General features: G+C 40.0%; 1 protein-coding gene across 1 annotated transcript; it reads left to right on the top strand.

The window, feature by feature from the left end:
• Nucleotides 1-44,940: 44,940 nt before the first annotated feature.
• LOC147017056 (uncharacterized) lies at nucleotides 44,941-48,525 on the top strand. Its single transcript, XM_085847923.1, has 3 exons — nucleotides 44,941-47,155; nucleotides 47,253-47,459; nucleotides 47,557-48,525. The coding sequence occupies exons 1-3, from the start codon at nucleotides 47,054-47,056 to the stop codon at nucleotides 48,490-48,492; spliced, it is 1,245 nt and encodes a 414-aa protein (XP_085704049.1). The 5' UTR covers nucleotides 44,941-47,053; the 3' UTR covers nucleotides 48,493-48,525.
• The last annotated feature ends 23,564 nt before the right edge of the window (nucleotides 48,526-72,089 follow it).

Raw genomic sequence — 72,089 nt, 5'->3', positions numbered from 1 at the left:
CTAACATGTCTTGCAAAAACTTCGTTTTGGCAAGATAATAAAAAATAAAAAAAACATACAAGCTGACTAACATGTCTTGCAAAAACTTCGTTTTGGCAATATATATAAAATATATATATTGCCAAAATATATATATATATATATATATATATATATATATATATATATATATATATATATATATATATATATATATATATATATATATATATATATATATAGCCAAAACGAAGTTTTTGTAAGACATGTTAGTCAGCTTGTATGTTTTTTTTTTATTTTGTTTGTCTGTAATCACGTATAAAAAATTCTGCAGAGCACAGTTATCATTGGAAATTTTTGTAACTTCGCATATCAGAGGCCTATAGAGGTCCCTTTCAGCGCACAAAATTTTGAAGGTCAAGGTCAAAGGTCAAGGTCACTTTGTCGCAAATCAGGGGAGTCGACGAAACCCTTATTTTTTGAGTAATTTTGATCGGATCGTCTTCAAACTTCATGGGAATATAGTTCATGGTCTGGAGCTCAGCTGATTTATTTTTGGTGGCGATTGGCCTTGACCTTCATGGTTAGCGCCTCAGGTCAAACATATTTGACCCCAAGGTCAAATTTTCAAGTTTTAGGAACCATATCGTGTAGTACCTCAAATTGAACACCTCGATGAGTGCTTTCGAGATATGTCAAGCTTGAGACATTATGACGTCATTTAGTCACGTTATGAGGCAAACGCATATTTTTCATGGTTACTCTGCAGAACGATTCTCATCGGAATCTCTCGTAGGCAGATATTCCTCAAAGAGTCGCTCCTGGTGGATAGCAGATCTGTTCACCTCAGTGTGACCTTAAAGATGTCACACGTGGTCACCTTTTGGCAAGATACGGGTCACCCTGCGGGTGACATTGGTTTATTTTTTCTTCGGTATGACGGTGATGTTGACACTCTGATTTCTAGTGCGGTTATGATTTAAATCATTGAGTGGCAGCCTATTAATTATATTATATTATAACTGCACTAGAAATCAAAGTCTCAACATCACCGTCATAGCGAAGAAAAAAAAAACCCCCCAAAAAACCAGGGAGTCTGGAACACTGACGCTAACCATTACATTGACGTGTTTTGACTTATGAGTAACATACAAGTAACGTGTGTCGACATGTGTCCACAATCGCGTAACGTGCCTCCAACTTATGGCCAGCATTATGCGGAACGTGTGAGTCATACGTCGAAAAATTTCAAGCATGGAAAATTTGTCTAACTCCTCGGCGTACTACAACATATGCCAGCGTACAAAGACATATGCCAGCGTACTACGGCATATGCCAGCGTGCTCTTAACGTATACAAACTTACCCATAACGTATTCGACGTGTGCCAGCGTTTGAGCCAAATTTTGCATACGTCAGGAATACACTGGCTAAATCGTCAAGGTGTGACAGGGCCTTTAGGCTCATGGAGGAGCATATATTGAGAAACATTCAAAGAGGGATTCCCAGGATGCCATATTGGACAATCACATGTGAGCATCATATCATGCTGACGAGCTGTCCATTGGCATTGAAAGTGATGAAACGATAATTCACCAAGTTTCCATTGGCTGTGTACAAGGTCAACTTTAACTCAACGCATGATGGAATACTAGTTGTGGTGAAGGCGACTATTTGTACGAATCGGTCGACAAGTTAAACAATGTGTTTTATCAACTGAAAGCTGATAAGAGCTTGTTAACTGTAGTAAGTAAGGCATGGCTCACGTTTTGTGTGTTGGCCCATCGTCAGAGCAAAAGAAGGGTTGTCCTGATGATGAGCTGACAATACTCCAAAGGTCAACGACGTCTATTTCACTTCCCATTGTGGATAATTTACTCTCATCGGCTTGCAGGCAGTTGGTAAACTCCATTGTTTAACTCGAAGCATCACTATAAATCCCCCACCTCCTCCCAAAATCGGGTAACATACACCGCATGCCTGCGATATAACCAAGAGAAACAAGTACAGGTGATGAGACAAATGGAATAGAGTGTTGGCATGTAAACTTGAATGCTTTTTAACCAAAGGTCCAAAGCGGTTTGCCAATTTTCCTCTGCAGTCCCTTCAGAAAGTATTCACATTCCTCGACGTTTGTCACATTTTGTTGCATTACAGCCTGCATTTAAAATGGATGAAATTTCAATTTTGTTGTCACCAGGTCAGGTCAGGTATGGGAGCATGTGCCAGAACAGCACGTCGCTGCGTCCACTTTCCGCCGGTACTCCAGGGGCCTCCGTCTGGCCATCCCCCAGGCAGATGCCAGGCCCATCCCCATCTCCTTGAGATGGTCAACCTGTTGCAACCATGAGGCACGTGGTCGACCCACTGGCCTCCTCCACTCATGAGACTCCCTCGCTGAGAGAATCTGGTGAGCAGGATCAGAGTCAGGAAAACGAGCCACATGTCCATACAGCCGCAACTGACGCTCACGGAATATGCAGGTAACAAATCTCATCCGAGTCTCTCTCAGCAACCGCTCGTTGGACACAAAATCCGACCAGCGATAGCCAAGGATTCTCCGAAGAGACCTGGTACCAAAGGAATTAAGTCTCCGTCTCAGATCCTTGGTCAGAGTCCAAGTCTCGCACCCATAGAGCAAGACTGGAAGTACCAAGGACCTGAAGACTCGGACTTTCGTCCTCCCGCACAGGTACCGGCAGCGCCACACCCCATGATCCAGTGAATCCATGACTCCCCAGGCCCGACCCAGACGTCTATTGACCTCTGACTCGCAGCCAGCAGAGACATGAATATCACTGCCAAGGTAAGTGAATCTCTCCACGACCTCAACATCCTCACCACAAACAGACACAGACAGGCCAGCAGCATCCAAGATGTCACCGAAAGCCTGGATCTTAGTTTTGACCCAAGAAACCCGTAATCCCAACGGCTCCGACTCCTCATTCAGCACCTCGAGGGCCCCCAAGAGGATGTCTAAAGTCTCCGCAAAGATGACTGCATCATCTGCAAAGTCAAGGTCCGAGATCTTGACATTCCCAAATGACTCACCGCAACTTGATCTCTCCGACATCCTCCCTAGAATCCAGTCCATACAAGTGCTGAAAAGTGTGGGGGCAAGTACACATCCCTGACAAACTCCAGTAACAACTGGAAATAAGTCAGAGATGGTACCACCACACTTCACAGCACTCTCAGTACCAGAGTAGAGTTCAGACATCAGATCGATCAGTTTTGGTGGCACCCCATGAAGACCAAGAATCCTCCAGAGGACATCCCGATTCACTGAATCAAACGCTTTACAGATATCAACATAGGCTGCAAGCAGCCCCTGCCGAAACTCTCGTCTGCGTTCGGTGAGGACACGAAGTGCAAGGATACGGTCAATTGTTGACCTCTTTGGTGTAAAGCCTGACTGCTCTGGACGCTGGTGCTCAAGCAGATGGTGGCGAACCCTATCGAGAATTATCCGAGCAAAGACCTTGCCCGGCACTGAGAGCAATGTCACCCCTCGGTAGTTGTTGCAGTCTTGGCGATCACCCTTCCCTTTCCAGAGAGGGACAACAAGGCCCCTCTTCCAGTCAGTTGGGATGATGCCTGTGTTCCAGGCAGAGTACAAAACTGCATGCAATGACACGAGTGCAGCATTTCCACCAGCCTTGAGAAGTTCGGCATGGATGCCACAGATCCCTGGAGCTTTGCCCCGTTTCAACTGGTTCACCGCAGCCCGTGTTTCCACAAGCGTAGGTGGACCACAGTTGATTCGAGGGTCAGCAACAGTTGTCACCGATTTCCACAAAATACCCCACAATGAGAAAGTGAAAACAGGTTTTTAGAATTTTTTACAAATTAATTAAAAATTAAAAGCTGAAATATCTTGTGTCAAGAAGTATTCAACCCACTGAGTCAGTACTTTGGTGAAGCACCTTTGGCAGTGATTGCAGCTTCGAGTTTTCTTGGGTACATCTGTATCAGCTTTTCACATCTCGATTTGGGGATTTTCTCCCTTTCTTCCTTGCAGATTTGCTCAAGCTCCGTCAAGTTGGATGGGGAGTGTCGGTGAACAGCAATCTTCAAGTCTTTCCACAGATTCGCAATGGGATTCATATCTCGGTTCTGGCTGGGCCACTCAAGGAGTTTAAAATTATTGTTCTGAAGCCATTCCAGTGTTGCTTTGGCTCTATGTTTGGGGTCATTGTCCTGTTGGAACATCAATATTCGCCACAGTCAAATATCTTTTGCACGCTGAAGTAGGTTCTCCTCAAGGATTTGCCTGTATTTGGCTCCATGAATTGTTGCTTCTGTCCTGATAAGTCTCCCAGTCCCTGCTGCTGAAAATCCTCCCCATAGCATGATGCTGCCACCACCATGCTTCACAAAAGGGATGGTGTTAGATGGGTGATGAACTGTGCTCGGTTTCCACCAGACATAATGCTTTGCATTCAGGCTAAAGAGTTCAAGTTTCAACTCATCAGACGACAGAATCTTTTGCCTCATGCACTCAGAGTCTTTAATTTGCCTTTTTCTCAGGAGCAACTTCTGTTTAGCCACTCTACCATAAAGCTTAGATTTATGAAGTGCTGCAGAGATTGTTGTCCTTCTGGCAGGTTCTCTTATCTCAGCCAAGGAACTCCAGTTCTGTCAGAGTGGTCATTGGGTTCTTGGTCACCTTTTTTTTTTTTTTTTTTTTTGTATACCTTGGTCGAGGCTCGTATGAGAGCTAACACACAACTCACAGCAAGGAGGCATGAGACAAGAGGGGCGGGAGTGGAAGGGACAAAACATTTGGGAACAGACAGGTGAACTGTGGAAGGGAGAGGGATGGGGATGGGACGGGGAACATGGCGAGGGGAAAATGGACATTAAAGGGACTTTCAGGAAGGAAAGCAGGAGAATTGAAGGAAGTGGGCTTGGGTGGATTATCGGGGGTAGAAAAGATCGAGGATTTGGATGGGGGAAGATAAGAGGTGGTGGTGAACAGCTGTTTTGAAAGCCTGAAGGGAAGAATGGGAAAGAATAGAGTGAGGAAGTTTATTCCAAAGGCGGGAAAAAAGAGGAATGAAAGAGTGAAGATGAGCAGTGATTCGTGATTTTGGTAGTTTTACCAGAAGGGGGTTGTTGGCGGACCTTGAGCGCCCTGTGGAAATGTGGTTGGGACAAATCACAGAGAGAGCAGGGGGGGCAAGGCTGGAGAGGAATCGGTAGAAGACAGAAAGACCACCGACCAACCTGCGGTGATTGAGTGAGAGGCCCAAAGACTCAGCTTCATTGCGGGAGATGCCAATGATCTTAAAAGCCCTGGTTTCGACAGCGTGAAGTCGAGAAAGGTGGGAGGCAGGAGCACCAGCCCAGAGGGGAGAGCAGTACTCCATCAGGCTACGGACAAAAGCTTTGTAAGTGGTCAGGAGCTCAAGAGGGCCGAGGAAGGACTTTGCACGACGGAGGATTCCCAGTCGGCGACTGGCTTTTGAGGCAAGGTTGGAAATGTGACTTTCCCAGGAAAGGTCATGGCAGATAGTGAGACCCAGAAGCTTGAAAGAAAAGACTTCTTCCAGAGGATTGTTGAGAAAGTGGATGGGGGGTTTGTAAACGGTCCTTTCGAAGAGACATAGTGAGAGTGTGAGATTTGTCTGGATTGAAAGACATGTTCCACGTGTTGGACCAGTTTGTGATTTTATCCAGATCTGCAGTGAGCGAAGAAGCTGCTGCTTGCCGGTCTGAGGGATGACAGATGGTACGGCAGAGGGTGGAGTCATCGGCAAAGAGAAATAGAGGATTTTCCAGAGAGTCCGAGAGATCATTGATGAAAACCAGAAAAAGAACAGGGCCCAGAACGCTACCTTGAGGAACTCCAGCCTGCACAGGAAGAGGGGATGAAAGAACTCCATTTAGGGCCACACGTTGACTGCGACAGGAGAGGAAGTCTGCGAGCCATGAGTGGAGATGGCCTTGAATACCATGGGAAGAGAGTTTGGTGAGTAGGGCAGGGTGCCAGACTGTGTCAAAAGCACGTGATATGTCCAGGGATACGGCTCGGATTTCCTGTCTGGCATTGAGGACCTCCATCCATTGATGGGAGAGCAGTAGCAGCATATCTAGGGTAGAGTGACCTGGTCTGAAACGAAATTGATGATGAGAAATCAAGCCATTGGAGAAGAGGAAGGATTTCATGTCTGAAGCGATGATGGATTCCATAACCTTGCTGATGATTGGGAGAAGGCTGATTGGTCTATAGTTACAGGGATCTGTTTTTGCACCTTTTTTATGCAGGGCAGTGATGTTAGCAGATTTCCAAGCAGATGGCAGATGACCTTGGGCAAATGAGAGGGTGAATAGAACAGAGAGAGGGTGAGCAAGAGCAGAAGAGCAGGCTTTGAGGAAACGTGGGCTGATGCCGTCTGGACCGGTTGCAGAATCTGACTCGAGGTTTGAAAGCAAGCTCTCCACCTTGTCAGGAGAAAAGGATACAGAGTCCAGGGACAGTTGGGTGCGACTGGGTAAAGTGGGTAGAGATAGTGATGGGTTTGGGACACAAGATTTAGCTGCAAACACCGAGTTTAGACATTCAGCTTTATCACGTGTGGAATCAGCAGTGCGGCCATTTGAGGTAAGGGAGGGGATGGAGGGGGAACATACACCAGAAACAGATTTGATTAAACGCCACCAGGATTTTGAGGAGGGAGAGAGGTTTGAGAGTTCAGACTTGAGATGAGAAAGATGTTGTTTTCTGGCTCTCCTGAGGGTAGCTACACACTTGTTCCGAGCTATGTGGAAAGAACTGAGATTGCCCTCAGTTGGGTTTGCTTTCCATGAGGCAAAGGCAAGTTGTTTCAGGACAACTGCCTCGCCACAAGCTTCAGTAAACCAAGGGCGGGAGGAAGGGTAAGACAACTGAACACAAGAGGGGATAAATCTGTGCATGAGGGAGAGCAAGTTTCTTTGAAAGAATTCCCAGGATGAGTTGATGTTTGAGAAAGTAGTGATAGGAGACCAGTCTGTAAGTTTGATGGCTGCTCGGAGACCCTGCCAGTCGGCTTGAGTGAAATGCCAGACTCGTCGGCGGTGAGGTGGTTCTCTGATAACAGCCAGAGAGATGTCCACTTTAACAAGGACGTGGTCAGAAGAACCAATTGGAGCGAAGGAAGAGCAGCAGATATTGTCAGGGAAATTTGTCAAAATCAGATCCAGAAGAGATGGAGTACCATTGGTTGAGATCCGGGTCGGGAAGTTGACCGATTGAGTCAGTCCCAATGAGTCACAGAAAGCTTTTGCTGAGGTGCCATGGCAGGTGAGAGAGGTACCCACACCTAACCAACTGGCGTGATGACAATTGAAGTCGCCACATAAGAGGAAGAGAGAGTTTGGATGAGAAGATAGAAGATGGTCCATGTTTTCGGAGAGTGAGGTGTAGATGGAGTCATCACTGTTCGGTGGACGGTACAGTACACATATAAACATGAGGTGGGAGTGGAGGGGAAGCCGAAGCCAGAGGTATTCCTGGGGGTGTGGGGGAGTGAGAGCAGTGCAGGGAGAGTGAGGAATAGAGTCTTTGATGAAGAGAGCAACACCTCCACCAGGACGAGGCTCAGGTCTGTCATACCGTAAGAGGGAGTAACCAGGGAGAGATACTTGGGAGTCAGACACGTCTTGGGAGAGGAAAGTTTCTGTTAGGCAGATAATGTCTGGTTTGTCAGTGGCAACCTGCATGGAAAGATCTGAAAGGTTTGAGCGAAGGCCCCGGATATTTGAGGTCCACACTTTTAATGAAGAGGTAGGGGAGGAGGCTTTGGGTGCAGGAGGTGGAGGGGCGGGGGAGGGTAGGACGAGGGACGAGGGGGGAGGTAAGGAGGGTTGCTGAAGGAGTGTGGGGTATTGCAGAATAGCGAGGGGAGGGGGCCGAATGAGGAGGAGAAAAGGCTCTGTGGTGCTGGGGGAGAGGGGGGACAAGAGACAAGGAAGAAGGCAGTTGAGGATTTGAGGAGGTGGAGTGAAGAGATGGAGGTGAGAGGGCAGTGGAGGGAGGCAGGTTGGTGGATGAGAGGGGGGCAACTTAGAGAAGGAAGAGTGAGGGGGATGAAAGGTGGGAGAAAGGTGAGGGGGAATTTTTGAAAGAGGTGAGAGGGAGGCTTGGAGGGAGAAGAGTGGGATGGTTGCTTTGAGAGTGAGAGTGAGGGGTGAGGGGGGTGAGTTGGCACTGAAGTTGGAAAAAAGAATGGTTGATGGAAAGCGAGCATCCATGGCAAACTGTGGTTTTTAAAAGTTTTAGGTCAGAGATGCGATTTAACACAATTCTTGATGGATGCAATGAAGGCGAATTCAGAGCATGGAGAGAAGAAGCGCTGTAATAGTTGGATTTTTTAGGCAAGGAATGAAGGAGAGGTCGAAATGAGAGCAGTCTGTTAAAATAGCAGAAGAGTAGTGCATTGTGAAACAGTAAAGAGTACCACATGTGTGAGAGAGGAAGATGAAGCATTATAAGATCGTTTTTGTTGTTAATATTAATGTATGAGAGAGTTCAACAGATTAGGTCATGGAAGTGTATAAAAAAAAAAAAAAAAAAAAAAATAAAAAAAAAAAAAATCGAGGAAGACGAGGAGGAAGTTAAGAGGAAGAAGAAGTAGCAGAATCGGGAGAAGGTGAGCGTGTTGTTGTTGTTGGGTTTTTTTTTTTTTTTTTTTTTTTTTTTTTTTTTTTTTTTTTTTTTTGAGATAAGAAAGAGATTAGTTGGGAGAATGGGGGATGTTTGGAAAGTGGGGACGATGAAAATTGAAGGTAATGGGGAGGATAGAAATTGAAGGTAATGGGGAGAAAAAACAAACAAACAAAAAAAAAAAAAAACGATCGAACACCAAGTGGAACCGGTAGGCCTCAAGCCTAGGACTAGGCCTCAAACACCAGGTAAGAACGTCGACATAAATACTCACAAAATAGCACGATTTTTGAAACAAAACCGAACTAGGAACACACATTAACATGTAGGTGAGAAAATTAAACAGTTAAAACGGGACAAATAACAACCGGAACGTAACTTTGAGAATGTCAGCAGGGAGCCCCGAAGGAGACCTCTTCATACATACACACACCTCCTTGACCAAAGGGCTTCTTACCCGGTTGCTCAGTTTGGTTGGATGGCCAGCTCAAGAAAGAGTCTGGGTAGTTCCATATTCTTTCTATTTCCCCATGATGGAGCTCACTGTGCTTTTGGGAACTTTCAACACTCCAGAAATTGTTTTATACCCTTCCCCAGATCTAATCCTGCTGACAATTCTATCTCAGTTATGTGGACAGTTCCTTGGACTTCATGGTAGAGTTCCTGCTCTGACATGCACTGTTAACTGTGGGACCTTGTACAGAAAGGTGTGTTTCTTTTTTAATCATGTCCAATCAATTAAATTGGCCACAGGTGAACTCCAATCAAGTTGTGGAGACAGCTCAAGGATGATTAAAGGAAATTGGATGCACCTGAGCTCAATTTGGAGTGTCATAGCAAGGGGGCTGAATACTTATTGACGCAACCAATTTCAGCTTTTTCATTTTTAATGAATTTGTAAAAAAATTCTAAACACATGTTTTCACTTTGTCATTATGGGGTATTTTGTGTTGATCGGTGACAATTTTTTTTAAATGAGAGCCATTTTAAATTCAAGCTGTAACGCAACAAAATGTTTCAAAAATCAAGGAGAGTGAATACTTTCTGAAGGCACTGTATGCTTCACTGAGTAGCAAATTAATTCACAATAATTAATTTTATTGTCCTGAACACACCACACCAGAGATCTACCAAATGCATATTTGACTGATTTTTTTGATGAATTTATCCTGCTGGTTGCATCATTACCGAGACATGGACATTCATTCCACTGTTAAAGCTTCCCCAGTAGATTAAGGCAATCATTTTTTTTTGGGGGGGAGGGGGCGGAATAAATCAAGGCCCATTCTTTTTGAAAGGTATACCGACCTTCCTCCGCATGAAGTTCACTTTCTGAGCCAGTCGAGGCTAACTCACCATCATAAATGATCAGGCCTCGACTTATCCAAGCTACTGGAGGCTTGAAAGTCCCGTGTTTGCAGTGCCATGGAATACGCCTACATATTCTGAGATCCATCTGGCCATTTATTGTTGTTGAATCCTTGCTTTTAGGATACCTCACCAGGATTTTGAGTCTGATGTATTTCTCCTAAACTACTGCAGGCTAGTAGGCCATTTCATTATCTTCTGCCTTTTCACTGGCCTTGCCTCTGCTATCTGTCCTTCCCTCAAGTCCAATCTATTTCGTTTATTCTGTCTCTGGAATCAGCTCCATCATGCTGTTCAGTATTTCCCTGCCTTCGGGCCTCAATGTGGCTGATTTTACAAATTCCAAATCTATTCTATGAACAATCCTATACTTTTGTAGTCATTTGCCTCTGGCTGTAGGTTTGTCTCCTTGGTGTAGATGATGTGAATGCGATCTGTGAACTAGTCCTCCCCCTCTTCCACCTTTTCTGGTTTCATTTATTACCTGCTGTTCCACGAGTCTGGAACGCAAATCAAAAATATAATGTAATGTATGAAATCAAAACACATGATTCATATCAATTGAGTGGTTTCTCATAATGAATAAAATCTCCTCCATTAATTTACAGTAACACCATCTCACTCAACCCGTCTTCCTGATTTTCCACTAATCCTTCATGCAAGTTATTTCTCTGTGATGAAGGCATCTCTGTTGATGAAAAGTCACGATAACTGAATCTTTGTCCATGTGACGAACTTTACTTGTGTATTATTATAATCCCCTGTGAATAATTCACTCTACGGGATTTCAATGTGGTATTGCAGCATTACGAGCCATGGGTTCAGATGAGAGCACCAAACAGGCCAACTATTGGTAAGTACAAAAGAAAAGTTTGGTTTGAGTTAATGAGTTGCATCAATCTATCAAACTTCAATGCAATTCTTCATTTACAAGTTCGATCATTTTACTTTCAACAAAATCATCCAACCAGACTCGGCGGCATGATGGCTCGAGCGTCCGCTATTAGTCTGGGAGGTGAGTGCTTCTAAACCTGGCCAAGTCATCCCAAATACTTTAAAATGGTATGTGCTGCTTCCTCACTTGATGCTCAGCATTAAAATAAAATACAGTCAGAGCATGGACAAACGGCCATAGGTTGGCAAATATTGCACAAGCTTAATGGACCTAACACCCTCCTTGTAAGGGAACTTGTATTATCAAAACTTATCCATGCTTAATGCAAACTTCTAATATCCCATAAAAGAATGGAATAGACAAAAACACACAACAGTTGGATATTGTTAATATTTAGCTCAAATGTCAACTGAGTGTGATGTTTTGTTGACACTTGACTATTCCTGCTCACATTAGGAGCACCTCAATGATTAGCATCCAGAGGGTGAATTAAAAACAAAACGTACATATATATATATATATATATATATATATATATATATATATATATATATATATATATATATATATATATATATATATATATATATATATATATATATATATATTACACCTGTTTGTTCGTGTGTGCATCTGTGTCTGCAACATTCTGCTCCACCTCTTGGTTGGACAGTTTGCCAGACTCCACCCACCCACAATTTCATCCTGATGTAAAATCTTACGGCCACCACGTTGGTGCTCATTGCATGCTATGTGAAGCCAAAGATGGCTCAGAGCTGTCATATTCACAAATGCCATGCCCTACCTACAAGTTCTCCCTGCATTGTAAAACTACCAAAACGACGGTTGAAATAATTTTGAGCTGACAGGTGCCATGGGCCCTGTGAAGATTGGTCTCAGCGATTGAGACAGCAGTCTGTTAAATTATATGCACCACCCAAATAACTATGCAGCATTCTCTCAAGTAGAGATTAAACCCATGTCATTAGAAATTTGTCCGATGTCATTATTTACTTTTAATGATGTGTATATATGCATGAGGAAGAAAATAGTAGGTTTCAGGACTTTTTTGGTTGCATAGCTTGCGGGATTGTGAGTTCGATAGTTGGAACCTTGGTTGTGGAATGCAGTGTCGGAGCCGTTCCGGAAAGCGACACGAAGAGTGGTAGCAAGCTGGGGAGGGTGAGGGTTCCACGTACCGATCGGCTGAGGCCACCCTGGCCCTCCCAATTGTCTCCCTATGTGTGAGTACCTGATGGGTACCCTGTCGTGTTACCTGGTAGGCAAGGAGTAGGTTAAACTAAGTCTGCAACTTGTGAATTTTCTTTTCTTTACGTAAAAACATACATTGATTGCCTTTTATTGCATTTCCCCTTTGACTGTCCCGGTTCCCCTTTGACTCCAGTAAAGCCCAAGAGTTCCCTTCCCTCCGTCCCCGTACCCCTCATTGCTTGTTGCAAATAAATTATTCTTGTTCAATTATACTTACAATCTGCCCATGGTTATCCTTTCTTCCATTGGTCAAACAATATCTGCACATAGATTAGCCGAGAGATTATAATTCCCCAAAGGATTGGCTCTCACATCAGTCTGGCATTGTGCTAGCAGTAAGCTCAGCCACAAAAATCAAGATCCAATAAAAAATAAAAGGAACACAACCACCGAGGACACGATTCCCCATTAAGATGACTGTGTGTACCACTGTTAAAAACGGACGTGAGACGGAGGACACTGGGCCACATAGTTAAACTGTTGGCGTTCGCAGTTGATTCGTAAACCTGCCGTGACACAGATAAATAGCAATATATAAGTGTATATATATATAAATTGTAATTTTGTAAGTAATTTGTAATATTGTAAGTAATTATAATTATGTAAGTATACAAACCATGCTTCCCCATTGTCTCAGGTCGCTCACCTGAATTTGATTTTTTTCATTTTTTTTTTCATTTAATTATATCTTATTTACAGATGCTTTCCGACAGTTCTGTGATTTTTCCTGGTGTATCTGCTTCGACGTCCATCGGCACACAAAATTACAGTGCTTCCCCATTGTGTCGAGTCGCTCACCTGAATTTGATTTTTCATTCAATTAATTTTCATTTATTTATATTTTCATGTATAGATGTTGTCTGACGATTCTGTGATCCCTCCCCCCCCCCCACCAGTGGACTGGCTTCAATGTCCATCGGCTTACACAATTTCAGCTTTCTATGTCACACGGAAAGTACCGATCTTTAATATCAGTCAGTGAGTCAGTCAGTGGTTCGAAAGAGCTTTATAAAACGGAATGAAGCGGAATATATGGTATTACGAACAATTATATATTACAAGCAAATACCACCCATTGCTTTGGCCGACAGCAATACGAAAGGTGGGGGGGGGGGTGGAATACCATCCGTCACTTCGCTGAAGGGAATACTAGAGGGAGGGGGAAAAAAAGAGAGGAGAGGTGGGGGAGCGAGAAGGAAGGCATCAAGAGGTTAGAGGAAGGGAAGGCAGACATGTGGTTGAGCGTTAATTATGATTTACACAGTCTCAACAAAATGCTTCTGCATAGAATGACAGTGCAGATTGAAACAGAATAATGTATGAAATCCATTTTATACTGGCCATACGATAAATAATTCCCGGAGACAAACTCCCGCCCAGAGATGTCCGAAGAGAGCGAAGGAAAGAGAAAGAGAAAGAGAAAGAGAAAGAGAGAGAGAGAGATGCCCTGTATTACACAGGGGCATAGTAGTCCATGGGCCAGACCAGATATGGGTACCATCTCTGGTGGCAAAGTCTCAGTATGTTTATTTGATACAATAGGACCTAGAGATGAGGAATTGAGGTGATAGCAGTGTGAAATTGGCAGCTTTCTGGTAGTTTTCACCTCTCAAACATCACCCTACCGCTATATTTTGAAGACCAAAATTTGGAGGTAGGGGAAACTAAAATGACTGCAGTTTAGCTCTGGATGGGTCAATCTTAACAATATACCACTTATAATGTCTGTCTATGTACCGGCTATCTCAATCAAGAAGGTTTATGCAAAATATTTCATGATGTATGTCACCAGAGGTCAAAAGGTCACCAATTTTAGGGGTTGCCTAAAAATTGACCATAGGGCAAGTCATGTTGCTAGAAGAAAGTAACAAATCATCCAATGGTGATTTAAACACTTGGAATGCATATTTTAGAGGTCTTCAGATGATTCAAAGGGGACATTATTGAGTTGCTTTAGCAAAATTTTATTTCAGAGGAATTGATTTTGAACCATTTGTTGTAAATACCGAAAATCCAGGGTTTCTTGGGTAGGGGAAATCATAATAACTGTAGTTTTTGAGTGGATTGACCAACATTGAAAATCTAATACTCAAATTGTATGTCTATGCACGCTCTATCATCATGACACTAGATTATGCAAATTATTTCAATATGTGGGTCATCAGAGGTCAACCAAAGGTCACAATTCTAGAGGTCGCACAAATAGCCCAGAAGAACATGTATTTGATTAAAACACAAGTAATGAATGGGGGAATGGCGTCTCGATAATTATAGAATGCCAATTTCTGAGGCTGTGTGAGACGATTCTGATTTTTTATTGACTCATTTTGGTGCATCAATGTGATATTGACATAAAATCTACTTATGATTTCCAGGGTTTCAAATTAACGCTTGCTCCTCTTAGTTTTCAGGTTTTTTTTTTGTATACCTTGTCGAGGTTCGTATCGGAGCTAACACACAATGCACATCAATGGGAGCATGAGAGAGGAGGGGAGGTAGTGGGAAGGACAAAATGGTGGGGAACAGAGACATTTGGAGATCTGTGGAAGGAAGAGGGATGGGACGGGGAACATGGGGAATAGAAGATGGACATTATAGGGACTTTCAGGAAGGAAAGAAGGGAATTTGAAGGAAGTGTGCTTGGGTGGATAACTGGGGGTAGAAAAGATCGAGGATTTGGATGGGGGATGATAAGAAGTGGTGGTGAACAGCTGTTTTGAAGGCCTGGAGTGAAGAATGGGAATGAATCGAGTGAGGGAGTTTATTCCAAAGGCAGGGAAAAAGAGGAATGAAAGAGTGAAGGTGAGCAGTGATTCGTGATTTTGGTAGTTTTACCAGAAGGGGGATGTTGGCGGACCTTGAGCGCCCTGCGGAAATGAGGTGGGGACAAATCACAGAGAGCAGGGGGGCGAGGCTGGAGAGGAGACGGTAGAAGACAGAAAGACATCCAAGCAACCTGCGGTGATCGAGTGAGAGGCCCAAAGACTCAGCTTCATTGCGGGAGATGCCAATGATCCGAAATGCCTTGGTTTCTACAGCGTGAAGCTGAGAAAGGTGGGAGGCAGGAGCAACAGCCCAGAGGGGAGAGGAGTATCCATCAGGCTGTGGACAAAAGCTTTGTAAGTGGTCAGGAGCTCAGGTGGGCCGAGGAAGGACCTTGCATGATGGAGGATTCCCAGTCGGTGACTGGCTTTGGAGGCGAGGTTTGAAATGTGGCTTTCCCAGGAAAGTTCATGGCAGATAGTGAGACCCAGAAGCTTGAAAGAAAGGACTTCTGCCAGAGGATTGTTGAGAAAGTGGATGGGGGGGGGGGGGTTCTAAACGGTCCTTTCGAAGAGACATCGTGAGAGTGTGAGATTTGTCTGGATTGAAAGACATGTTCCACGTGTTGGACCAGTTTGTGATTTTACCCAGATCAGCAGTGGGTGAAGAAGCTGCTGCTTGCCAGTCTGAGGGATGACCGATGGTACCGCAGAGGGTGGAGTCATCAGCAAAGATACATAGAGGATTTTATAGAGTCGGAGAGATCATTGATGAAAACCAGAAAAAGAACAGGGCCCAGAACGCTACCTTGAGGAACTCCAGCCTGGACAGGAAGGGGGGATGAAAGAACTCCATTTAGGGCCACACATTGACTGCGACAGGAGAGGAAGTCTGCGAGCCATGAGTGGAGATGGCCTTGAATACCATGTGAAGAGAGTTTGGTGAGTAGTGCAGGGTGCCAGACTGTGTCAAAAGCATGTGATATATCCAAGGATACGGCTCGGATTTCCTGTCTGGCATTGAGGGCTTCCATCCATTGTTGGGAGAGCAGAAGCAGCATATCCAGGTTAGAGTGACCTGGTCTGAAACGAAATTGATGATCAGAAATCAAGCCATTGGAGAAGAGGAAGGATTTGATGTCTGAAGCGATGATGGATTCCATAACCTTCTTGATGATTGGGAGAAGGCTGATTGGTCTGTAGTTGCAGGGATCTGTTTTTGCACCTTTTTTGTGCAGTGCAGTGATGTTTGCTGATTTCCAAGCAGAGGGCAGATGGCCTTAAGCAAATGAGAGGGTGAATAGAACAGAGAGAGCGTGAGCAAGAGCAGAAGAGCAGGCTTTGAGGACACGTGGGCTGATACCGTCTGGACCGGTTGAACAATCTGAGTCGAGGTTTGACAGCAAGCTCTCCACCTTGTCAGGAGAAAAGGACACAGAGTCCAGGGACAGTTGGGTGCGACTGGGTAAGGTGGGTAGAGAAAGTGATGGGTTTAGGACACAATATTTAGCTGCAAACACCGAGTTTAGACATTCAGCTTTATCACGTGTGGTATCAGCAGTGCTGCTATTTGAGGTAAGGGAGGGCATGGAGGGGGAACATACACCAGTAACAGATTTGATTAGACCCCACCAGGATTTTGAGGAGGGAGAGAGGTTTGAGAGTTCAGACTTGAGATGAGAAAGATGTTGTTTTCTGGCTCTCCTGAGGGTGGATACACACTTGTTCCGAGCTTTATGGAAGGAACTGAGATTGCCCTCAGTTGGGTTTGCTTTCCATGAGGCAAAGGCAAGTTGTTTCAGGACAACTGCCTCACCACAACTTTCAGTGAACCAAGGGCGGGAGGAAGGGTAGGACAACTGAAGACGAGAGGGGATAAATCTGTGCATGAGGGAGAGCAAGTTTCTTTGAAAGATTTCCCAGGATGAGTTGATGTTGGAGAAAGTAGCGATAGGAGACCAGTGTATAAGTTTGATGGTTGCTTGGAGACCCTGCCAGTCGGCTTGAGTGAAACACCAGACTCGACGGTGGTGAGGTGGTTCTCTGATAATAGCCAGAGAGATGTCCACTTTGACAAGGACGTGGTCAGAAGAACCGAATGGAGCGGGGGAAGAGCAGCAGATATTGTCAGGGAAATTTGTCCAAATCAGATCCAGAAGAGATGGAGTACCATTGGTTGAGATCCAGGTAGGGAAGTTGACTGATTGAGTCAGTCCCAATGAGTCACAGAAAGCTTTTGCTGAGGTGCCATGACAGGTGAGAGAGGTACCCACACCTAGCCAACTGGATGATGACAATTGAAGTCGCCACATATGAGAAAGAGAGAGTTTGGATGAGAAGATAGAAGTTGGTCCATGTTTTCAGATAGAGCGGTGTAGATGGAGTCATCACTGTTAGGTGGACGGGACAGTACACATGTAAACATAAGGTGGGAGTGAAGGGAAGCCGTAGCCAGAGGTATTCCTGGGGGTGTGGGGGAGTGAGGGCAGTGCATGGAGAGTGAGGAATAGAGTCTTTGATGAAGAGAGCAACTCCTCCACCAGGGCTATGCTCAGGTCTGTCAAACCGGAGGAGGGAGTAACCAGGGAGAGATACTTGGGAGTCAGACACATCTTGGGGGAGGAAAGTTTCTGTTAGGCAGATTATGTCTGACTTTTCAATGGCAACCTGTATGGAAAGATCTGAAAGGTTTGAGTGAAGGCCCCGGATATTTGAGGTCCATACTTTTAATGAAGCGTTGGGTGAGGAGGCTTTGGGTGCAGGGGGCGGGGGGGGAGGGTAGGACAAGGGTTGAGGGGGGTAAGGAGTGTTGTTGAAAGAGTGTGGGGGATTTCAGAATAGCTAGGGGAGGGGGCCGAATGAGGAGAAAAGGCTCTGTGGTGCTGGGGGAGAGAGGGGACAAGAGAGGGGCAAGAAGGCAGTTGAGGATTTGAGGAGGTGGAGTGAAGAGATGGAGGTGAGAGGGCAGTGGAAGGAGGCAGATTTGTGGATGGGAGGCGGGGCAACTTTGGGAAGGATGAGTGAGGGGATGAATGGTGGGAGAAAGGTGAGGGGGGACTTTTTGAGAGAAGTGAGAGGGAGGCTTGGAGGGAGAAGAGTGGGATGTTTGCTTTGAGAGAGGGGTGAGAGGAGTGAGTTGGCACTGAAGTTGGAAAAAAAGAATGGTTGATGGAAAGCAAACATTCATAGCAAACTGGGTTTTTTTTTAAGTTTTAGGTCAGTTATGTGATTGAACACATTTCTTGAGGGATGCAATAAAGGCGAATTCAGAGAATGGAGAGAAGAAACGCTGTAACAGTTGGATTTTTTTAGGCAAGGTATGAAGGAAAGGTCGAATTAAGAACAGTCTCTTTAAATAGCAGAAGAGTCATGCATTCTGATACAGTAAAGAGTACCACATGTGTGAAAGAGGAAGATGAAGCATTATGAGTGATCGTTTTTGTTATTATTATTAATGTTTGAGAGAGTTTTCAGCAGATTAGGTCATGGAAGTGTTGTAGAAAAAAAATTGATAAAGAAGAAGAGGAGGAAGAAGAAGACGAGATGAAGAAGAAGAAGAAGAATCATAGAAAGGTCGCGGTTTTTTTTTTTTTTAAAGATAAGAAATAGTGATTAGATGGGAGGGATGGGGGATGTTAAGAAAGTGGGAAAGATAGAAATTGAAGATAATGGGAAGAAAAAACAAATAAACATGATCGTACACCGAGGGGAACAAAGGGTAGGCCTCAAGCCTCAAGGATAGGCCTCAAGCACCCAGTAAGACAAGTTCGATGAAATCTTACAAAATAGCCTGATTTTTGCAACAAAACCGAACTAGGAACACACAGTACCATGTAGGTGAGAAAATATACAGTTAAAACGGGACAGATAACGACCGGAAACTTAACTTTGAGATCGTCAGCAGGGAGCCCCCAAGGAGACCTGCCAATGCTCCAAACCCAGAACCGGAAGTCCAAGCTCAATAGATGGCAATATTCAAGCTTTTGTTTTAAGTTTCATATTGAGAATTTGATCATCAATGCAATCCATCTTTTCACATCTTCTTGTTGACATATGATCAAACAATGCAGGTAATATTGTAAGGACAACTTCCTAGATCTAAGACAGGCTGCATCTTGTAACCTTACATGTCCTAATATAAACAGAAAGGTGTAATTAACAGCATTAATTAAATTAATTAATTCAACATGTGTTATTTTCTGTGCATTGCATCATTTTGGTCCAGGAAGAGGGAGTAATCATTATTTGTTGTGCATTCAGTTTTAAATTGGACAACTTTTCCATGTTATCAATTCCTTCTTTCATGGTGTCCTTTAAATGGTTTAATGGTACGTTTCACCTTTAGTTTTCTTTATAACATTCCAACAATTGTAGCCCAAGCTTTAAGCTTACAATTCCAAGAAATATTGAAAAGAAATTTATAATAACCCATCACTATTTGTATTGTGTATTCAGTTTTTGCTTTGCTTATCATAGACTCTTCATTGAGAATGACCCAACAGTCACAGCATCAAAGAAACAATGGACGCTGGCCCTACCTTACCACCGAAGAGAGCTCGACTGGACCCCTCCACTGCCGCTTGTCTTCTAAACTGTGATGAAAAAGACCCTGGCGCCAAACTCACATTGCCACATGACCTAGTGTCTGTCTCATCCACTAGGCCCATTAGCATGGGTGTTAGCAAATCAAGATAGGTCAGTAAAGGCCCGGTCACACCTTGACGTTTTAGCCAACGTATGCCGATTTTTGAATTTTTTTTCTAAAACGCTGGCACATGTTGAATACGTTATGGGTAAGTTTTGATAACATTGAGAGCACGCTGAAAAACACTGCCATACATCGTTGTACGTTGGCTTTAAACGTTGTACTTTTCGGTTGTCCTCAAATTTTTTCATGCTTGAAATTTCACGACGTATGCCGGCGTATGACTCACACGTTCCGCTACGCGAGCCACAAGTTGTATGCACGGTCTGCGATCGTTGACAGACGTCAACACATGCTACTTGTAAGTTAATCATAAGTTGAGACACGCCGAGGTAATGTTTAGCGTACCCGAAACTTATTTCTAACCTACGATTAATGTGTTGTTGGCACGTTACGCGATCGTTGCCACACGTCGACAGACGTTACTTTTAAGTTACTCATAGGCTGAAAGACGTCGGTATAATTGATTGTCCTTGCGTCAGCGTCCACGGCCACGGCCAGGACACTTATTTGCAGCATTCTTCAAACTTTTCTTGGGCATGACGAGGATGTTCACACTTCGATATCTAGCTTGGCTATGATTCCAATTGTCCATCGGCAGCGTCTATTTAAAATAGTCGAGTTTGAGCGTTTTAACACGTTCAGAAGAAACGCTTCAAATTTCCAAACCCCAGCGTCAAAAAACAAAGGCGAGTGACAGCAATTTAAATCGTTCATTGTAAGCAATGAAAATAGCTGAGTGGTACCGTTTAAAAGTCGTTGAGTGTAAAAAAAATCCAATTGTTGAGCGCAAGCGTCTACTTTCAATCGTGGAGATGCAGCCATTTAAATCGTTGAGTGGCAGCCTATGAACCTACCCATGGACACGCGGACGCAAGGACGATCCATCATAACCCACACCCTCCCCCTCACACTCACCTACTACTGCCAACATGAACAAACTACTACTAATACTAATACTGATACTGATACTGCTGACATGGACATCGACTCAAAAAGGAACTCGAAAACACTGTTGGGTTCCCCTTTTATGAGCAGCATTTTTATATACCAATTCCCAAAATCGCTGGGAACACGTCTTTATATGGCAGTTGTAACCTAGAAACACATTCATTTTTTTTTTTTGTCGACCGGAAGACGTCATTGGAATACGTCTACATACGTCGATGTGTGTTGGGACTACGTAAAGAATTGGTTCAAAGCACGTCAAACATAAGTTAGAAATAAGTTTCGCGTAAAAAAGACATTACCGCGACGTGTTTCGACTTATGAGTAGCTTTTCAATAGCCTTTGTGGACGTGTGTAAGCGTCCACATATCGTGTGTAAAACTTATCCCCATCGCATGCGGAACGTGTGTCATACGCCGAGTACGTCGTAAAATTTTGAACATGTTTAAAATTTCTTGACGTACTCTACTTACTACGACGTATGATAGCGTACTTTAGCGTTCTACTCACGTATACCAAACTTACTCATACCGTATTTGACGTGCCCCCAACGTTTTAGACACATTTTTCTTAGATCGGCATACGCTGGCAAGATCGCCAAGGTGTGACCGCGATGTTGTCACTTCCATTTCTACGGCAGTTATGATTCGAATCGTTGTGTGTCAGCCTTTTAATAGGCTACGTCACGACATCGTCGGCGATGCGTGCAACGCGCTATGCCGAAGTTAGACTATCGTTGGGCATCGGTGTTGTAGGCCGACAACAGGTTCAGCATTCGTTGGTATAAGTTATCTATAACACAACGAAACGTTCTGTGTCCATTACTAATATGTTATGCATACGACCAACTCGTTATGAATACGTCCGAATTTAAAAAAAAAAAACATCAAAAGTTCAACGTAAGCCAGCGTTTTACATACATTTTAATACGTTGCCATCGCTGGCTAAAACGTCAAGGTGTGACCGGGCCTTAAGGAAGACTGAAAAAGCAGCACTAAAGGCCCAGTCACACCTTGACGTTTTAGCCAGCTTATGCCGATTTTTGGAAAATTTTTCTAAAACGCTGGTACACGTCGAATACATTATGGGTAAGTTTTGATAACATTGAGAGCACGCTGAAAAACACTGCCATACGTCGTTGTACGCTGGCTTTAAACGTTGTACTTTTCGGTTGTCCTCAAATTTTCCATGCTTGAAATTTTAAGACTTATGCCAGCGTATGACTCACACGTTCCGCATTATGCTGGCCATAAGTTGTAGGCACGTTACACGATCGTTGACACACGTCGACACACGTTACTTGTAAGTTACTCATAAGTCGAAACACGTCGAGGTAATGTTTAGCGTACCCGAAACTTATTTCTAACCTATGAGTAATGTGTTGTACTCACGTTACGCGATCGGTGACACACATCGACACACGTTACTTGTAAGGTGCTCATAAGTCGAAACACATCAAGGTAAGGGTTGGCGTCAGTGTTCCAGACTCCCTGGTTTTATTTTTTTATTTTTTTATTTTCTTCCTTCCTCCGGTATGATGGTGATTTTGACCCTTCGATTTCTAGTGCGGTTATAATATAATATAATTAATAGGCTGCCGCTCAACAATTTAAATCATAACCGCACTGTACACTGAACACCGTCATACCGAAGAAAAAAAAACTGGGAGTCTGGAACACTGACGCTAACCATTACCTTGACGTGTTTCAACTTATGAGTACCTTTCAAGTAATGTGTGTCGATGTGTGTCAACGATCGCATATCGTGCGTACAACTTATTCCCATCGCATGCGGAGCATGTGTCATACGGCAAGTACGTCGTAAAATTTTGAAGATGTTTAAAATTACAAGACTTACTCCATTTAATACGACGTATGATAGCGTACTTTAGCGTTCTATTCACGCATACCAAACTTACCCATACCGTACTCGACGTGCGCCAGCGTTTTAGACACATTTTTCAGAGGTCGGCATACGCTGGCAAGATCGTCAATGTGTGACTGCGATGCTGACACTTCCATTTCTGCGGCGGTTATGATTTGAATCGTTGTGCGGCAGCCTTTTCATAACCTACGCCACGTCATCGTCGGCGATGCGTGCAGCGCTATGCCTAAGTTAGACTATCGTTGGGCATAGGTTGTGAAGGCCGACAACAGGTTCAGCATTCGTTGGTATAAGTTATCTATAACACAACGAAACGTTCTGTCCGTTACTAATACGTTATGCATAAGACCAAGTCGTTATGAATACGTCCGAATCTTTAAAAAAAAAGTTCATCAAAAGTTCAACGTAAGCCAGCGTTTTACATACATTTCAATACGTTGCCATTGCTGGCTAATACGTCAAGGTGTGACTGGGCCTTAATGAAGAAAATAAGGGAAAGCATACCTCCTGTAGAAACCCTCCCACAGAACTCAGCATGCATTATCGATGGCATGATTGTTGTGCAGAAGTTAAATGTGCAAAATAGCACATTTGCTGAGGTTTCAATGTCTGGCCTGAAAGTTGTCTTGAGGGAAGGTGCGATGAGTCAACGAATAGATGTTGTATTTGATGTGTATAAGGAAAGCTCCATCAAGAACGCAGAAAGGCTCAAAAGGGATCAGGCAGCAGCATCAAATTCAGCAGCATTGCGCCAGTACACAAAATAAAAAAATGGAGGAACTTCTTATCAGAAGCTGACAATAAGACAAAACTTAGAGTTTCTGGTTGCAGATTGGAAAACTGAAAACAAGAGGAGCCTGATTAAAGACAAAGTTCTTCTTGTGACATGGGGCATAAGATGTGACAATATATTGATCGATGGTAGTTGTGAAATTGGTGAACTTGTGTCCTCTCAAGAAGAGGCAGACACACGGTTAATACTTCATGCGAAGCATGCCGCTGGCACTGGATATCAAACTATAATTGTTATTTCTGAGGACACAGATGTATTTGTGCTACTATTTTCCTTTGCAAAGGACATTCCGGCTACCTTGCACCAAAAGAGGGGAACAAAGACACGTACTCAATTTCTGGACATTTCCCTACTCAGGTTATCCCTTGGAGATTAACTATGTGGTGCACTTCTCGGCTTTCATGCTTACACTGGATGTGACACTGCAAGTTCTTTCATTGGGTGAGGCAAAAAAGGGCCACTGGACAAAATGCGATCAAACAGTAAATTCCAATGTGCCTTCTCCAACTTGGAAGTGCATGGGAGATATCAGATCAAATGTTTGATACCTTGCAACATTTTACATATCTCATATATACATCGTCCATTAAAAACTGTACAGGTAAATCAACTCTGATACGAGGTGTTCTTTGCCAAAAGAGGAGAAATAGAGTCAAACCTTCTTCCACCTTGTAAAGATAGTCGAACAAAGCATGCCCTCCATGCCAATTACCAGGCAGGAATTTGGAAGCGAAGCCTGGAGACAAAATCAGTAATTCCTGATCCAGAGGGAAATGGATGGGTAAAAGATGATAGCAGTTCAATTGCCATCGACTAGATGGCCGGAACTCCAGCACCTGAAGCTGTGTTGGAAATGATGGCCTGCCAGTGCAAACGAGTTTGCAAATAGGGAGAGTGTGGCTGCATAGACAATGGGTTAAAATGTATGCCGATGTGTAAATTACAAACTTGCGAAAACCAGCGAAATGAGGATGAACTAGAGATGACAGTTGATATTGAATCAGATTGCGATGATGATGATGATGATGATGATGATGATGATGATGATGATGATGATGATTGAGAAAAAATACTGAGGTTACTTTCCAAGCCCTCAACATTACCTAAACACATCTAAAATATAATTTCTGGAAGTTGATATTACTTTTTGTTAATTTTTACTACTTTGTTTTAGTAGAATAAGTTGTGCTAAAGACGATTTTGGCAGCCTCTAAAATTTGTGACCTTTTGACCTCTGGAGACCTACATATGGAACTAATTTGCATAATCTAGTGTCATTATGATAGAGGATACATAGACATACAATTTGAGTGGTAGATTATCAAATTTGCCTGATCCACTCCAAAACTACAGTCATTATGGTTTCCCCTACCCAAGAAACCCTGAATTTTAGGTATTTAGAACAAATGGTTCAAAATCAATTGCTCTGAAATAAAATTTTGCAAAAGCAACTCAATAATGTCCCCTTAGAATCATCTGAAGACCTCTAAAATATGCATTCCAAGTGTTTAAATCACCATTGGGTGATTTGTTACTTTATTCTAGCAACATGACTTGCCCTATGGTCAATTTTGGGCAACCCCTAAAATTGGTGACCTTTTGACCTCTGGTGACATACATCATGAAAGATTTTGCATACACCTTCTTGATTTAGATATAGGGTACATAGACAGACATTATTAGTGGTATATTGTTAAGATTGACCCATCCAGAGCGAAACTACAGTCATTTTAGTTTCCCCGACCCCCAAATTTTAGTCTTCAAAATATAGCGGTAGGGTGATGTTTGAGAGGTGAAAACTACCAGAAAGCTGCCAATTTCACACTGCTATCACCTCAATTCCTCGTCTGTAGGTCCTAAACTATCAAAAAACAGTGAACCTTTGCCACCAGAGATGGTATGGATGGGTCAAATTTTCAGGTTTGGCCCATCGACTATAGCGAGGATGGGACAGAGAGAGAGAGAGAGAGAGAGAGAGAGAGAGAGAGAGAGAGAGAGAGAGAGAGAGAGAGAGAGAGAGAGAGAGAGAGAGATTGAAAAAGAGAGGTGGGTGGGGGAGTGGAGATAGCAGAGAGAAAATGTTGTGATCTATCAACAATACACACACGCACAGACACACACACTAGTGCTTGACCGATATCGGCAATTCTTCAGAATCGGCAGATTGGATGTTAGTGTGATTACCGACTGCAGTACATATTGCACACAACCCATAAACCTTGAGTAGCGATCCCCCTTGTTTTGAGGGAATTTCAATTAACAAATTATAAAAACAACATTGCATTATAGACGTTTCAGGTAGATGTGCATAAACATTAATCTTTATAAACAGCTGCCAATCGTGATGTGATGGCGAGAATAAAAAATTGGCTCTGTAATTTAGAAAATACATCAATATGGCAAACGGTTTGGAAATCAGGCGTTATCAAATATATTTTGCTATGAAACTCACAAACGGAAACATATGATCTTTGTAAAGCAAATCCGATCAAACACTTTTGAAACAGGCACGAGGACAAAGGGAAACCTGATAGAACCTCCATAAGATACGGGATGAAACTTTGCCGCCATGGCACCCACAACAGGCATGGCATGGCCACACACCTGCGGAGAGTCCGTACAGATCCAAATCTACCCATATGTACCCATATGTACGTGTGTGCTGTAAACGTGCCTCTCTATCTTGAAGTAACTGTCGACTGTACATCCCGATCAGGACAGGGACTGTACTGTAGAGCTCGGTAAGTGGCTTTAGCACTCAAGCACTCCAACGGAACGCCTGGCTTGGCAAGCGATTACCAATTGCCCTCGATACAACGATGCACCTGGAAACGCCCATGCAATGTATGAATTGGACAAATCAACACTTTTTGGGAGAGTCGGAACTGCTGGTACTTTCAAATCTGGAGCTTCCATCCAGGCTAAAAAACATGGCAGCTTCAGACCCCAGTGAGGTTACCCAGGAAACGGTTTAAGACCCCAGACAGCGAGGTGGCTGGGGATCGCCTGATGAAAGATAAAATGAAACAAGGCCGTTAATCATCTTCAAAAGGGGTATTTTAATTAACCCAAACACCCAGTTTTCACTCTTGCACATCCTTGGAGTTTTCTTAGTATGCATGCAAAGTTTCAGGCTGCTCGGTTTTATGGTTTTGGAGTTATGGAGGAGACACACACACAGACACACAGACACACAGAAACACGAACAATGACACACAATGACTTATTTTAGTGTAGATTACAAAAAAACCGTGTGTCTGTTTCATAACTTGAGAACAGATTATCAGATTTCAATAAATCCAACTTCGGTGGATTCAGGGAACTCGTGCGAAGGTTTGTGATGAAAAAATACTTTTCAATTCTTTTTTTTAATGGGTACATGTTAAAACTGCAAACGCCAACTTTCGCCGCTGGTTATCCACGCACTCCCAGGAATCCTTTTTCTTCTTGCTCTATTGATTAGCCATCACAGCAATGATTGGCATTTCCATCAGCAAAGTGAAGGGTCTCATATTGTAGTATATACAATTTCTTCCTGCAGAAAGTTATCTTGAGGCCTTACAACAAGTCTGCACAATCATAAACCAAAAAGATTCCTTTGTATCACTCATGGGATTCTCGAATCATATTGCATTCCATGAAAAATAGATTTTCTCAAGGATGCAATACAAAGTTTTGTTTTCTAGAGATTTACTCTGAAATAATCCAAATGTAGCAGTTTTTCAAGTTTCATTGATGGCCATTCATATATTCGGAGTTCCCCTCTCAAGAAGAGAAGCATGTTCAAGAGAATTTAAATAAATGACGTGTGAATAAATCAATGACAGAGGAAATGTGAATGCAAAAGGAAAGATTTTACCTGCTAAATGAAGTGAAAATATCATTGTGGAATAACCAGTAGTAAACCAACAGAGCACCTGGTATTCACAAATAAAGTATATTGACACAATATTTTTCACATTTTGACAAGATAAACTACATTAACCTTTCAAACTATGGGGGTGATCCACTATTCGCACAACTAGATCGAATCAGAGCTGGATCCTGACTATCACTGTGACCAAGACGAAGATCTATTTGATGCATCTTTCCTCCTGTGACCTATGAACTAGAGGGATCTCCACAGGGCATTACCATGGATCATGTCGTTTGGAAAATTGGCCAACCTGTTCTGGGATCGATTTTCTTAGAGGCAGAGTCGAGCCGTTGCCCCATGACAACCTTATGCAGAGCTTCAATGGCAGAATGAATGAATAATTGAATGAACAGAATATTTAATTTGAGTCCCGTACAAGGAACTTCAATGCAAGTGGCCATTCGATACATTAAGCCTGAACAATGTTTGTCAACCTATGGTTGTTTGTCCATGCTCTATCCTTATTAAATGCTGAGCGGCAAGCAAAGAAGCAGCACACAAAATTTTTAAACATTTGTTACGAATCGACCAGGGTCGTGTTCAAACCTCCCAGACTCAGAGTGAACATTCCAGTCATTACGCCACAGAGTCTGTTGCCTTTGCCACCAAAATTTATGCTGAGCTACATGAAGGATCCATTAGGCATACCATGCATTTACTACAGTGAAAAACCGTTTAGTAGGCCAGACACTAACAGACGTGAAATAAAAAGCTGAAATAGCTAACTACATCCACAGAACAAATTGACATTCTCCTACATGCCTCGGTCTTTTTTCTCGTGTCACATAAAGGGAAAGTAGCAAGAAGGATGGGCTGTGCGATGGGAGGGAGGGTTTTGGTGAGGGAGGGAAGAGAGTGAATTAAACATGTTTGACTGCTCTAGCCCCTGCTGGGTGCAATTGGTGCAAGAAGTTCCAAATGTGGCAGACACAAAGTGTAAAAGGCATGTGAGATAGTAAAGGCAATTTCATTGCAATTTCTTTTCAAGCTTGTCTGAACCAAGCACAAAATGTAACTCAAGCAGTGTATGGAAAATATTCTTATCACGGATGCCGGAGAATTCCTATTCTTTGTCACAGTTTAATAACTAAAATGGAGGAGCGCATCTTTATGATGCAAATTCTGACCGGGAAGACTTGAAAGGTCCACCGGTATGAAACCCAAAGCATGGTTTGGCATTTGCCTTCAAATTTTTGATATAGTCTTATTAAAAATTGAATTTGATTTTTCTTGACCACACAGTGTAATTATTATTATTATTATTTTTTGTAATGCACCATATCTCTTCTCACAAACTAAATGCAATCCCTTAGAGAAAACGTCAAGGTCACGGGCATGCCTTCCTTTTAAAATAAGAAACCTTCTTGGGATCTTCCAAGTATGAACCTTTCATTTCAGTGTCAGGAACGTCTTGAGGAAAGGTATTCATGAATTATATGAGTCATACACTTTATTTAATGTTATTTGTAATATCTCATAAAAGGATGCTGCAGTTGTGTCCTGACTAAATGTCAAATTTTAACAATACATCATGATTAACAATTATAAACATCTTGTAACATTCCAGCTACATGGCTTGAGAATGATCTGAGAAATACGCAGTGAGAAACAATCGAGTGTTAAATTTGCATTCATGTTGTAGAAAGGTTAAATATGACAAAGAGGGAAACAACATTCGAATGTCTAAAAACCAACAATTAATACAATCTGATGAATGTGATTTTTTTTTCTTTTCATATCCTTATATTAAGAATTGAATTCAACATTTGGCCTCCAATGCAACCTCATTGAATTTCCAGCAAAATTTTGGGGCGGCAATATTGTCTTGCATTTGGGGTTCCCTGGTTGGCTGTTAAATGCATGCTACATGTCATAACCAATCAGTGACCCACAGTGGCAAGCAATAGCTTCATTCAAAGAAACTACCTGAGGCATTCAATAAGGTGCATTTGCTTCACATTGCATTTCTTTCATGTAAGGATGGGAATGCATTTTTTTTGTTAAAGCAAAACTAAGTTAATTATCAAGTTTTGAGGAATGAGTTTATTTTTCCTATTGAATAATTTAAGTGTTTCTTTTTTTTTAAAGTGGATTGAATACACGTGAACCTTGACCTAATTTTTCAAAGCATTTCATCAAGTTTGATTCAAATAAAGTACTTTTAAAGTTTTGAGGGGATAAATATGACCCCGGTTAATTAATACGTTCCATCCCTGTAAAGATTAATTGAATTTATTAATGTAACGTAATTCGTGCCCCCAAACTGAAAACAGTGTAAAACAGCTCTTTTTCACAACATGGTCGTGTTACAGAGGTTTAAAAAAAAAACAGACTTGTAAATCATCTACCTTCGTACCTTTGACCTGAAAGTTCCTTTGTTTGATTAAAATGTTTAAATTTGTGATATAATATTCACTCAAGAAAACACCTCATTTATCCCTTTGACTTGGCATATAATATTTTCCTAGGTATATACTTTAAAGTAAAGTGAAGTATGTCGGACAGGATGGCACAGAGGTACTGAACTTACTTTTGAGTTCTCCAAAGTCTGGTCATGATTCCAAATCCGACTATAAACTGCTGATTTGTTGTTTCGCAGGCAGGATGTTGCATCATAAAGCACCGTCCCTTGGATGGATGTTAAGCTTGGCATCATATCTACCAATATTAGTTGGTGGACATTAAAGAACAAGTAATGCTGTGATGTTCCGTAAAGTATGGAATTTATTTCAGGTTCTCATTTAAGGCCGATTACTTTTAAAAGAAAGAGGCCTTAATTGAGACTCATTAATTTTAAATGAAGACATTTGGAATTAACCTCATGTTTATTTAATTTACTTCTTTCAATGACCTATCAAGAGCTAATAAGTTGATGTCAAAGGCTTGTAATTGCTTACAGTAACCAGTGGACATGGCCAACCACAGGGATGCAACGACCAACATAATAACATACCGTTTCAGTGCTAAAAACAAAAGAGTAAACACTTTGATTGTGGAAGAATGATTATGGGGGAACAATTACCTGCATAATGTGCATAATGTCTCTGCCTTTGAGGCTCTCTCTATGATATATTCAATGCTCTGTCGAATGCCTTGGCAGCAGTTTGCTTTGTGTTGAATTTTAACTCATCAATAGCGAGTCGTTGCTCATGGAAAACATAGCAATAATGAGGAATCATCACTTTCCAAACTTTCATGGACTGTACTTAAATAAATGAGATGGATTACTGTATAAGCAGAGTATTACCATAAGGGAGGAAGTTCACATGCATTTCTAGCAGGTTCAAAAATATTCGTAGTTTGTGATTAAAAAAACAAAACAAAAACATTTTTAGTTTACGTGTCTAATTGTTGCACATCAATCATTTATGCAGGGAACGATTTGCATTGTGGTACAAGTATCACTTGCACATTGCAGTACGAGTAACTCGTCTATTTCATATCCAGCATGCAATCATCAATCCCCAACGAAGGGCAAAATGTTGGACGAACAGCCATTGAATGCGTTTCTGCTGAGTTGCATCTCAGTGGTTTGGGCGAGCTAATTTATACACTTTAAATTAAAAGGCTTACATCACGAGACTCTGATGACAGAGTAATTATAAATCAAAACACGAAATCTCTGCAGAAACTTATGACACCATCTCTGCATTTTACAAACCTGTCAGAGAACTGAATATCCATTGGTACCTTTGCCAAAAAAGACTCGATGTACAATGGTGCCAATCTCATTCCTTGCATGTTTTTTTAAATTATTTTCTTCCACCCCAGATATTGTCTGCATTGTCAGTTTTGAAATACGATAGAATTTCAGATTCTTATTTTCTCCAAAGAATTTTAATTCCTTACCAGGCTAGTTTCAGGGTCTTAATACATTTGGGTAAACATCCTTTCAAAAGGTAAATTCCACACGAAACCACATTTGAAACATCTGAAATGGTTAATCTTGTGCACAACATGACACTGTGTTTTGTCATGTGTATGCATTTTCGTTTGAACACTGCAATTACTGTTGAAAAAAAAAACAACAAACAATAAATTGCAAACGAACAGATTTCAGTCCCACTGCAGGATTAAGGCCTCCCTCAACTCTGGTTGCGGGGTGTTTGGTATACTCACCATGCTTGTCAAGTGTAGGTTGACAAGAGTGAGCAGTCATGGGAATCAAATCCACAACAACCAGTAAATAAAGAAACAAGTATTTAACGCTTCCCCCAAACAGACCACAGCTGCTCTTATGGAATGCACATTCTCTCCCCACCCTTTCATTCACCTTTCCCACTCATCATTGTGGTTAAGGCTGTTCTTAGTTTCTATTCTTTCATTGTGCGTGGGACAGCCAGAGGTTTGGTTGCTAATGATGGATTTGGAAGTACTCACAGCTTATGAAAATACTGCTATCTGAGCTTCTATAGTCCCACGGCCATTGGTAATAAGCCAGAAAGGCCCTTTATGTGCTCTGAACACACTTTTCTTTTTGACGAGACCTCGCTCGGTTGAGAAACTGTCAAAAAAAAAAAAACGTTGATTTGAAAACATATTTCACACCATTATCGCTGCCAAAATGACACCTCCTTTGATGTGTTCATGTTTTCTGCAAAAAGTAACTGTAGCTGAATGTGAGAACATGAAGTCATACAATTTGTTTCATGGTGTGCAATATCTCTACATGCGAAAATTTACTTTGGTAATATCCATGCGATGAAACATAAACACAGCAAATGATCTTAAAGGAAGGATGCATGAGAACTTTTGACAGTCCATTGTATTAGCATTTTAGGGAGGATTCAGTAAAAGTACTCATGGGTTCATCCGAAATCAAATGCTTGGAGGTATATAAATCGGTGGTACTGCCGTGCCTGGAATTTGTACATCTATTTTGAAGTGCACCAAATCATGCAATATTCTGGTGCGATGAAAACATGCCACTGCATCCCATTCTCCTTCAAGGAATTTGGCTATCTATCGCTTCTGTCAATCACTCGCTCCTTTAAAAAGAAAAAAAGAAAGAAAAGTAAAGTGTTTACTCTTTCACAAGGCAAATGACATCACTATTTAAATGAAGGGAAATTTTTTTTTGAGAAATTCAAAAGAAAATAACAAGGTGTAGATCATGCTTACAATGCCAAAACGTAAAGAAATACGGTGTGGCATTATTGCACAATGACAAAATTTCATGCCATTTTTCAATAATCCCTAAATAAGAAGCAGTACCATGTAAGCCTTCCTGGCATCCTTTTTTTTTTTTTTTCCTTTGAAAGCTCCAATCTGGCTTGCTGTTTTAGTGCAATCTAACACCCAAACATCCCCCGACTTCCCCACCCCCTCCATCGAGTGTAACCCTGACCCACAAAACCACCCCCTGAGGACAACAATGACCCCCAAACCACCTCACCTCTTCAAATGGGTGGTGCAACACATCTAGTGATTGGGTAAGGCTTGTGAAACCTGTCTAAAACTATTCATTACAAGTTAAAGAATAAACATTTGTTCAAAATTTCATCTCGGGAAGCCTCTCTATTTCGTCATATTTGTGAGCCGTTCCTACATCTTTACTTGTTTCTCTTTTCTCTCAATCAACTGCAGCATTCCATTTTTAGTAAAATTAGTTTGTTAAACAGATAATATTGGGGCTTAATGTGTGACATTCATGAGATTATTTTCAATTTTTTATTTATTTTTAGGAACAGGTTTATTATATAAAGGATAAAGTATCTCACATATCGAATAATAAAAAGGGAACATGAAAGGTTCTGCCACTGACAAAGTTTCATTTACAACACACAGGGATTTCTGACTATTTGATTCATTCCCACATTATTATATAATTAGCTCATCTCAGATCTAGTCATTAATTGTTTCATGGAAATATCACATACATGATGATGCAATACATAAATCAGTGACATCAAAATACCTTAATAAATCAGTGAAATACACTGAAGTATTTTAGATTAATCAATCTCACACAATCAAATAATTTTCAAAAATTAAGTAATGTAATAAATATGAACCTGTGGAAGGACAATCAATGAAATTGAGTGACATCAGTTGAACTACAGGGATAATTCCATTGTAATGACAAACATGTTGTGCATGATCCCAGATTTCCGGTACTGTTAACTCTCTGCACCACTGTTTTCTGCACCCAAAAATAAATAGCCCACAATTTCTGAATATATTTGAGTGTCCAGGTGAGGTCATTACCTTCAGGGCATCTCACTTAGCGAGGGCGTGAAACATGCAGCGACTGACTGAGCAATAACAGTTCGCATCAGTTCTGCTCGAACATATCTCCCGGGAGTAAACCTGAGGTCCCCCAGGGTAAAATAGAATTCCTTTCCTGTCGTAATTCTCTACAGACTACTGTAGTAGGACCTGTTACCAACTATAGTATATGAGAGTACTACTCTCATATACGATAGTTCCAACTGTAGCATTTTTGCCTGGGCCCTCACATCTAAGATGTTGATGCTATGTTGTTGTGGACATTGATACTTTAAAATACTTTTCAGAATTGTTAAAACTGCAAGGACAAAGCAAGGTAATGTTGAGCTCGCTTGGAAAGAAAAACAATTTGGCTGGTTCGCTAAAATTTGGCTAACAGCCATTATCCCAGTAGGGTTATGAAATTTGGCGCAAATGATCTACAGGTCAACCGGATGAACCACCGATTGATGGACTTTCAAATATATTCTGTTTTTTTGTGATATATGGAATACTTTACCCGCAGCGCCCCCTAAAATCAGGGTATGCGCGGATATTGGTGAAAATTTAAGGACCCCTAGCGACCAGGTGAGTGCATCGATACGAATGAAACTTTGCAGGTTCATGGAACTCAAAGAGTACTACAACTTTGCCTCAGGTCATATTGACTGATTTCACTTCGGTCAGGGGTCAAAGGTCAATTAGTGCAAAATTCGATAATATGCGAGAGCTGGAGGTGCCTTCGCGCCAAATGCTACTCCTCCTAGGGTTATGGTCGGATGGCCATGAAAATTCACACTAATCGTCTGGAATAAATTGTGCACAAACCATCGAGCCGGATTTTCGATTTAGATCTTTGTTCACCCACAGCACGCCCTCGAACTTTGGAGATTTCCGATTTCAAACTGCTTTTTCAGTACTTTTCATTGAATTGAATACCGAGTAGTTATCAAGAGATGGAACTGGATGAGATTTAATATGCATAATCTTAAGGTGATTCCCTTTCCGTGATATGACACCCATTTTGCTCTATATCTTATAGTTTCCATGCTCGGCGACCCATTGCCGCCTACCGGCTTGTTCTATCTGTTTGTCTGTCTTTCTGTCACCTACAGATTACAATTCCAAACTGATCATCATGAAACTTTACCAAGTTGTAGAGGTCCTCTCAACGGAGAAGCCTATTGATTTTGAGGTCAAAGTTCAAACGTCATCTTGAGGTCAAATATCTAAAATCGTCATTTTTCATGCGATTGACTTGAAATTTGAACAATATTTGCAGATTGCTTCGCTGTATTGGGAAACCAGCTATTTTGAGGTGAAAAGGTCAAAGGTCAACTCAAGGTCAAATTTCTAAAATCATCAATTTTTATATGAAAAATCGTGAATTTTCATCCGATTGACTTGAAAATGAAATAGATCAAGAAGTCAAAGGTTAACTCAAGGTCAAACTTTTAAAATCAGCAATTTTCAACTGAAAAAGAATCAATTTTCATCCGATTGACCAAAGTTTTGATTAAGATTGTCAATTTTAATGCTAATGAAAAGGACAATTTGATGTATCCATGGTAAACTTTGGAGAGGGGGGTTGATTTTGCAAGGATCATGCTCTGCATGACATCCTTTTCCTTTTTGTTTGTTTGTTTGTGTGCAGGATATCTCAAAAAGTTGTGGTCGGATCCGGATGAAATTTTGTGGACACGTTCGGCGTGTGACAAGGATGAAATGATTAGATTTTGGTGAAGATCTGTATCCGACTACAATAATTTTTGAAGTGATTCTTCACCATTGAGAGATGGGGCCAAAATGGATATATAGCACGATATCTCAAAAAGTTGTGGATGGATTCAAATGAAACTTGGAGATATTGGGTGTGACAAGGAAGAATCGATTCAATCTTGGTGAAGATCTGGATCTGATAATTACCTCTGCCAACGAAGGTGAAGGAGTTTATGTTTTCACCCCTTTCTGTCTGTTTGTTTGTCTGTTTGTGTACGAGATATCTCAAATACTTGCGGATGGAGCCGGATGAAATTTTGTGGACAGGTTCAGTGTGTGATGATGAACTGACTAGATTTTGGTGAAGATCCGGATCCGGATACCAGTATTTTTAAAGTGATTATTCACCATTGAGAGGTTGGGCTTAACCAATACATAGCACGATATCTCAAAAAGTTGTGGACGGATTCGGATGAAACTTGGACAGGTTGGGTGTGTGACCATGACAAATTAATTTGATTTTGGTGAAGAAAATAATCCAGATCCGACTGCGAGAATTTTTTTTTAAGCGATTCTTCAACATTGAGAGATCGAGCACAAAAATGATACATAGCATGATATTTCAAAACGAATTGAGCCAGATATGTTCTCGTGGATCAGGCATTACGGGGCGGAGGTATGTGCTCTACCGATTGTCCTTCTAGTTGTTATTGCCTCCACCACCAAAGGTGAAGGACGTGATGTTTTCACCCCCTTTCTGTCTGTATTTCTGTTTATTTGTATGCAGGATATCTCAAAAACTTGTGGACAGGTTGGGTGTGTGACAAAGACAAACTGATTAGATTTTGGTGAAGATCCAGATCCAGATATTAGAATTTTAAAAATGATTCTTCACCATTGAGAGATTGGGCTAAACCGATATATTGCACGATATCTCAAGAAGTTGTGGACGGATTCGGATGAAACTAGGTGGATACGTTGAATCGATTCGATTTTGGTGAAGATATGAATCTGAATCTGGATACGAGATTTATTTAATTTTTAAAGTGATTCTTCACCATCGAGAGAAAGGGCCAAAAACGATAATCTAGCATGATATTTCAAAAATGTATTGGGCCAGATATGTTCTCATAGATCAGGCATTATGTATCGGAGGTATGCGCTCTACCGAGTGCCCATTCTAGTTTATTTTGTAATTAGAATGCAATGTCAGGGAAGAATGTATTAAGTTGCTCTATACACCTTAACATGGCATGCGTTTAATACATTGGAATTCTTTGTTGTAAATTAGCCGAATCAACTCAGGAGATCACGATGATCATTTCAGTGCATCACATTCCACATCAGAAAATTCAAGTAGAACTCCACAAAAAAACATCACACACACACACACATACACCTCATCCATTTATAGTAGATACTAGAATACAAGACCCATCACTTCGCTGATGGAAAAACCAATCTGCTGTGATGGCTAATCAATAGTGCAAGAAGAAAAAGGATTCAGATTGCAGGGATAACCAGCTTCGCAAGTTGGCGTTTGCAGTTTCATCATGTCTACCCATAAAAAAAAAGCTTTTCATTACAAACCTTCCCGGGAGTTCCCTGAATCCACCGTAGGTCAAGTTATTGAAATTCGTTAATCCATTCTCAAGTTATAACACGACAGGCAAAGAGACAGGCCAAATATATATATATATATATATATATATATATATATATATATATATATATATATATATATCGATTATAATTAGTGTGGCCATTTTGTATCTGGGCCATCACCACATCGAGAGTTCTGCTGCATCCTCAGATGCAATCTATTTCCATCCAGACGAGACCACAGGGGACAGGGTTCAAGACATAATGACTGCTTGAACTCTCTTGTTTATTTATTACTAATAGCTGGTTGAAACTTTTGTTCCTCTTCTTAATCTGCCTTCTCTGGTTGTCTTCCCTGAACTTGACAATCTCATGAAACAAAGTTCTTTCAAAAAAGGGCAAATGACCACGAAGAAATCCTCACCTGTCAAAGTAACATCCAAGATGACCTCTCTGATGAGAAGGTCTCTCCAAAAATGGTAATTTCATTGAAACACTGTCAGCCTTGCACTCGTCATTACCAAAGTGACAGCATTCATAATCTTAGCAAAACAAAAGGCCTGCTGTTTATTTAATGAGTGGAAATTTCGGTCCCATTCTGGATATAGAGTCAAAGTTAGATTAACACAAAGAAGAGAATGAGATCATTTGATTTCACTTTCATGAACTATTGCTGTAAAAGGGAGAGTGCACTCCTTACGTCGAGTTATGAAGATTAAATCATCAACCAATCTTGAGCTGCTGTTTCAGAGTTGAGCCTTAATCCAAACAAGTGATGTTACTGATGTAAATGGAGAAAGATTGAGACAAACATAATAGAAAATAATTTTGAGGACAGTAATGACCGAGTGGTCAAGATTCAAAAAGGTTGCATGCCCAAATATTGATGAAGGCAACCTTATTAAGGATTTGGCATCTAACTTTGTGGGAATTGAATTAGTTGCTGCTGGAATGTCTCTAGTGCATTGTTGTGAAAATCCAGACCGCTCACTCACATTTTGGGAGGGGAGGAAATCTGTTTGCCCCACTTGGTCTGTCAACAAATGGTGACAGACATCACATTGTGCATGACTCTAAATGACCCCCACTCTCCAGGTGGATTGTGATGAGCACAGAAATGGTACTGATGATTTCAACGTCAATCACAAATTTTTACTTTCACTGAAGCACGCATGCACACACACGCACGCACCCATGCAACTGTAATGCATTTCTTGCTGCTAAATATTGTAAGAATGAACCCACATAGCCGGGTTAAAGCAGCCGTTTCAGGTGACACAGAGCCCTGTGTGCTCGGTATCGCAAGCGCCGCTGAGGCGTACCAATTCATGCGGCTGGCTGCAGTGGCATTATCGGCTGCGGTGCCTGGCTCCCGCCGGCACGCCATCGTTTGTGGCTTTCAATGCAAGCCGACACTATTGTTTGATCAACTCCTCCTTAATTCCTTACACATGCCTGCCCAAGCCTTGCAAACTGGCCCCTTCACTACATTTCCGAAGCAACGTTTTCAGTTGCTGGAAAATATTTTGCACCTAATCGATTGTTTAAACCATCTCACCTGCTTGGGCTAGCATTTTTGCTCTCTTGATTCACTCACATGACAACTATATTGATTACAACAGGACTCTAACTTCTGTTTGAGTGAGCAATTCAGAGCACTCAAAGAAACCTTAAGAAGCAGTCTGAGTGGGAGAGTTCAGCAAATTCCTGTTTGTTTTCCTTCCAGCTTTCATCTGCTTGCTCACGCATGCCCAGTCTCTACCATTTGTCTATTGGTAGTTCCATATAGCAAGCACGGTCATCAATTAACGTGATGCTTGCCTGTTTAACATCGTACATACTCATTTGCTTACACCTCCATGTCTTCCTGCTTGTGGAATTTCTTTCTGTGCCTGTGCATTCTCACTCTTCCTTCCAGTTAGAGGATGACAACTTGCTGCCATATAGTCATCCATTCTTAGAGAAAAAAAATCCCTCATTCTTTCTTTCCTTTTCTGCCAATTTTCAACCATATCCGTTTTTTTCATACTTGTTCCCATTTCAAAAATGAAACGCCACCAGTCGTATTGCTGCTCAGGAGGCAGGCTCAGGTTTTTGATTTAAATTACCGAGTGGTCTTCATGTGGGACCTGTGCTTCGTCTGCTGAGCAGCGATAATAATTGGTGGTGAGTCTTTCCATCTGCAAGATTTTTTTTATTTTTTTTCAAACTTGACCTATTTCTGAGTATACCTTAACTCCCTCCTCTTAATCATTATCATTGGGTTATTCTTCTAAATTTTGCTATTTAGTTCTTCCATGAGCCTCAGCATTGCTGTAAAGAAAAATTTGTTTGACAAAAACAGAGTGGTACGCAGGAAGGAAGTAAATTTATAATGAGGAAAAAAAAATTGACAAAGTTGATGAGATTGAAACATAATTTAAGCCTTTTTTCCTACAAAGTGTAATGTTCATAGAGGAGTTTGGAAATGGATTACTGTACTTGTACCGGAGCATAATAACCACACGAGGAGACATTAATTTTATCTATAAACGAAGGAAATTTAGAGAACAAGGAGAAATTACAACAATATATGGGATTTGAAGCAGTGATTCTCAGGATTGTGAGACAAGTGGTCAGATGGGAACAGCGATAGGTTATTATCTCAGAAACTAAGACATTCAATCAGGCTCGGGTCAAGACTACAGACGACTGCCCAACTGGGATGTATAAACAATCATTCTATTTTATGTCGAAATTTATAAAAGGTCATTTTCACGATGAAAGGTTGTCTCTAAGAGCAGGCGTAGTTTATACACAAACAAATCACATAATCACACAAATGTTCTTAGCAGCTCGATAAAAACAAAACATCTTTGCAAATTTTCACTCCATTTTACATCAGTTGAAACTGTTGTTTTTTTTGTTTCTCGAAACCGAGAACCACGAGATACGTACAAAGTGATGCCTTTGTGCTGCCCTGCTTGTAGAGTGTAAATAGAGGCCATCTGCTTTGTGGCCCTGCTGTATACTAACGGTCGTCAATGGAGCATGTACATGCGAATGATTAGCATTTCATCCTGCTTAGCTGCTGTGACCTGTTTTGGCAGAAAGAGGCTTTGAGGCTTCTCTGCTTTGAATGCATCATTCAGACCGGAAATTTAATAGCGGAGGCATGATAACATGTTTGTGTGCCATTAGATGCTAAGCAGACATTTTTGCTTTTATTTCTTCTTCCAAAGAGCAGATTAAAATAAAATAAATTTCTGAACATTAAATCAATTCTTATCTTAAAGTATTCAGTTCATTACAAAGCTGTGATTGACTTTAAGCGAACATCTAGCCAAGTACAAAATAGTAAGATGGGGGAAAGAATCAGCCCTCCTTCATCCCATTTACATCTGGTGTTTGAGATGATATCAGGTCAGGTCAGGTATGGGAACATGCGGCAGAGCAGTGCGTCGCTGTATCCACTTTCCGCCGGTACTCCAGAGGTCTCTGTTTGGCCATCCTCCAGGCAGATGCCTGGCCCAGCCCCATCTACTTCAGGTGGTGATCAACCTGCTGCAACGACGAGGCATGTGGTCAGCCCATTGGCCTCCTCCACTCATGAGGCTCCCTCGCTGAGAGAATCTGGTGAAAAGGATCAGTGTCAGGAAAATGAGCTACATGTCAATACAGCCACAGTTGACACTCATGGACTATGCAGGTAACAAATCTCATTTTGGTCTCTCTCAGTAACCACTCGTTGGACACAAAGCTCCACCAGTGATGGCCAAGGATTCTCCGAAGAGACCTGGTACCAAAGGAATTATGTCTCCCTCTCAGATCCTTGGTCAGAGTCCAAGTCTCACATACATAGAGCAAGCCTGGAAGCACCAAGGACCTGAAGACTCGGACTTTCATCTTCCTGCACAGGTACCGGCAGTGCCACACCCCATGATCCATTTAATCCATGACTCACCAGGCCCAACGCAAACATCCATTCACCTCTGACTCACAGCCAGCAGAGACATGAATATCACTGCCAAGGTAAGTTTATCTCTCCGTGACCTCAACATCCTCACCACAAACAGGTACAGACAAGATAGCAGCATCCAAGATGTCATTAAAGCCTGGATCTTAGTTTTGACCCAGGAAACCCATAATTCCAGCAGCTTTGACTCATTAGCACCGTGAGGGCCCCCGAAAAGATATCCAGTCTCTGCAATTATGACTGCATCATCTGTGAAATCAAGGTCAGAGAGATCTTGACAATCCCAAACGATGCACCTCAGCTTGATCTCTCTGACATTCTCCCCAGAATCCAGTCCATACAAGCGTTGAAAAATGTGGGGGCCAGTACACACCCCTGGCAAACTCCAATAACAACTGGAAATAAGTCAGAGATGGTATCACCACATCTCACAGCATGCTTAGTACCAGATAATAGTTCAGCCATCAGATTGATCAGTTTTGGTGGCACCCCACGAACACCAAGAATCCTCCAGAGAGCATCCCATTTCACTGAATCAAATGCTTTGCAGAGATTAGCATAAGCTGCAAGCAGCCCCTGCCAGAACTCCCATCTGCATTTGGTGAGGACCCGAAGAGCAGGGATATGGTCAATCATTGACCTCTGGTATAAAGCCTGACTGCTCTGGACGCTGGTGTTCAAGCAGATGGTGGCAAACCCTATGAAGAATTATCGGAGCATCGACCTTTCCTGGCGCTGAGAGCAGCGTCACCCCTTGGTAGTTGTTGCAGTCCTGGTGATCACCCCTCCCTTTCCAAAGAGCGACAACAAGGCCCCTCTTCCAGTCAGTTGGTATTATGCCTGTGTTCCAGGCAAAGCACAGAACTGCATGCAACGACACGAGTGCAGCATTTCCACCAGCCTTGAAAAGTTCAGTATGCATGTCACAGATCCCAGGAGCTTCACCTCATTTCAACTGGTTCACCGCAGCCTGTGTTTCCACAAACAAAGGTGGATCACAGTTGATTGGAGGGTCAGCAAGAGGGATTGTAACACCCCTGGCATCCAACTCGACAGCTGGTGGATCAGACAGGTATAGCTGCTCAAAGTAACCGGCCCAGCGGACCTTCACTTCGGTCTCCTCTGTCAAGAGCCCACCACCCTCCGCTTCCAGATAAAATGATATTCCTTCGATTATATCTGTTCCATATGAAGTAGTTTCAGAAAGTATTCACACCCCTTGATTTTGTCACATTTTATTGTGTTACAGCCTGAATTTAAAATGGATTACGTTTTAATTTTTTGTCACCAATCAACACAACATACCCCATAATGACAAAGTGAAAACATGTTTTTAGAATTTTTACAAATTAATTAAAAATTAAAAGCTGAAATTATTGTCTCGAGTCAATAAGTATTCAACCCTTTACTATGACACTCCAAATTTAGCTCAGGTGCATCCAATTACCTTGGATAACCCTTGAAATGTTTCTCCCACTTCATTGGAGTCCATCTGTTGCAAATTCAATTGATTGGCCATGATTTCAAAAGAAATACCTTTCTATGCAAGGTCCCACAGTTGAAAGTGCATGTCAGAACACAAACTCTGCCATGAAGAAACACTGCCATACAGGAACTGTCTGTGGAATTGTGAGGAGGTATAGATCTGTAGAAGGATAAAAAACAATTTCTAGAGTGTTGAAAGTTTCCAAGAGCACAGCGAGCTCCATAATTACGAAATGGAAAGAATATGGAACAAACCAGACTCATCCTTGAGCTGGCCATCTGACCAAACTGAGTAACCGGGCAAGAAAGAACTTGGTCAGGGAGGTGACCAAGACCCCAATGTTCACTCTGACAGAACTACAGATTTTCTTGGCGAAGATGGGAGAACATGCCGGAAGGACAACAATCTCTGAAGCACTTCACAAATCTAGGCTTTATGGGAGAGTGGCCAGATAGACGCTGTTCCTGAGAAAAAGGCACATGGCAGCATGCCTGGAGTTTGCAAAAAGGCACGTGAAAGACTCTGAGAGCATAAGGCAACATACTCTGTGGTCTGATGAGATGAAAATTGAACTTTTGCCTGAATGCAAAGCACTACGTCTGGTAGAAACCGAGGACAGCTCATCAGCCATCTAACACCATCCCTACTGCAAAGCATGGTGGTGGCAGCATCATGCTATGGGGATGCTTTTCAGTGGCAGGGATTGGGAGACTTGTAATGATAGAGGGAACAATGAATAGAGCCAAATACAAGCAAATCCTTGAGGAAAACCTGCTTTAGAGTGCAAAAGTCCTTCGACTGCAGCGAAGATTTACATTCCAACAGGACAATGATCCCAAGTTTACAGCCAAAGCAACACTGGAATGGCTTCAGAACAAGAACACGAGTTGAGTTGCCCAGTCAAAGGCCAGACTGGAATCCCATTGAGAATCTTTGGAAAGACTTGAAGATTGCTGTTCACCGACTCCCCCCCCCCCCATCCAACTTGACAGAGAATGACCAAATCTGCAAGGAAGAATGTGAGAAAATCCCCAAATCCAGATGTGTAAAACTGATACAAACATACCCAATAAGACTCGAAGCTGTAATCACTGCCAAAGGTGCTTTGATGTAGTGTTGACTTGGGGGGGGGGGGCGGGCTGAATACTTAGGTAAATGAGATATTTCTGCATTTTATGTTTCATGAATTTGTAAACATTTCTAAAAACATGTTTTCACTGTCATTATGGGGTATTTTGTGTAGATCGGTGACAAAAAAAATTAAATTTAATCCATTTTAAATGCAGGCTGTAACACAGCAAAATGTGAAAAAGTCAAGGGGTATGAATACTTTCTGAAGGCACTGTATATATATATATATATATATATATATATATATATATATATATATATATATATATATATATATATATATATATATATATATATATATATATATATATATACAAAGACCTCAGCATTGTAATTTCATCCCTCCAACATCGCTATGACTCCCTGAGATGGAAGAATGGAAAAATCCAAGTATGTTATTCACATTTAGTCACCACTTACCATCTGTGCACTTTCACCATCTTCCAAAAACCCAATGCACCAGAATAAAAAACACTGGAAATAAAGCAAACCTAATAACAAAACTGACACCCAACACACCTCCCTTACTTATTTATAGCATATACAATCCTCTCGGGGAAAACTTCCGGTTCTGGGTATGAGCATGTTGGTCGTGGGCTCATACATGCCTCCTTGCAAATCATCAAAGCTATGTTTCCGGGACCAGATCCGTCATGTCTTTCTGTTATCGTTTCATCACCTCCGTCACCAAGGGTGGAAGGAGGTGATGTTTTCACCCCCATCTGTCTGTTTGTTTGCAGGATACCTAAAAAAATTGTGCACAGATTGTGCACAGAGAAACGAAATTCTGTGACTCGATCGGCCTGATTAAACTCCGCCATCGAAGATCGGAGGTTACTGTTTTCACCCCTTTCTGTTTGTTTGTTTGTTTGTTTGTGAACAGTATTACGGAAAAACTCCTTGACGGATTGACCAAACTTGGTGGGGGGGATTAGGTATGGTCCAAGGATCATGCCATTAGATTTTGGACTCGGTCCAAAATCCAATATGGCCGCTATGGCGGCCATTTTGAAAAAATATTTCAATTTTTTTTTTTTTTGCATTTCTACATGTTCTAAGTGATTTCCAACACCCCCAAAAAATTGTGAGAGAAAAAAAAAATTTGGAACTTTTTTTTTCAACAAAATTTCGATTTTTTTTGGCATTTCTACATGTTATAAGTGATTTCCAACAAAAAACATGCCAAAATTATAATTGCGGCTGATTTTGGAACTTCAGGTGGATATACCCACGTAAAATCAATTTCTGTCTCAAGGAATCCGATGACGAATGAATTGAGTATGAAAAGTTAAAAGTAAAAGGGAAAGTTGCAAACTATAACTCTGTGAGCACTGTTGACGTCAAATTGAATGAATAGGATATCAGGTTCACTTGAGTGACCGAGCAGTATTAGCGGCGGCGGTTTTGCACTCTACCGAGTGCTCCCCCTCTAGTTCAGTCTGTTATCTTTCTGACCTGGATTTCTGCAAATGTCAAATCCTCCCTTTTGGACTTGGTGACCAACTTTCCTGCCAATGTCTCTGCTCTTCCTCTGCCCCAATTGGTTCATCAGATCACATGCTTGTGTGAGTCAAAATCTCACTGGCTAATTTCAGAAAGCCATCTCAGCACTGCCACGTCTTCCAGTTCACTCATGTGACTAGCTGGGGCCTGCAAGCTGTCATCTCACTTCAGGTCTGGTCTACTAGATTTGTTTCCCCTAATATATTTCTGCCTGGGAATTATTTTGCAGAAGCCTTTCTCTCTTCCACACATATTCATCCCATCTCATCTTCAGTTATCATACCTTTCCTCCTGACAATGGCAGTACACTGAATCCCGCAGTGAGGCAGTTGCTTATATTTTAAAATAAATGAATAATTACCATCTCTTCCTGGAAGGCAAATCTGACTGAAAGCAACCTCAGATCACTCACAAAGCCTGCAACAAGTGTGTCTCCACGATTGGGAGAGCCAGAGAACAATATCTGGCTAACTTCAGGACTGAACTTCAAACTTGTCTTTCCTCAAAAACCTGGTGGTGCCTTGTTATGTCTGTCTCTGGAGTATACTCCTTCTCCATCCCTTCACTCACTTCAAATGGCACCACAGCCAACTCTGCCTGTGAGAAACTAGAACGCCTCAAACCTTGTGTCCCCAACCCCTTGTTACCTGGTCCCACTACACCCAAGAAAAAGCACTGTGTGTTGCCTGAAGACATCTAGCTGCTTGTTTCTTCAGTATGCTTTGGCCTTACAATAAGTTTGAAAAAGACAAATACCATGTGTCACCCAGCACACAGCAATCACTGCCAAGCTCCCAGAATCACAATTAATAATACACCCTTCAACTTGGTCAAGACATTTTGTTACCTTGGGAGCACCCTCTCCAACAACACCATGCTGGATGATGAGTTCATTCAGCTCCTGGCAAAGACAAGTTCTGCATTTGGTAGGCTCAACCATAAGCTTTGGAAGGAGCATGGAGTCTGCCTTAAAATAAAGATGAACGTTTACCTGGCTGTTGTTCTCAGTTCATTTCTCTCTGGTTTTGAATCATGGACACTACCAGTGCCACATGAAGCAACAAGATGCATTTCACCTTACGATCCATCTGTAATATGAAGTGGCAGGACATAATTTCCAACACAGAGGTGCTTCAGAGGTGTTCCATCTCAAACATTTAAAGGATACATCAAAGCACAGCTTCTTTGGATTGCACATGTGCTTCACATTGAGAATACTTGTATAGCAAAAGTGGTATTATACAGTTAGCTCAGTGTGGGAACTCAGACCAGCAGATGACCCATCAGTCGGGTGAATATACCGATTCTGGCTCACTTTCCCCCATGTTAATGAATGGGGGATTTTGGCGATTCATTTTTTTTTCCCTAAAAAATAAACCCGCTTTTTATCCCAAGGTATATTTATTTGTCTCCCCTTTTAACCTAGGGGCACTCTATTCAAATACTCAATGCAATAAGATAAAGATTTTTTCAAGTAGTAAAGTAGTAATGTGATTTGTTAAAGGTGATTCTAAAGAAATATCTGAAACATGTAAGCCAAGGTGCACTCTTCTTCAAACAACCAAATGCATATTGTTTAGCTCACTCATTGAACCTAAAAAGATTTGTTCATTCTCAAATTCCTTCAAGCGTTAAATTTTCTTTGCACAATAATCCCCATCTAAAATACTTAAAAATAAAAGATTTGAATCTTTATATTTCTCAAGATACCCCTTTTGTGTCATTATGAAATGATAAACTTCTCTTAATGCTCTCGTCTGACTACCTCCTGAGCCTCAGATTATTTTTTGCATAAGCCACGCCCACTTTCATAAGCCCCGCCAACTTTTTCATAAGCCCCGCCAACTTTTTCATAAGACCCGCCAACTTTTGCTAAGCACCGCCCACTTTCCATGAGGTACTTTTCATAAGCCACACCCACTTTTTCTAAGCCTCGCCCACTTTTACTAAGCTCCGCCTACTCTTACATCATTTCCAGTTCATCTCCGAATCACAAAGAATTCACTAGAAAATTCTAGAATGTTATGGTTTTGAAAAATTTCCCAACGAAGGCTTGCCTGGGCTTGACCAAGGAATTTTCAAAGAATCCTCCATTTAAAAAAAAAAAATTCTCCATTCTAACAACATCACAACATCTGACTGTACAAAACAACATTACAACATCTGACTCACAAGGTGTGTCTGGGCTTGCCTGGGGTTTCCCAGGGAAACCAGTCTTTCTGTAGAACAGCTTCAAGCCCAGACTCCATTTTAAACATATTTTTTTACTTTCACTGAGAATGGAGTGCTGTGCTGACTTTGGGGTTCCTTGGAGTTCTACTACTTGTATGGAACTAAACCTTCAAGTTGATGAACTGGATTCAAACCTCTTATCTATTGAGGTAAGATTTTATTTTCCTATTTTCAAAGTTTGATTGAAGCATAGTCTCATTTAATAATTAAATCACTTAATTAATACATTATTATTTTCTCTCACAGGAAATTGTATCTGAAATACGTAATGAAAATACTGCTTTTGCTACAACATGGGACGAAATTGTCGGTATGGTTGAAGATCTTGTGAGCGACCAAGACCCACAGAATGAGCTTGAGTGGGATGACTTTGGGGTTCCTTGGAGTTCTACTACTTGTATGGAACTAAACCTTCAAGTTGATGAACTGGATTCAAACCTCTTATCTATTGAGGTAAGATTTTATTTTCCTATTTACAGAGTTTGATTTAAACATAGACTCATTTACTAATTAAATCACTTAATTAATACATGATTATTTTCTCTCACAGGAAATTGTATCTGAAATACGAAATGAAAATACTGCTTTTGCCACAACTTGGGACGAAATTGTCGGTTTGGTTGAAGACCTTGTGAGCAACCAAGACCCACAGAACGAGCTCGTCCTTGATGACCCAACCAAAGAGTTATACCTTGGAGACCAGCAAAATACTGAAAAAGAGTTTTACAGCAATAGTACTCATTGCGAGTTATCAAGACAATGCCCACTGAACAAGTTATACCTTGATGAGCCAGAATACAAGTTATACCTTGGAGACTCACAAATTTCAGACATTTTGAAAAATGGAGATTTCCTTGATGATCCACAGTTATACTATGTGAGATCAATCACTGAAACCCATAAAAATTGGAAAAATGGAGTTTTCCTTGATGATCCACAGTTATACTATGTGAGATCAATCACTGAAACCCATAAAAATTGGAAAAATGGAGTTTTCCTTGATGATCCACAGTTATACTATGTGAGATCAATCACCGAAACCCATAAAAATTGGAAAATTGGAGTTTTCCTTGATGATCCACAGTTATACTATGTGAGATCAATCACTGAAACCCACAATATTTCTGGAAAATGTGATTCTACCTTGGAGTCTTGGATAGATGGTAATATTTTTGGAGACTTGAAATGTGGGTTCTGGCTTGATAACTCACAATGTGATACATATCTTGGAAACTCAACAGGAATGTGGTTATACCTTGAAGACTTGGAAAGTTGGGTTTATTTTGGAGACTTAAAATGTGGTTTCTATCACTCTTGGGGATCTAAACCTATCGATGTAGTTCTTTGTTGGATGGTGCTTGATGAGAGCAATATCAAGAACGTTCTGGAAAGAAAGTGCAGGAAGGTTCTTACTCTGCCTTTCTACTTCATCAATCCTGAAAGCCTTAAAAGACAGAATTGGAAGAAGAGAAAAAAAAAACATTAAAAATATATATTGTTGAAATATGTATTGAAAAAAAAAGACATTGTGTTGGGCGAGGGTTGGGTGGGGTTGAGATTTTGAATGTGAGGGTTGGGGGGTTGGGGGGTTGGGGTTTAGATTTTGAATGTGAGGGTTGGGGTGAGGGTTGGGATTTTGATTGTGAAGGTTGGGGTGGGGGGTTGAGGTTTTGAATGTGAAGGTTGGCGGTAAGATTTTGAATGAGGGTTGGGGTTGAGATTTTGAATGTGAGGGTTGGGGTGAGGGCTGAGATTTTGATTGTGAAGGTTGGGGTGGGGCTTGAGGTTTTGAATGTGAAGGTTGGCGTTGAGATTTTGAATGAGGGTTGGGGTTGAGATTTTGAATGTGAGGGTTGGGGTAGGGGTTGAGATCTTGAATGTGAGGGTTGGGGTTGAGATTTTGAATGTGAGGGTTGGGGTTGAGATTTTGAATGTGAGGGTTGGGGTGGGGGTTGAGATTTTCAATGTGAGGGTTATGGTTGAGATTTTGAATGAGGGTTGGGGTTGAGATTTTGAATGTGAGGGTTGGGGTTGAGATTTTGAATTGAGGGTTGGGAGGACACACACACACACACACACACACACACACACACACACACACACACACACACACACACACACACACACACACACACACACACACACACACACACACACACACACACACACGCACACACACCAACAAACAAAAGTTAAGCGTTGACTATTCAGTTGAGGATTCTGTGTTTTGGGTTCACAGATCTAAAAACGTTCCCCCTTGACACACATTATATATATTTTTTAATTTAACCCTGTTATATACCTCGGACTTGGCCATCGAGTGTCCACAATGGTGTATAGTAGGAGGGAGTGAAGCGCCAACCCATTGCTCCCATGGGTATTATCTGCTTAATATTGTCTTTTGTAATTCCTGTGAATAAAAAGAACCTAAAATCTCTTCCCCTTCTAAATCATATATCTCATAAGTCCAAAGAACCGTATATATTACATAACAATTTTAAAAAGTTCGTTCGTCCATCGCTTTGTATAACCTTTTTCAAAATGAGATTCCCACCGATATATTCTTACGATATCACCAACTTTGAGCATGGGTTTTCTGACATTTATCTCTTTTTCATATATTAATTTTATAAATGTTTCTGATGGTTTCATATTCATTGACGTGTGAATCGTCTCATTATACTTATCCACAATATCCTGAATAAAAGATGACCATTGTTGTGAACCGAGTTGTGTGAATTTTTTTATATAGTCTCTCTTTTAAGGTATGATTAAAACGTTCAATAACAACGGCTTTTCCTTCATTAAAGGTACTGTATAATGTGATACTGTTATTTTTTAGAAAATTCTTAAATGTCTTGATATAAAACTCTCCACCCTCATCAGCCCACAATATTTTAGGTTTTCTCTTACTTTTATTAAATATCTGCTGTAAGGCTAACATAAGAGTATTACCTGTTTTGTTTTTTAAAGGGACAACCCACGCATATCTTCTCCTCAAATCGATAACGGTTAAAGCATACTTGTACCCCTTATCATTATTGAGTTCAATCAAATCAGCGGACCAGATATAATCAACTTCCTTAGAATAAACCTTCCTTCTCTGAAACTTTGTGAATATTGGTTTATGTAATTCATCGTTAATTGCTCTTCAATCTTAATGACATCATTCGAGCCTATAAGTTTTTTTGAATTTCCAAGTCCAAGTTTCAATTTAGCACTGATCATCTTCTTCACGATGAACCTATCAACTTTTTCTCTCAAGGTGGATTTTGTATGAGACAAATTATACAACATTTCTCTATCGGCTTCATGCTTTTCTTCCAAAGTTGTGGTATTCCCATAATCAATATCGTGTCTCATGCACACTTCATCAACGCTATTGATGGGCTTACTCCATGATTTAGGATTGTCTGCCTCATCTGATCTTTTATCCAAGTTTGTGCCTAGGCCACAGAAAGAATACCCTGGTAGATGTAATTCCCCCGGTATTCCAGTAGTTGTAAATTTACTTCCTGATAAAAACTTTTGTAGATACAAATAAAACACACACATATAAATATGTATAAAATGTATATGTATAAAATATATTTTTATTTATGTATAAAAACACACATACATATAAAAATATTCTATTTTTTTATTATAGTAGATTGACCACAACACTTGGAATTGAATTCTTGGAGTTGAAATGTTTGATAAACACCATTCTGTAAGAACTTTATGACTTCAACAGGTGGTGGAAGACCAAAACTATCAAAATAACATTTGTCTTTACTATTAAAAATACAAACCCAATGAGAACCGTTCCCATTTTTATCTTCTAAGTTCATAGTAATATTCTTTGTATGTTTATGCACGTTTGTTAATTCATCTCTCATTCAAATAAACAGATTATGAATTTTTAATTTCTTTCAATATTTGACAAGTTGTAAATTTGATGTTGTATTCTTTCAAAATTGTTTAAACCACTCATCAATGCTCATGTATTTATTTGAAAGATATAATCCATTACCTATTTTAGTTAATTTTACACCTGCTTGTGCGATAGAAGAAAGCATATCTCCAACTAACAATCTCGCTTTATCAGGCAGACCTTCAAGTTTGTCAGCAAAATCTACAATTACACCACTTCCACTAATTTGTTTCTCCAATTCTTTGTTATGTCTTTCCAATTATTTTTGAGCCTGGAGTTGAGCCTTCCTTTCGTTGGCAGTTTTCATCGCCGTTGAAATACCACCCGTCAATGCTCTAACCGCACTTAAACCAGCAAATAAAGGAATTAGAAATGGGAGAAATCCTGCACTCATATCTTTTATTGAATATTTTTTCACCATTGGTTTTGTCATTTTAATTTAAAGTCAACGTCAGCCAGTATTGTTCAAGATTTTAACCTGTTCTCTTGTGAGCAAAGCATCAATTCTTACTGCTCCTTTTCTCTGAATTGTATTAACGTTAATCGTACAAGGCTTTTGATTTTGAACACAAGATGATAGTTTTCGAAGATTGATTTGATTAGCACATACCCCAGTTGGTACTTTGCCTCTCATTTATTTAACAAAAAATTAGGTGAGACTAATCATAACACCATTATCTGTATTAATCTGTAATTTTGTTTCTTCCAAAAGCAAACAATATGAAACAACTTCTTCACTCTCTCCTCTTTCAGTGTATAGGGAAGTATCAACTCCATTAGACTTTATAGTTTCCTTTTGAGCACTCAGATCAAACGCATAGACTGCATCCAAACTTTTAAATGCTGTCATATCCAAAACAGGTTCTTTATTCCCATTACATTCACACACCTTTTGGTAAGACTTGTATGCTTCATCAAAATCATTTTTTTCCCAATTAATTTCCAATGTCTCTCGTGGATAAAATGTTCCATCTCGAGAAACACGAAGTTGTTTCACCTTAGCATTACCACTCAATGTATTATTCTTATCAGTTACAGTATCACCATCTGGTTTTTAAATAATGATCCACAGATATCGTGGCTTTCCTTCCAGAACACCCAAATTCCACGTGTAAGTGGTTTGGTTCGTTTAATGTGTTGACATCTTCTTTTGAGGTATGATACACTGAGTGGTTTCTTTGAGTTAAGTCTTCTGTTCAACATCTCTTCTGTTTTACGATTAAGAGTATATTCACTAATATACCAACTCATTTCATCAATTACAAATTTATTCTGATCATCAAAAGCACAAGCAACACCAAAAAGTAATCTATTTTCATTATCATTCGTTTGTAGTTGAAATCTAATTTTAAGACCATACAGAACTTTATCATGATCACAAAAAAACAAATATACCTTTAAGAGGAACTGACACAGTAAAACTATTAACTGCTTTTGTATCATCAGTACACGTTCCTTTCCTTTGAGTATATCCAGGGTGTGTGGTTGTTCCCATTGACATATCAGGAATAAAACCTTCAACAGCCCCCTTTCCCATTCTATCACTGAATGTATATGGTGTAAATTTCATCATTTCAGGTACTGCAGAGACATAATCAACCGCTTAAACTTATTTTGTTCCAACGCACAAACGAACACTTTCAAACATTTTCCAGAAATCATTTACGAGTGTAGCGTTTGTGTTATTCCCAGCCTTAGTGAATTTAAATTTACACAACAAGAAACTTTCGGATAGATTCAAATAAGTTTGTTGATTATTTATTTCAAAACTTTTTGTACCATTTGCGTTCCAGTCTGTTTCAATTATTGCATTTACCTTGAAGTAATTTTATTTTTTGGTGGAGTTTGAGATGACAATAGTATCATCCAAATCATAGATACTATCAATTGCTTCCATACTTGTATTTATTTAGGAAAAAAGATGTTAAAACTTTTGAAACCCTGACCCAAGTATTTGAATTATTTTCTGTCATTCTTGGGGGGACAACTGAGTTTTGTCTTTCTCAATTTCTTTAATTGCTTGTAGTTTATGAGATTCCTTTTGGGCATCTTTTCTGCTCTTTACAGCACCTGCTACATTTCCCACAGCAGAAGCAGTTGAACCAATTAGGTCTTTATGTTTAAGAATAGTTGAACCAATACCCATTAGACTATCAATTATCCCATCTCCTTAAATTGATGTCCGACACCCCTTTGTCTCTTACGTTTGAAGTATCTTCAACCAAGATACATACCTTCACCCTTGTAGTCTGGGGAAAGGAACATCCCATCCCCTGTAATTATTTAATATTTTCTCAACTCGTGTTTCCTCACAACAACCATCGTATTTATTTATTGGAAAACTTCACGTCGGTGAATTCTGATGGATATAACTTCTCCATGAAAAGAAATCATACGATTATCTTGGTCGGTTATCCTAAAATTTACTCTGTGTATGGTTTTTCCTGACACAAGGAGATAAACCAAATTTTTGGGTTCCATATTGAATTTATAACCAATTGGGGTTGAGTATGCGCTGAATGAAAATATTGTATTTGTTTTTATTCCATCATTATTAGCACCATCAATCAAATCACAGGGAATTAACACCGAATTTATTCCTGAGGATATTTGAATTACGTTATCACTGTAAAACGTCCCATTAGTTTCAATCTGTTTTGAGGAGAAACCCAATAACTCTCTAAATGAATTATCAATTGTGAAATCAACCTTGTAGTTATTAATAAGTTTATTGGTTGATTTTGAAGTATGTTTTTGAATATCTATAACAATATTTTTTGGTTCATCACCCTGTTCTTTCATAAGACGAACAATTTCGGAAGATATTTGAGAAATGTCATATGCTCCGGGTGAGACTGTTATCGTTTTGTATCCACTTCCTGGATTATAACTAAACTTGTCATTTTTCTCAGTGATATTAAATAAGGTATTCTAAGTTTCCATGGACAATAAAGATGCCTCATATTCTTTTGTTGGGTCAAGATGTAGTGGGTATGGGAATGAAGATGTGTGGTCACTTGTGAAATTAAAACTCAGGATTGTGCTTCTCATCTTATTTAATATGAGATAAAATGTTTTTTTTATATTGATCAACTGATCTAAAATGGCTGATTCATTAAAACAATTGTTATTTCCAGCCTTCTTACTACCTAACACCAATTGCAGTCTATTAACTAATTGTGATGGGTCATTTGAAAGAAAACTAACACCTGAACCAAGGATACTTAAAGCCTGAATAATGTGTTTCTCCTTCTCATTCTTGCTACGTTTACCAGAAAGACTAACCCTATAATTAACAGAGTTCAGCAGATCAATATATATACTCTATCATCCTTATTTTTCATATCCAATGATTTAACAATATACTTTGATTCATCCCTCACAGTTGAAGCTTGTCTTCCATATTTTGTGAGAAGAAACAGTAATCTGGGGGTTAATTTAACAGGGGGTTGAGCAGAACTCAAGAACCTTAATTCATCTTTAGATATCAATACCATTTATTGAACAAGATGAAATATTGCTGGTTGTGCTGTTGGAATGAGTCCTGCTTTGGTTTTTGATTCCGCTGAATATTCATTGTTTTGAAGAGCATTCACAATATAATCAGGGGGTTGATTTTTCTCTTCCAGTTGTTGAAATAATCCCTCATCATCATATTCTAATTCTCCTATATGCTCTCATTTTTCCTCTGTCATTTGACTGAAATCTTTTATCATTTGAAGTTTTATAGGAGTATATTATATTGTGGGAACTGGGGAAACATCTACAATTTTTTCTTTGGAAGTTTTTAAACGTGGTTTAAAAAAATTTCTCGTTTTCTTTCAAATGCTTCTTCACCCGTTAGTTTCTGTCTGTACTTCTTCTTGATGTCTTTCTGTTGTTTTATGACTTTTGAAACCAACTCTTGATGTTCCTTAGATCTTCTTGCTCTTTCTTTTGCATCCATTTATTTATTGGAAAATATCATTTAATATCTCATCTTGTTTCACAACAATATATTTATATTTTTCAGTCGTGTGCTTCATGTAATCCCCAAATTCCTTTTTACCACATAATGTAGAACAATTGTCTCTCCAAACATTGTTTATATCTATTGAATTTAACTTGAATAAAAGAAAAGTATTAGCATTGTTTCTGATGGAACGACGAGAAAGTTGAAAGTACGATTGACGAAGATAAATACAATTACAAGAAGAATGTCTCCCTCTTGTGTAGTAGCTGTCCATTACCGTTTGGTTTCTCTCATTAACACAATCATCAAAGATAATGAGGTTCTTTTTTGATTTATCCCATTCTTGGGGAGACGGTATATCATCCATATTATCACTAAGAATACAAGTTATCGGTTTTGATTTCTTTTTACATCTCAGTGTATCACAAAATAGTTGTATTATATCTTCAATGTTATAATCATTTTGGTTTTTTTAAAGGTTAAATAAACCGATTATACCTTCTTTTTGAAAACCAGCATTAAAACCTTGAGAGAGTAGTTGATACTCTTGTTGAAAACTCGACATTGTGAAAATTATTAAATTATCATAATCGAAAAATTTGGAGTCAGGAGCATCTTCAAAAGTAAGCAGGTTTTTCCGCATCCGCTTGAACCAACTATGAGACATCTTAATGAATTTGGGAGATTTTTATGGTTGTTAAATTTTATCTTATTTTCCAAAATGGGTAAAAAATCATTCATTTATATATTTGGATAACAGGTTATTTAATTTATTATTGGATTTTTTAGAAAATCTATATTTTATCCTAAGTTCAGGTTTAATTTCAAGATAATCCATTATTTTATTTATACAATATCTTGTGTTGATATTTCCCTGAAAATGACAATCATGAATAATATATGACAACAATCCTTTGAACATTTCTCTTATAAGTTCAGTTTCTTCCCTTGTAAGGAAAGGTGTGTTATCACCCTCATACTTTACATTCATTTCTCGAATTACTCTTGTAAAGTAATTCATTTTTGGTGTAAATATAAAATAATTATTTTCCTTTTTATATTTTTTATTATCATTAATTAGATGATAATCACAGAATATACATTGTTTATAGGCTTTTGACTCTGTGTTTAATCCCACTCTATCACATGCAGGACAATTCTCAAATTTGTCATATGGAGAATCAGGGAAGTCTCGCATATTTATAAAGTAAAACTTTACTTAAACTAAAGTTCATCTTCAGAATCATCTATAAAACTATCATGATCACTCTCATAATCTTCAAAATCTTCAGTTGAATATTGACTCATATTTAATTCGTAGAAACAACATTACCATTGATATCTATATACTTTTTTTCATTACCAGATTCAACAACAACATTTTTTTCCATTAAAGGTAATTTTAAAATGATCCTTCACTACTATAGAATGAAATGTCATTTCACCTGATATATTAACATCCTTTATTTCATCAGGATGTTGAAAAAAATAGAAATTTCTCCTTGCATATTACAGATGGTCTTTTCCTTTCTTTCTAAAGCTTCATCCATAAGGTTTTTATTTTTTGATACGTTTTCTTGTTTCATTGCTTTTTCTAGTTTTTAATATATTACCAGAAGGAGAGGAGAAACTTTTGTTAGAAATACTTTCATTGATGTTCTTCCTGGTATGCCAAAAGCCCTTCCACTGAAGGAAATTGAAGAACTCATCTTATCCACCATAATTGTTTTTATCCAATAGTTGTTATATTCATCTTTGGTAAATTTTACATCCTTGACATATTTCTCAGTATATTTTACAAATGAAGAGATTGATTGAAAATTGTCTTTTGTGTCTTAAAACATTGTATTTATTAAGTGAAAAAAGTTTGAGGATAAAATGGTTTTAAGCACAGATTCACCTATAAATTAAATGAAATTTTCATCAAGAAAATTTTAGTTAAAGCAAAGTTTTATTTTATGTAAATATGGTGAATACAACGAACTGCGATGTTTGTAATCACGAATATAAACATTATAAAAAACACCTTCGAACCAACAAACACAGATTTAATCTATTTCATCAAATATCTCCTCTTGAGTTGGAAAGAAAACATTGTGATATCTGCTCAAAGGATGTTTTAAAGAGTAGTTATAAGAATCACCTTCAATCACAAAAACACAAGAAAAATGAGTTTAAAGTAAAGGGAGACTATTACATTGAAAACACTGATGGGGAATTAAAAGGGAATATAAAAATAAGGATTTTTCAAATTGGAGAACCCAGTCCATCATCAATAGCTGAATCAATTGAAAGAGTGAAACCTGATGTTGAAAAGGTTGTGAAAAAGACATTAAAATAAATGAAAACTTTAAAGGTTTATATGGGAGTGAAAATGAATATGAAAAGACAACATGAAGAACAAAGAGCCTGGTGTTGGCGCAGTGGTTAGGGCAGCGGCTTGGGATTCAACAGGTCCTGAGTTCAAGCCCCGTTGGGCCACTGAATTAATACACCAGGGGGTTGACTCAGCCTGTCATCCTTCCGAGGTCAGCGAAATGAGTACCAGTATACTGGGCTGGTGTATACCCCGGTTAAAATAGGTGTACCATATCCCTGTGTCGGAAGAGGCGACCAGGGTTGCATCAGGAAGGGCATCCGGCGTAAAACATGTGCCAAATCACGATGCGGATCATACGGATGATCCGCTGTGGCGACCCCTAACGGGAGCAGCCGAAAGAAGAAGAAGAAGAAGAACATGAAGAACAAACTCCTTATATGAGAACAGATCTTCATTTTATAACATCATTTCAAGATTTTTTGAATAGTGGGGTTTATGAAGAACTATCAAGACAAGAGGTGGATGTTGATAATACAGTGGAAAGAAGTGGATTTAATATTTTAAAAATCATCTTTTTAGATATACACATTATAAAATCAAACCCTCTCAAAGCTTCTTCTTATATTGAATTACCAAAAGAAATAAAACTAAAGAAGGCAGTTGTTAATATTAAGAACAATGATAATAAATGTTTTCTCTGGTCTGTACTTGCTCACTTACATCCACCAACAATGTAATTCAGAAAGAGTAAAACAATATATGAAATATGAGAATACCTTAGACATGAAAGATTTAAAATTCCCAATGCCACTAACAGATGTTCCTCAATTTGAGAAAAATAATAATCTTTCTATTAATGAATATGGATTAACAGATACAAACAATGTTCAAATATAAAAATGAAGAAACACACATTGATCTTTCATATTTTAGTGTTGGAAAGAATTCACATTATACGTTCATCAATAATTTTTCAAGTTTAATCTCTTCTCAGGTATGCAGAACAGCAAACAAAATATATCCTTGTAAGCGATGTCTTAATTCATTTCATACAAAAGAACGATTAGAACAAATTTCAAAATATTGAAGTCAACATAAATCAGCTCGAATTATAATGCCCAAACCTGGTGAAAAGATTTCTTTTGAAGATTATAATAAATCTATCATGCACCCATTTGTGATATATGCTGATTTTCAATGTATCCTAAAAAAGATAAATACTGCTTCTCCTAATCCAAAAGAATCATATACAAATAAATATCAAAAACATATTCCTTGTGGTTTCTGTTATTATATTATAGAAAAGTATTATAAACTTGAACATTATAGTGGAAAAAAAGCTTCACAAGAGTTTGTAAAACGATTGGAAAAGGATTGTATTCGACAAACTAAATTTGTGAAAGAAAGAAATGAAACGATGAAATTAACCGAAGAAGAAAAATTAGAATTTAGAAAGAACAATGTCTGTCATATTTGTGAGGAGGAAATTGAGTCTATAGTTAAGGATCATTGTCATCTTACTGGGAAATATAGAGGTCCCGCTCATTCCTGTTGTAATCTTAATTATAAATTTCCTTCTTTTATTCCAATCTCTCTTCACAACAGCACCAACTATGATACACATCTATTTATAAATGAACTTTCAAAAACGCCAGGGAATATTTCTGCAATAAAAAACACAAGTCAAATGTATATTTCATTTCCAAAAATGATATTCACAAAACCTTTAACTCGTATTAGGTTTCTAGATTCATACAAGTTTATGGGAACACCACGAGCCAACCCAGCGTCAAATCTAAGCTCCACGGGGTCTTTTCCAAATCTTCATTCATTCTTTCCAAAAGAGGAAATTCTAACTAAAGAGGAGATTCAGATTAAAGAGAGAATTCAAAGTAAAGAGCAAATTCTAATTAATGAGGAAATTAATGAAGAAATTCTAACTGAAGATGAAATTCTAATTATAAAGAAAATTCAAACAATGAATGAAATTCGAACTAAAGAGGAAATTCTGATTAAATATGAAATTCTGATTAAAGAGGGAATTCTTATTGAGAGGAAATTCAAACAAGGAATGAAATTCAAAGTCAAGAGAAAATTCTTACAATTAGGGAATTTATGCTTATGATGATATGGATTCATTTATGAGATTTAAAGAAACACAACTTCCTTCAAAAGAAAGTTTTTATAATAACCATTATGAAGAAGAGATAAGTGATAAGGAATATAAACACACACAAGAAATTTGGAAAATCTTTAAGATAAAGAACCTGGGAGAATATCATGATTTGTATCTAAAAACAGATGTTTTATTGTGAGCTGATGTTTGAAGCTTTTAGATCACTCTGTCATAATAAAAATTGTTATGGATTAGATCCTGCCCACTATTTCACAGCTACTGGTTTAGCTTGGAGTGCAATGTTGAAAATGACAAAACAAGATACAGATTTAATCAGTGATGAAAGTATGCTTTTGATGATTAGGAAGTCTAAGAGAGGTGGAATATCACAAGTCTGTTCAAAAAGTTATGCTAAAGCAAATAATAAATATCTTCCAAATTATGATAGTGAAAAAGATAGTAATTATTTGATGTATTTTGATGCGAATAATTTGTATGGATGGGCAATGTCTCAATCTCTACCTTTTGGTAAATTGTTGTGGTTGGAAGAAAAGGATTATGAAAAGGCTTTGATGAATATTGTTATTTCTTCTCAAGAAGAATTGAATGAGGAAGAAGAAGGTTATTATTTTGAAGTTGATTTGAGGTACCTGAGCGATCTTCATAATAAGCATAATGACCTTCCTTTTGCATGTGAGAAAGAAACCCCAAAGAAAGAATGGTTAAGTGATTATCATAAAAGTTTTAATATTAAAGGCAAATCAACAGAAAAGTTATTAACAACATTCCATGATAAAGAGGCATATGTTTTGCATCAGAGAAGCTTGAAACAGTTTTTGAGAGAAGGATTGAGAGTAGCTAAAATTCATCGATTTTTAAAATTTAAACAAAGTCCTTGGATGAAAAAGTATATTAAATTCAATACAGATATGAGAACAAATACAAAAGTAAAATTTGAAGGGGAATTCTATAAATTGATGAATAATGCTCTCTTTGGAAAGATAATGGAGAATGTTAGAAACAGGCAAAACATTAGATTTGCAACATCTTGGAAAGAAGCTTCCAGATTGATAAATAAACCAAGTTTTAAGAGAGAAGAGGTTTTTTCAGAGAACTTTTCTGCTATTCATATGGAAAAGGAAAGTATTGTAATGGATAAACCAATTTATATTGGAACAGCAGTTCTTGATTTATCAAAGTGTTGATGTATGATTATTTGTACAATGGCTTAAAGAAAGAGTATGGTGAAAATGTTTCATTGTTGTATATGGACACTGATAGTTTTATCCTAAATATAAAAACTGATGATGTTTATAAAGATATGAAGAAAAATATTGGAGTATATGATACAAGTAATTTTAGTAAGAAGAGTGACTTATTTTCAAAAAAGAATGAAAAGGTTATTGGTAAGTTTTAGGATGAGTTGGGTGGAAAAGTAATGAGTGAGTTTATTGGATTGAGAGCAAAGGCATATGCTTTTCAGTATGGTGATCAGATTGATAAGAGGTTCAAGGGAATAAAGAAATATGGAATAAAGAAATCAATAACTTTTAGAAATTATTATAATTGTTTGATGAATAAGAAAGAAGAATATCGGAAAATGAATACAATAAGAAGCTATAAACATAAGATATAAAGTGAAGAAGTAAATAAAAAGCATTTGGAGCCTTTGCTGATCAGAGATTTATTTTAGATAATGGAATAGATTGTGTTCCATGTGGATATTGTATGATAGAGTGTATAGAATAGATTGTGTTTTAACGATGGGAAGGTGGTTTCGGGTTTTTAAGGGATACCGCCGTGTTTTTTCACAATATATAAATGGTCAAACCAAGTATTGATCAAACTTAAGAGTGGAGAAAATCTCAGTCTTGGTATTTTAATGGAAAACATAATGAATGTGAAAAATATCAAATAAGTCTTATTGAAAATATAACTAAAACAAAGGTAAATAAAACAAATAAGCGAATCAATTTAAAAACTAGTAAGTTAGAGGATGCAAAGAAAAAAAAATATCCTTGAATGGACTGAAAACTTTGATGGTTATCAATTGAACAATGGAAAAACAATTTACTATAATCTCAAAATGATATGTGGCTCAGGAGGTGGTCAAACAAGAGCATTAAGAGAAGTTTATCATTTTGTAATGACACAAAAGGGGTATCTTGAGAAATATAAAGATTCAAATGTTTTATTTTTAAATATTTTAGATGGGGATTATTGTGCAAAGAAAATTAAACTATTGAAGGAATTTGAGAATGAACAAATCTTTTTTGGTTCAATGAGTGAGCTAAACAATATGCATTGGTTATTTGAAAAAGAGTGCCCCTGGCCTTACATGTTTCAGGTGTTTCTTTAGAATCACCTTTAACAAATCACATTACTACTTTACTACTTTTACAAATCTTTATCTTATTGCATTGGTTATTTGAAAAAAGTGCCCCGAAGTTAAAAGGGGAGACAAATAAATATACTTTGGGATAAAAAGGGGGTTTATTTTTTAGGGGAAAAAATATGAATCGCTGAAAATCCCCCATTCATTAACATGGGGGAAAGTGAGCCAGAATCAGTATATTCACCCTACACCCATCCTAAGATACAGACACCCTCAAGCATGCATGATGGACCTCAAGATATGGGATAACACCACCTGGAGCAGACTCAAATGGAGAAGTCTATGTCATTAAGTAGTATCCACAATTGAGGAGAAGAGAGCAAGATCTTTGGAAGATAAGTGAGCATGTTGAAAAGCCAGTGCCTTCGTCCCTCATTCCAATTGGAAGTAACTTGCAACATTTGCAACTTCATCTGTGAATCAAGAATTCGTCTTTCATTCCATATGAGATAACACTAACAATGAAGTAGATTTACAGGACTTATGTTGAATTTTTGCTGAACACTCATCCAATCGTTTTTATTTAGTCAGCAGCACAAGGCTGTGGGGTAGGATCATTGGCTGAGGGCGGGGCTGTGCTGCTGATGCAATGCCCTCTGTAGGTTAGGGCAAGAACTTGTAATTTGTTCAGGTGCTGGCGATAGCTCGCCTACTCTAGGCGAAGAGCACCATGAAATCTTTACCATCGCCAAACTAATTTCAGCAGACGGAACTCCCAGTTTAAGATCAAGCCGAGGGATGGCACACACTGATGAATCACCCTGCCTGTGAAACATCAGGATGGCAGTTTATAGCTGGGTCGGGATTCTAACCTAGGCGAGACAGCTCAGAGGCGAGTGTGACTCATACATTGAAGTGACGGGGGAAATCTCACACACACATACACACACACACACACACACACATACACACACACACACACACACACACACACACACACACACACACACACGTTATTTGTTCAGAAGATTGAACATTTTTCATCTTAAATTGCCGACAACAATGTCAGCTCGAGAGAGAACCTTCTGGTGTGAACGTTCAGAATAATTAACATGCAACAAGGACCAAGAAGGTTATACAAACGAGGTAGGGCTGGGGAGGGGGTTCACATCTTGAACACAAGTACTGCCTGAGACATCTTTCCCCACCTTACTCTGGTTGGGTATGGGCATGGAACGTATTATTGTTTCGGCTCTAAACTATTGCCATGCTTATTTCGTCGAAATTTAAACAGATGAGGAATCTGCAGTGGCTTATTGCAAAGTTTATTTTCACAGCAATGTAGTTGCAAGCTAACTCAATCTATCATTCATGATGTAGGGCCAAATTCAAGGATCTAATATTGGTAGCCTTACTTAGATTATCAAATAATTAATAGCTGATGCTTTTCTTTGCCCTTTTTAACATGATTCAGTGAAAATTAAATTTTACCTTTGTGCAAAAACAATTCAGCAAATGACTTTTAGTGAAAAGGAACAAGTGGCACGAGTGTGTGGCAGCACCTAAAAAGGAAGCCCAAGCAATTTTTCGCTCAGTCCATTAAGTTGATGCATGGAAAGCTTGGCTACAATGCTGCTTCCTGAACTGCACACAATTGATAATTCTGCCAAAATTTATCATCCGTCTTCAATACCCTGGGAGTGTTATTTATGTCTGATGGCTGGCAAGTTTCAACATCATTGTTCCACGCAACTAGGTTTCTACAATGATGCCTTTAGCAAGGTTTGAGACAGCTGTTTCTCCCTAAATGATTGTCATTTTACATTGAGAACAATACAAGTTTAAAATGCCAAAGGACGTCGTTTTATGGTTAGGCATCGTTTTCTATTCACCCTTTTCAGATATTGCCAAACTAAAAGGTTTGAGTTTCTTTGACATATGAAGGAATATAATAAGTATGTTTCTGTTCCGATGCCAAAAAGAGCACTACACCAGTTTTACCAGTGTTGAATATCACCTGAGTCATCTCATTTCCAAACACTAAATAAAACTTAATAAAGTCAGTTTCTGGTGTCTGCAAGTACTCCATCTCTTTCCTCATAAAAGACGATACCACAGCGGGAACAGTACGAGACAAGGCAGAGCATCTGAACATTGTATTTGGCTTGAAGTATGAGCTGGTGAAGGGAAATTAATGCTATTTCGAATTAAGTGAAACTGAAACAAATATTTGCACATTGATAGAAAGCTAGTGACAGAACTGTGCAGATTAAGGTACCAGTACTAGAGAAAGAGACGGTCGTTTCCACACAAAAGAACGCTTGTATGTGGGGCGCTCTATCCAGAGGAGTCAAAGCAGGCACGGTTGTGGAGTTTAAAAGGGAAGCAGGTGGATATGCCCAGAGGCAATGACAGATTGAATCATATAAGTGACTGGGACAGGTTGGTAAAACTTCCTCTCTTATGACATATTGTCACAGGATGTCTGTCTGTCAGTACCACTTACAGACAGTATTGTATGCCTGGTATTTTAACAACAACCCAACAAAAATCAGTCTCCTTCTTCCTTGTCTTCACTTATCTTTTTCCTGTCAACTGCACTCCTGTTTCCAGGCTTTTTTATATCTGTATGACACCTGCCTGTTTGACTACTTTCTCTTTTTTGATCACTTTTTGTGCAGGAATGAAGATGAGGTATCGGTATGGCTATGATGGACAAAATTTGATTTTCCTGAATTTGAATTTATTCTGTCATTACTTTTCCAAGATTTCAAATTCGAGAGAATTCAAATGCAGAAAGAACCAGAGAGTTCAAAGAACACCTCATCCCACACTGTCTTAAGAAATTAGGACATGGGTGGGATCTACGAGTGGCAAATTTGATTGGTTGTGATGATGTAAAATGCAGTAATATTTTGTCCAGGTACTGCTATAAACGGAAGGGTTTTTTAAAGTGCTAAAAAAAGGTGATTTGTGTTCTACAGTGTTAAAGTATAATTGAAATAAAATCTAGATTTTAAAGGTTAGATAAAAAAAAAATTCCAGAAGTTTATTGCCATTGATGCAGCATAATTTACATCACCCTATTTAACACGTTACATTAGTTATTCATGCCTGTTTGTGTCCTTTATGACATTACCAAAAGCAGCAAGTTTCCTGTTTGGAATGATTTTCAATTTTCTTTGACTGCCAGACAGGTACAGTTAAAAAAAATGATCTCATTCTTCTACGGATGCACAATCGGGACACATTCAGAGCCAAAGTACTGCAAAACTACAGATTTGTTTTCTGGTTCATGTTCAGAATATAACATTCAATTGAAATCAAGTTGTTCCTTGATTATAAACTGATGTTTGTATCAGGAGGACAGACAGACAGAATTGAACAAATTTCTTCAACCTGCTTTTCGCTTCACTGTGCGGGGGTAATAACGCACTTACACAGAAAATAGAATATGTAAAGCAAAACCCAGTTGGAGGAGCTTCAAACGAATGAGTACTGATGCAAAAGGTTGAGTGATGGAGATTTCAAAACTGGCTCGGAACCATTTTTCCTTTTAGAGTGAGAAGCTCGTAGGAGTTACGGTTAGAGCAAGGCATCAGAGGAAGAATAGGATGGACAATTATAAAGAAATGGTTGGTGATGCAGTCCTTTTGAAGTGAAGGCAACGTTTATATTTACGCTGTTTTGCTCTATACGATATTCATAGATGGAGAGGATTTACCAAGCTGTTAGGGTTAGGGTTAGTGTTTGGTCGCAGATGGATCGTAATGAAAAAAAAAAAGATCATGGTTTTGGGTTGGGACCCTTGCATCAGGGCAAAATCAAAATCATCTTTGTCATACTTCTCTCAAATCAAGGAAAAGGGGAATATGTTGAACAGTTCAAGTATTCCGTGGGATTAATGGTTCGTCTTTTGGCCAAGTACAATGGACAGATTGCAATATTTCAAAGGAAGGAAAATGGCATTAAACAATCACATTGTGTTGTATCGAGATCTACTAGATTATATACTTTTGGATAATTGTCCAACAAACTTGCATGTTACATTCAAAATGTCCTTGGAAGCAAACACAGCAGAGTGTAGACCATGAAATGCTGATGTAATTTTGTTTTTTCAAAACTGCATATAAGTATCTATAATTAGAAATATATATTTTGGCATTTCTTATATTATTGTATCTTCAGATAACATTGGCAACACCTCTCGTACCATTCACATACTCTTTTGAAATATATATATCCAGGCTCATGGAAGACAGAAAGAAAGAGAGAGAGAGTACAGATTTGCATAAACACTGATGATAGGAAGGGTAGGTCAAGTAGCTATAATCAATGATAAAAAAGAGAATAAAAACAAGGAAGAATGGAATATTTGAGATGTAAACTGCATTTTAAATAAAGTGATGATGTACTGACACCTTTTATAACTGTATGAAAGAAGATGACTGGACAGAAAGAAGCCAGAAGGAGAAAAAGGATATGATTGTTTAGAAGTGAACTGTCAATCTGGATTCACAAAGACAAACAAAGAGTGCGTTAAATGATGGTGTGAATGTTCAACCAAGCAGGGATGAAGTGGGTTGAGTGATTGAGAGTACCGAATTGACCTTGGATCCTCAACTAGCACATCTCATTATACTTACATCTATATCTCATTTTCTCAATCGGCAGGAACCATATGGCCATTGTGTGTCATCAAAAACCTACTCCTAGGCAAAATGTCAGAGGACCTTTTACTTCAACATTAATGCAAAAAGCATGTCTGGCATCGCAATTATTATTATTATTTTCATATTGATGTGCTCTATGATGCAACATCCTCTGCTGGTCCATAACCTGAACAGACGTTTCAGTTGAATCAATTTAACAACATCCAGTACTGAACTGAATATAATCACTCAGAGGCAACTTACAAAATAGGATTTCCTTTCCCAAAGCCGAGTCTGTCATTGATGAAGAATTCAATCCGTTTCTCCCACACAAGAAGCCAGAATTGGACCAGCATACCTCTTACTTTTTTCCATTCACAGGTCTAGTGTAGGATTTGACCAACTTGTTTAATTTGAATTTTTCTCTTTTCTACAAAAAGGATCAAGACAATGCTTGTAACACTAACATAAAAACCAAATGATGTGCAGTTTACTGTGATGTGCCCCCTGAGTTAGGAATATGCTTTGTTTTGAGGAGCCATGCCAATTTGTGAAAGGATATAACAAATGTGATTTCCTTCTATTTGCTCTCAAGCCATCATTTTATGGGAGTACTGATTACTAAAGTGGTTTTTCGAAAGTCTTTCTCATCTGCATTCACAAACTTGTGTACATTTCAGATCCCACAGTGCCTTTGAAGGTTAAACTCCTTCCCACAGCCTGGGATACTGCACAGCTCATAACCCCTCTCAAAGTGAGAAAAAGTATATGTCAACTCCTGGTAAATACATTCAGTATTGTTCTCAATAAAAAATACATCAATAAAATGTATGATGATGTAAATAAAAGGTTTTTTTTTAATCATAGAAGGGTAGTTTAACCATCTACCCATTCATTTATTGATCCACTTTTTCATTTATTTAGTTATTTGGATATTAAATTGCGATCCCTACATCAAGGCAAAATCAAATATGTGAGAATGCAACTGAAAATACACCTTAATTAAGTATTTGAATTATACAGCTTGATTATTAGCAAAGAGAGGGTGGAGATGGGGGGGGAGAGGAGGTCTCGAGTCATTTATGTGTCAAACACTTCAAGTTTATTTCAATTTTTGGCTTATTTTATTGGCATGTCTGAATGTCATAATCATTTAATCAACTACTTTTTGTATGCACAGTCGAAACTCGTGGAAGAGTTAACACTGAAAGGATAAGGACGTAACAGACAAAAAGAAGATGTAAAACACACATGCATGGAGAAGGAATCTCCAAAGAGGAAAAACTGGAAAATTGGGAGGGATTTGGGTGAGGGTTAAAAAAAAAAAAAAAGATCATGGATTTGGATTGGGGATGATCTGAGATGGTGGTAACAGCTATCTTGAAGACCTGGAGGGAAGAATGAGATTGAGGAAGATGTGCAAGTTGATTCTGCAGGTGGAGGAAAAAAAGAAGCGGAACAAATGAGTGGAGGTGAGCAGTGATCTTGCATTTGGATAGATTTACCAGAAGAGGGTTGATGGTGGATCATGTGAGCACTGCAGAAACTGGTGCGGTGGGGTAACAAAGCATGGGAAGAGCAGAGGGTGCAAGACCAGAAAAGAGGCGATAGAAGACAGAGAGACCACCGACCAGTCTGCCATGGTGAAGTGATAAGCCCACAGACTCAGCTTCAGTATGGGAAATTCCAATAATCTTGCAGGCCTTGGTTTCCACAGCATAAATCAGAGCAAAATGTGAAGCAAGGGAGCCAGCCCAGAGGGGATAGCAGTACCCCATCAAGCTGTGGACAGGAGTTCAGGTGTGCCAAGGAAAGACTTTGTACAACTGAGGATGCTCAGTCGGTGGCTGGCTTTGGAGGCAAAATACAAAATGTACAGTAGTTTGCCTAAGTAAGATCATGGCTGACAATGAAACCCAGAAATTTGAATTTACTCCAGAGGATTGTTAAGATACTAGTATTCACAGATTCGCCATTCGCGGACGCAGTGTATTCGCAGACGCTGCATTTTTGCAGATTCACCATTCGCGGAAGCCAAGTATCCACAGACGCTGCATTTTCGCAAATTCACCATTTGTGGATGCCACGTATTCTCAGATTCGCCATTGACGGACACCACGTATTTGCAGATTCGCCATTGACGGACACCGCGTATTTGCAGATTTGCTATTGACGGACACCACGTATTCGCAGACGCTGCGTATTCGTGGTTTACAAAATCCAAACTGCTTCGACATTTGCGGCCTTGTGCTTCACAGACAATATAATATATATATATATATATATATATATATATATATATATATATATATATATATATATATATATATATATATATATATACATACACACAATTCCACGAGCCACGCACATCACCACAGTTCTAAAACACATCTTCCGCCAAGCATACTGTAACCGATCTGTAGGTACACACAGTGCAGCACAATATTACTGCACATAATAACACATCTTCTTCAAGCTGCGTACGTTAGTAGTGGTTCCCTCCCCGAGCTTACGAGCTGCCAAAGATGGTTCTCTCTCCTCCTGCAAGTTGCATAATTAAAATGTAATGTGTTAACTTGGAACCTTGCACAAGTAATTAAAACGCTTCATGGTATCCATGACGACATGAGCTCCTGAGGAGGTTTCCCTCCCGCGAGTGAAACAATTAAACCGTTTGACAATATCTACCCCCAGGCCCCAACTGAGTCCTGTACATCTGGTAAAACGTTCCATCCGCCAACATCCCCCACAAACAATGGGCAGATTACTCAGCCCTCCTGCAGAGTGCCTTGACCTGTGTTTTGCCTCTCGTTCCACTCGTTGATCAAACATGGCTGACAAGCACAAGACCAGTGCCGAAGATGCGTCGACTGCCAAGAGGCAGATGAGCCTGAGCCACAAAATGAATCTGCTGTGGACCAACTGTCGAGAAGACAGAGTGTGACCTTTGTGGACAGATTGTATGGAGTAAACAAATCCACCGTTCACTGCATATGGAAGAATGAGAAGGCGACCCGAGAAAGTGTTGTGGCGATCACTGTACTGATCACCAAAGTGGTCACCCATTTCCGGGATGCTTTGACGACATGGAGCCTGAGGAGATGGATGCTCTTATCGCCTGTCATGCTGAGGAGCTCGATGAAGAGGAGGAGGAAGAAGTGTGGAGGTCCAAACTCGCGGTCAAGTTCCTGGGGGGGAGATACTGCAGGACATGCGGTCAGTTACCGAGAGGCTGTTAGATGCCGATCCGGTCATGGAGAGTTGCCTCAAGTTCACCAGTGGGTTGGATGACATGATGCTCCCATTCAAGGAGCTACATCGAAACCTGCGACAATCTGCCAGGCAGCTCTCAATCACTGAGTTCTTCTGATGTGGTCCGTCCACCTCAAGAGGACCAGCACCCTATCATGCCTATATCATGCAGATCATGCCTATCTTTCAGTGAGCGACTCATCAGGATCCTCACCTGCTTCAGTGCCCTCACCTCCATACCTTTCGGTGCACGACTTATCATCACCCTCACCTGTGTGGTCTTCAGATGACTCCATTGAGTTAATTGGATTTTAAATGATCATCATCATCATTATCATCATTGTAAAAGTAGAGTGTGTTTGTGCAAATAAAAATTTTAAACGGTACCTGCTGTGTTTTCTTTTTTCTTTTACGGAATAGTTGGTTCATCATAAACTTTTTTGTGAAAGTTTATGAATCATAAAAGTTTCAATAAACTGTGAATCCCATTCATTCAACAAACACTGGAAACAATACCTGTTGTTTTTTTTTGTATTTGTCAGCATCTTACCACATGTATTAAATGTACTCAATAAACAGGGATGAAGACTCTGAAGTGGGAACAATAGGTTTAATCCAGATATGGGTGCAACACAGCATCGGGGCATGGGTGGGTCACATCACTCCCCTTAACCTCAACCCGGTGCACCCATATATGCATACTGTTGCGAATTCGCGACCGCCGGCGTGTGGACGGCCACGTCACTCGAATCGCAACCGCGTCGCCCACCGGACGGACAATTCAGTCGTGACCCTCTCCGAACAATGCCGGGAGCTAGTCACGGGTGGGGGTTTAACCCCACCACGACCGTGCCAATTGCCCACCCGCGCAGGATAGGGTTGCTCGCCAAATTCGATCTACCTAAGTACCTGCGAGAATGGTCGACCGGGCGATCGTACCACACCACAGGCCGACTCCGGACACGAACTGCTTAAGCGGTCCGTTCCGTGCTACAGTGATAACCGAGCGGTGTTATCGTCGGCCTCGACGGTTCCGATTAATTACCGGGCATATTAAGCCCACTACGAACCCTTTACGTGAAGCAGGATGGAGGGTCAATAAAAGAGGAAAAGAGACGAAGCAGAGCGGGCACAGTTCAACAAGCAAGCATTTTATTCACACGCACACACAGACAAGCACGTAAGGCACGTATTTACAGCAATACACAATCAAAATGCACATATAGTAACCAGAACAATAAAAGCAACGACGCAGAGCTACACGCGAATACGCGTACACCCGGCAACACTTAAACAGTTCTACTTTAGCCAGACTGGTGCCACCCACGGACATTCACACCAAAACCCCAAAGAAAAGAAGAAAGAAAGTCGCGACTTCCCTTTTGTCTCTGGTGAGTCCCTCTCCCGCGACCGTCAGCGTGGTCGCGCCTGGCCCCGACCTCTCTCGCGGCCGGCGAACCCTCTCTGGCACATCCCGTCCGGACGCACAGGCCCACCTCGCAACGGGCGCTGCCGCGTCTCCCATCCGTGCCTTTGTAACAGGCCCGCTCACCAAGGCGCGGGCGCAGGACCTCTCCCTGATGACCAACCAACCGAACCACCAGCCAAGATGAAGAGGAAGAAGAAGCACAAGAGGGAGCCTTTTAGGAAACCTTCTTTTTGGGAGCCTCTCAGGGAGCTTTTTTTGCGCCCGCCCGTGTCCGTCTTTTATCGCGCGGGACTCCGCCCTTCCGCCCCGCCCCGTTTTCGGCCCCGCCTCCCTTCGAGCTTCTTGGAGAAGCTTCTCGAAGGGGGCATGCCCTCACGCTTTCCCTCCACCCTGCTCCGTCTGGGGGCCGAGGGAGTCAGTTTTTTGGCTCGGAGCCAGGGAATTATTCGCCCAAAAAGAGGCCCACCTTCACATGACCTCTGACCTTTGACCTGCATCGCCCCTCCTCCCACTCCAAGCGCGGGGAAGTCAACGGAGGAAACAGGCGGGAAAAGCCCACCGAGCGTCCTTGTTGGTTTTTGTTTGTCCCTCGGCGGGGATCGTAACCGCACGGAGCCTGTTGAATGGTGAGTGGCGAAGATGTGGTAGCGTAGATGGTGGAGGTGGCGTGGTTGCAGTGTGGTTGGTGCTGTGATGGGGATGGCGTGGTTGTTGAAATGTTGTGTTTGAAATAAAAGATATAAAAAGAAAAGCGACTGACTCAAAGCGTCGCAGCCCGAATGGATCACATAAATTCCATCTATACAACGGGTTAGGGCTAACTACACATGTCCCTATTAAGATATCTCACCTACAGGCCGTTTATGGTGTAATGCGAATTTCCACAGCCGTAACAATACATTTGCATAAACCACTGACACATCTCATCCCCCCCCCCCCAACCACCATTTTTTTTCCTGAACAAATCAAGATGCTCAGGAGGCTTGCAGATACGAGCTGATATTCTTAGGGATAGTGGAGGGCTGTCCTTGCTTTTGACTGATATGGGCTTCTCAATAAGGGGTACAGCGTCGGGAAGGAGTTCAGGTACATTGATGGGTGAAAAGCT

The sequence above is a fragment of the Eptatretus burgeri genome, chromosome 11, assembly GCF_056783735.1.
Source record: "Eptatretus burgeri isolate ZD-2024b chromosome 11, Ebu_testis_v1, whole genome shotgun sequence".
In the NCBI taxonomy this organism is placed as follows: domain Eukaryota; kingdom Metazoa; phylum Chordata; class Myxini; order Myxiniformes; family Myxinidae; genus Eptatretus; species Eptatretus burgeri.
Note: the sequence above shows the minus strand (reverse complement) of the source record. Positions and strands in the feature narration are given on the sequence as shown.

Excerpts from the sequence above, each read along its gene's own strand:
- LOC147017056 (XM_085847923.1), top strand. The coding sequence starts at position 47,054 with ATGGAGTGCTGTGCTGACTTTGGGGTTCCTTGGAGTTCTACTACTTGT. Across the intron at positions 47,156-47,252 it reads CAAACCTCTTATCTATTGAG|GAAATTGTATCTGAAATACG; the intron begins GTAAGATTTTAT and ends TTTCTCTCACAG. Across the intron at positions 47,460-47,556 it reads CAAACCTCTTATCTATTGAG|GAAATTGTATCTGAAATACG; the intron begins GTAAGATTTTAT and ends TTTCTCTCACAG.